Genomic DNA, 72089 nt, shown 5'->3' on the forward strand with positions numbered 1-72089 from the left:
AGAACTAGAAATTGGGGGGATGTCCATCAATTGGGGAATGGCTGAACAAATTGTGGTATGTGATTATGATGGAATACTATTGTACCATAAGAAATGATGAGCAGGAGGACTTCAGAAAAACCCACAAAGATTTGGATTGGCTGATGCAAAGTGAAATGTACTGAAATTGTACTGAAATGTACAAAGCAACAGCAATGTTGTAAGATGATCAGCTGGGACTGACTTAGCTATTCTCAGCAATACAACGATCCAAGACAACTCTGAAGGCCTGAAAAATGCTATCCATCCCCAGAGAAAGAACGGATGGTGTCTGAATACAGAATGAAGCATATCTAAAAAATAAATTAAAAATGAATGTTTGGAATTGTCATTACGTGTAAATGGGAAAGAATAAAATATTATTTAAAAATAAGAAAAAAAACAAAAAGAATGAGGAAACCAGAGCTCTGAGTATTGAAAGAAACTTGCCCAGGGTCACACAGATGGTAAGTGACTAAGGCAGGAGTGAATCCAGGACTTCCTGGCTCCAAGTCCAGCACTCCATGGGACTTTAGATCACAAATAGAGGACTTGAGAATTTATTAAGCATTTACTAATGTGCTGGGCACTGTGAATACAAATACAAGCAGAAAGAAAGATAGTCCCTACCTTCAGAGTGCTTCATTCTAATAGGAATAGATAATGCATGAAAGGGAGCTAAAGAGTGAGGGCTAGTGGGGACAGGGTTGAGAAAGTCCAAGAGTCCTCATCCTCCTCAAAATGAAGGTTCTCGGGAGGAACCAGCCAATAAAAGGAGCAGGGGATACTTCCAACATGGGAAGTAATCCAGGGAAGGAAAGAACTTCCATGATGAAGGGCTTTCTTGGCAAGGCACAGAAATTCTTGTGAAGGCATTGGGAGTGCAGTCTAAAGAGGACCTTAATTGTGCCTCAGTCTCTTCACCTATAAATTGGGGGGATTGGATGAAATAACTTTAAGGCCATCTTCTATTGTCTGACTTAAGGTTTTATATAATGGACTTTGAAAAACCTAAAGTCCAATATAAATTTGACCAAATATATAGAGAAATGTTTCTCTTCCTCAGTGCCTACAGCAGTGCTGTGCACATAGTGGGCTCTTACTACACATCTATGAATGAATGGATGGATGGATGGATGGATGGATGGATGGATGGATGAATGAATTTCTTCCCTTTGAAGTCACAGGCTGTGTCTCACATGGCCAATTGGTCAGTGGTAACACTGTATTAGATGTACAGGCATGCACCTGAACCGACAGAGAATCCCAGAGCCCCAAACTGCAAGAAATTCCATTCCCCACCTGCACAATCCCTGCCAATGACAGGAGAACATCAACAATACGGAAATTGTCCGGAGCTCTTTACTATCTCCTGGGAACTCCTGGGGCACTGCCCTCCAGGGGCTGAATGGGCTTGGCATGTCTCTGCCACACTCTGGTGAGCATCCTGCCTCCTCCCGCGTGTGGCTGGCTGAGGGAGACACTGGCCGTTCGTGGCCTTTGACACCGTCCTCTGTTGCAGTCTGTGGCAATTTTGCCCACTGTCAGGGCTGCTGAAAACATGGGCTCCGAACGGAGCTCGCCAAACACTGCGGGCATTTAGTGCGCTGGGCGTTCACAGTGGGGCATTTCATCAAACTGTCTGAAGTCACACTCGATGTTTGTCCAGTCTAGACAAAGGGATTCTGTATGAGTTTGGCTGCTTAATCTAAACACTGCACCTGTCTCTTTGATTTATGTAACTCTTCCCCCCAGGATTTTAAACCAATAACGGGGGCCGGAGAACACTTCAGTTCAAACAGAACTCTCCTAGAAGTTTATCTTTGCAATATTTCCAAATCCACCGGAATTCCAGTGCCAGGGCCCTATTATTTAGCTTATATATCATGCAGGTTATAAAACACTAAACAGTAATCCTGCCGAGAAATGGTCCATTTCAATTCCCCTTCAGCGAGAAGTCCATATAAAAACCCTGCCAAGGAAGGGCTGTCTGAGATCAAATCGCGAAGACTAAGTAGCACTGCTACATTTAACTTCACAATTTTTACTAGGATGGAAACAATTTTATATCTAGCCAGGTAGCTATTGAGCTGGCAGAAAGGGAAGAGAATATCCAAACCTCCAGTCACACGTTTTTTAACTTACTGGAGAGGTTGCTTGTCTGTACGACTGCAATTGGTTCTCTGGTAGATCTGAGAGAAGAAACAGAGATCCTGGAAGCCTTGGAAAGTAGCCACCAGTGCCTGGCCCTGCTATGGAATGCAGAGTAAGGCAGCCTGACAAAGGGAAAGCCCAGCTGACCCATTGGCTCCCAAGCAACACTCTCCTAAGCTGGGAGCTCAGGCTACTCAGCATTGAGACAAATTGTGTAAGTCTGAATACCACAGAACGAGAGGCCATTCTTGTAAAGGGCCACTATGCCACGGCAAAAGAATCAATTAGGTAAGTGACAAGCCACAGCCATAGAAGAGACCATAGACTGTATCACTCAAAGCTCTAAACCTGAAAGGTTAGGACCTGCAGAGGCCATCCAGACCAACCTCATCATTTTACCAATGAGGAAACTGAGGCCCAGAGAAGAGAAGTGATTGATTTGCCCAAGATTACTCAAATATTAAGTATCAGATGTGGGATTTGAACTCAAGCTTTCTGGCTCAGGCACCAATGCTCCTTTCTGTTCAATTAATTTGAACAGAATTCATAAACATTTCTGTAGTTAGGGGCAGCTATCTGACATTGTTGGTCGAGTGCCACTCCTCATCTTCCTGAGTTCAAATTGGCCTCAGACATTTCCTAGCTGTGTGACCCTGGGCAAGTCACTTAACTCTATTTGCCTCAGTTTCCTCACCTGTAAAATAAGTAGGAGAAGGAAATGGCAAACCACTCCAGTATGTTTGCCAAGAAATCCCCAGATAAAGTCATGGAGAGTCAGACGTGACTGAGATGACTGAACAACAAAAACAACAACCAAGCAGTCAAGCTGGGAACACCCTGCCTCCTCTGTGCTCTTGCCTAGCCTGTCTCCTCTGCTTAGAGTGTCCTCCCTCCTCATCTCTGTCCCAAAGAATTCCAAGCTTCCTCTTTAAATCCCAGTTCTGTTTCCCCATTCCAGTTGTCCCTGGCCTCATTCTCCTGAAACTGCTTTTCATTGCTTTGCCATAGGATCAAAACAGAATGACCTAGGGGATGTTATTTAATCCCCTCAGTTTCTAATGATAACAGCTAGCATTTATTTACAAAATGCTTTTAAATTTGCAGAACCCTTTACAAATCTTATCTCATTTGACCCTCACAGCCATCCAGCCAAGAAGGCACATAGGGGCCTCATTTTACAAAAAGAGGAAACTCAAACATTCGGAGGAGAAGCGATGTGCACAAGGTCACACAGCCATTCAGTGTCTGAGGAAGGATTCGAAGTAGGGTATTCTTGACTCCATGTCCAGAGCTCTAACAACTGAAATGCTTCCCTGATTCTAGTAAAATATGGCAAGACTACTGTGTGTGCGTGTGTGTGCGCACACGCACATATATACATACATACATACACATATATACATTCATACATACACATATATACATATGCATAGGTATATGTATGTATGTGCATGCATATACATCAATAGAAAATGCACAGACATGTGCATATATGTACACATGTATGTAAGTGTGTACATGTATTATATATGCAGATATTCTATACATCTAAATATAGGTCAATGTAGAGGTAGATATAGATTTACAGATAGAATATACTCATACTGTCTCTTCCGTTAGAATGTAAGGTCACTAAGATCAGGGACTTCCATTTCTCTCTTTATATCCTCAGAAGCTAGTGTAGTTCCTGGTATACAGTGAGTACTATATAAATGTTTGCTGGTTTGTTTTTTTTTTTGTTAAAATACTGCCTCAGAAACTTACTAGCTGTACGACCCTGGGTGAGTCACTTAATCTTTGTTTGCCTCAGTTTCCTCAATTGTAATATGGAGGTAATGATAGCACTTCCCTTCCAGGGTTGTCTGCAAGGATCACACGAGACCATTTAAAGTGCTTATTATAGGTGTCTCCTCATAGTAAGCACTACATAAAATGGTAGTTATTATAATTATTATTCAAATTCTGTCTCAGAAATGTATTTTCTTTATGACCCTGGACAAGTCACTTAAATTCTGCCTGCCTCGAAAATGGGGATAATAACAGCACCTACCTTCCAGAGCTGTTGTGAGGATAAATGAGACCAAATTTGTAAAGCATTCTGCAAAACTAAAGCACTATATAAATTCTAGCCATTGTTACTTTCCTCATTCATTAATTCATTCAAATTCTTGAAAATAGCTATCATGCTCCTTCCTCCAGTCTTCTCCATTCGGGCTGTTCTTTACTTGATAGGATATCAAGGCCCTTCAACGTCTTCATTGCTCTTTTATAGGTAACTGGAGTTACTCAATGTCTTTTTATTTTTAATGGGACATCCAGAAGTGAAGGTGACATTTCAGATACGACCTGACCAGGGCAGACTATAGTGGTTGATACTGGACTTTAGGTTCTGTAAAAGATACCCCAAGATCTAACTTGTCTTCTTGGCAGCCTTATCACGCGACTGTGTCATACTGAGCTTGCAATTCACTGAAACTCCCAGATCATCATCATCATCATCGCCCTCATCCTCATCATCTTCTTCTTCTTCTTCTTTTCTTCCTTCTTCTCCTTCCCCTTCCCCTTCTCCTTCTCCTTCTCCCTCTCCCTTCACCTTCTCCTTCTCCCTCTCCCTTCACCTTCTCCTTCTCCCTCTCCCTTCGCCATCTTCATCTGCCTTCCTCTCCCTCTTCCTGCCCTTCTCCCTCTCCCTCCCCCTCTTCCTCTCCTTCTCCTTCTCCTTCAGACTTTCATTTAGAAATACCCTTCATAGCCATTTGGGAAATATTTGTTGAATTTTAAAAGTGAATTAATGCAAAAAGACATTGTGGTTTTTAAATTGCTCTACTTGTGATGATGAGTCCAGCCCTGCCCAAACAGTTTCCAGCCTATATGATACGTCTAGAGATTCTGCATACATGTTACCAAATTTTCCTTGCATCCTTTCCTGTCTTACATTTAGCTATTGGTTTTTCCTAACTTTAGTCAATAAATATTTCAGGAATTTCCGATCTGTTTCTTCCAGATCCAGCCATTCTGTCTCATGGGCCTTTTCCCTTCAACCCCATCACTATCTCTGCTGACCAAATTGAAAAGAGTCTCCTCCTCCCACCAAGACTTAGAGCCTGCTATGAGTCAAGCTCTTGTTTTGGCTGCTAGAGTTTTCTCCTTCCATCCTGAAATGTCTACTGTGTCCTCTGCTGAGTTGAGCAAAGTGGGAGGCGGAGAGAGGCTGCCAAGGCTTCTGGGGAGAGCAGCGAAATGCCCCTGGCCAATGACAGTTGATTCTCTCCCCTACTGAACACTCCCATAAATAAAAGCAATTAATCTTGGCAGCATGGTCTGAAGGTTGGCCACACAGGAAGAAGTCTCCCCATTAGTGCAGACAATAGCTGTGTGAGGGACTTGGGTACTGGGGATTCCTCCCTGAGATTGGCTCCAAGAATATCCCCTGGTGACCTGAAACTTTCTCACATGTTGGGGGGGGGTTGTCAATCAATAATCAATCAATAAACACTTATTAAGTGTCTACCATAGGCAGCTAGGTTTCACAGTGGTTAGTGTCAGGCCTGAAGTCAGGAAGACTTCAACTTTGGCCTCAGACGTTTACTAGCTGTGTGACCTTGGGCAAATCACTTGACCCTGTTTGCCTGCAAAGTGAGCTGGAGAAGAAAATATGAAACCACTCCAGTATCTTTGCCAAGGAAACCCCAAATTGTGTCACAAAGAGTCAGATGTGACTGAACAACAACACCTATGTACCAGATCAAAAAATAATATGACCAGCACTGATTAAGCCATTACTGTGCCAGGCCCTGGGGGAGACAGAAAATTTATAAATAGTACTACCCATGTCTGCCTAAGTCAACCAGTTGCCTGCCTAAGAAACTGCAGTGGCTCCCTTTTACATCTAAGATAAACCACAAACACCCTTGTTTGCCACTCAAAACCCTTCTTAGACTGTTCCTTTAAGTTCCAATGAAAATTCCACCTTCCACAGGAAGCCTTCCACAAACCCTCTTAATTCTAGAGCCTGCCCTCCATTAATTATCTCCCATTTATCCTGTATATAGCTTCCTTTGTATATTTTTGTTTATTATTAGATAGTAAACTCTCAGAGGGCAGGGACTTGTCTTTTGTCTCTTTTTGTATCCCTAGCACTTAGCACAGTGCCTGGGAACTGAAAGTGCTTGGTCAGTGTTTATCGATTAATTGTTCCATTCTTTCTTTCCAGAATACCTTCATCTTTCTATGATGGGCTCTGTGTTCCAGCCAAATCACCATACTTGCTCTTCCCTATACATAGCTTTCCATCTCCTATCTCTGTGCTTTTGTATAGGCAGTAGACCCAAACCTGCTCTGCTCTCCTTTCTCATCTCTTCTTCCAGGCATCCCTAGCTCCCTTCAAGGCTCAGTTAAAGCATCAACTCCCTGATCTCCCCAGGAATTAACATCTCCAAATTGCTCAGTATGAATTTTAAAATGTATCTTATTTTTCATTAGTTGTGCACATACTACATACTGTATCCCCAAGTAGCATACCAGCTTCTTGAAAGCAGGGACTGTTTGTTTATATTCTTATCCCCAGTGTCTAACACAATGCATGGCACATAATGGGCATTAAATTCATTCCTACTGAATTGAATTGAATAAGAGATATAGTTCCAGCCTGGATAGAATTTACAGTCTGTTGGGTGTTGGGAGAAGGTATCAACAGAGAAAGACAAAATACACAGTAATATGAAAAACAAATTAGTGGGGTATAAAGCACACTGCTAGGGGAGGTTAGAGAATCACAAATGTATTGCTAAGAAGGATTTTGGAGATGATCTTGCCCAACTCTCTTCCAACAGTTGAGGAAACTTGATGCCTGGGGAAGTGATAGAACCTGCCCAAAGGCAGACACATAACAAACAGCAAAGGCAGGATTTGAACTCAGGTCCTCTGACTCCAATATTCTTTCCACAGCATCATGCTACCTTCATACAGAAGGATATTGGAGAGCCAACCTCGTCAGGTTAGGATGACTCAAGCTTTTTATGTGACTGAAATAAAATAATATACATAATGCATATAGCAGCCTTCTATGTATAACAGAAATAGTGGTTGTTAATGATGCTATTATTATTCATTAATATTTTATATTACTGTGCTTAGAGATGTGCATTTTATAGATGAGGGAAATAAAGCTCTAGGAGGCTAAATGATCTTGCCCCAATCGCATAGCTAGAAGGTGTCAGGAACTGGGCTTGAACCCACGTTTCCTACTTGGAAACTGCCACTGACCCTTTCCACTACATAATACACTGTCTCTCTCTATCCCCCCACCTTTCTCTCTCTGTCTCTCTCTCTGTCTCTCTCTGCTCTCTGTCTGTCTCTCTCTCTCTCTCTCTCTCTCTCTCTCTCTCTCTCTCTCTCTCTCTCTCTTTCAGAATGGAGTAGGATTGGGTGAGGTTATGGAGAAAGGAAGACATGGGAAGGGAATCCAGGGTCCAACTGGGGGCTGATTCTAATTCCAAGAAATTCCTTGAAAGCAGAGATTGTCCTTTCTTCTTTCTTTCTATTGGGGTGGTGAAGGGGTATAGAAATTTATTTATCTTTATTAATTTTTGTTATTAATTGTTATTATTTATTAATTATTAATGGTTAGTGTGCACCTGACACATAGTAAAAACTTAACAAATTATTTCTGATGGTGGTACTATGCATATTAGGTTCTCCTGCAATTTATTAGGGGGTGGGAGAGCTCTTCTTTCTAACTCCTCTCTCTACCCAGTACTTAAAGGCTACCAATGGGAGCCATGGAAACTTAGGTGACTACAATGGAAGAATATGTGATTTATCCAGTTTGGGGAGGTCCCAATGTGTAAGCACATTCCACTAAAGCAGATTTCAATCCATCTGTGATTTGGTAGACAAATCAAATAGAGTCTCCTGAAACACACAGATTAAGAAGCTTGCAACAGGTCGTACAGCTAATAAGTATGAGAGGAAGGATGAAAATACAGATTTGTTTTTATTGTTGTTTTGTTTTGAACTCCAATCCCAGCATTTTACTTGGAGAAGCTAACTGTAAAGAAACTTTACGGGAGATAGGCAGACAGACAGGCAGGTGTGTAGATTGATGAATGGCTGAATGGATGGATGCCTGGCTGATACATATAGAAACAGATGACGGACAGATAGATGTAGATAAAATTGGACTGATTTACATTGAATTCATAAGAATCAGCACATTTGGTAAGAAAAGGTACTTTATTGCCTTGTCAATTCCCTTTATTGTAAACATAAGTTAATGAGTTTAGAAAGGGTAAAACCTTGTCCATTATTACATAGGTAACAAGGTTACATAAGTAGTAGTGTTAGGATTTGAATTTGGGATCATTGAATAAAATCCATTTTTTAAGAAGTGAATTGAATTCCTGACTTATCTCAAGCCATTGATAAAATATGGGTGGGATTTTCTAATTTTTGTCATTATTTTTTGATTCTACAGCCAGAGGTATTGTGTCTACTTTCCCCGCCAACCCACTCCCCACCCCCAACTTAGAAAGCTAAGTACTGTGACATCCCTCTTTTTATCAAAAGGTTGAGAAACCAAAGTTGCCAATTTCTGCTCGTTGGCATCCTTGGCGCCGACGCTGATGGATGCAGACCGTTTGAAGGATATGTTTTCCCTGAAGAGACAAATGAAAAATGAGCTGGTTTCCTGACAAATTCCCAGCCTCAATCATGCTTTCTTGGCTATTTCCATGTCCTCATCATTTCTTCAATTATTTCCTGGGCTACATCTTTGTGGACTGCTCTTTTTTTCTCCCTTTTTCTTTTTAATTCATATATGAGGCTTATTGAATGTGAGCCTCAACTGTTCCTTAAATGGCGTATATTTTAACATTTTAAAAAAGGGATTAGCCACCAGAGGATATAGCTTCAGTCACAATAAGTCCTTGCGATTATCTACTAAGGAGTAGAAGGTTCGTGTCTGCATCTGTGAAAGAAGCTCCCATGTCAATTGAATAATAACTACCATTTACATAGGCTCTAAGATCTGTAACCTGCCTTATCTCATTTAATCCTCACAATGTCCCCATATCATCCCCCTTTTACAGATGAGTAAGCTGAGGCTGAAACATTAAGTGACTTTTCCTGAACCACACATCTAGTTAGTTCTGAAGGCAGAATTGGAACTCTGATCTTTCTGTCTCATGCCCACCTTTATTTCTACTATGTCACCCAACTGCCTCTAAATACATAGACTCTTAAAGTACAATTCAATCCCACAAGCAGTCAGTGAGCACCAATTACGCACTAGACCTTAAGGTAGTTACAAGGGACACAAGACAAAATGAAAATCATACTCTTTCTTCAAAGACTTTATGTTATAATTTGGAATAAAGTAGATGAGCAGATAAGTGTAGGTATATATGTTTACATATAAATTGTATATAATATACATGTTATATATCCTGCACAGATACATATAATATATAATTTATCTACAAACATATACACATATACTTATCTACTTTATTCCCAAACACAAATATATAAATTGTGTATAAATTGTGTGTGTGTATATGTATGTGCATGTATACATTTATATAGAAATCAATATAACAGTATCAATTAGTCATTATATGATTATAGATATATAATTAATATAATATATAATTTAGTAAATATATTATATATAACTATATATTATAATGGTCATATGGTATTATATAGTAAACACACATATTCATGCATAAATATGTATGTTGTACATATGTAATTAACACACATGTATATTATATAATACTACATGACTATTATAATATATAATTCTATATCTATATATATTTGCTAGATTATACATAATTATGTATCTATATATTTGTTATATATGTGTAGTTAGTACTCTCTAGTATATAGTATACAGTATTCTCTAGTATATAGTAGTTAGTTCTCTCTATATACACACACAAGTGTACATACATTTGCACATGTATGCATATATACGTATATGTATAGGTGTGTATTCTATCTACAGGCAGGAGAAAATACTAACTATTGGCTATGGATGGAAGGCCAGGAAAGACTTCCCCTAGAGACAGTCCATGAGCTGCCCTTTGAAAGCACCTACGGTATTTCAAAGGTGGAGATGAGGAGTGAATTCCAGGTATGAGAGACAATCTAGCTGGCACATATGGTATGCCAAGAAGTGATATGCAATAAGGCAGGAAAGGTTGGCTAAAACCAAATGGCGAAGGGTTTTCAATGCCTTGCAGAGTACCTGGTGTTTGACCCAGCAGGTAACAGTGAGCCACTGATGTTCTCTGAGCCAGGGCTATGTTGTGATCAGAACTCTGCTTTGTCTATATTTGCTATATTCTTATCTCTCCTAAAAGAATGTAAAATTTTTGTGGCAGAGCCTGTTTGAGCTTTCTCTTTACATTTCCAGTGCTCAACACAGTGCCTGGCACAGAGCAGACACTTAAATTCTTGATTGACTGATAAGAAAATTCCTCTGGCAGCTGTATGACTGGAGAAGAGGAGACTGAAAACTGGGAATCCAATTAGGAAGCTGTTGCTATAGTCCAGGTGAGAGGTGTTGGGGGCCTGAACTAGGGCAGCGAAGTGAAGGGAATTGGAGAGGGATATTATGGAGATGGAATGGACAAGATATGTCAACTTATTAGACACGGGGGATTAGGGAGAGGGAAGAGTCAAGGATAGCTCCATGGTTATGAAGGTGGATGACTGCAAAGGATAATAGTGCCCTTGTCAGAAATGAGGACTTTGGAGAAAAGATGAATTTAGAAGAGAAGATAATGGATGAGCAGAGGTTAGCAGAAATATGGAGCTTTGAAGTTAGATTTGAATATACTGATGATCAGAGGAGAATCTCATCATTGGGCAGGAACATAGTGTACAATAATAATAGGGTAGGGACCAAAGGTGGAAACCCTGACCTATGATCAGCCATGAATCTGACTTATTCTTTGGCATTTCAGGGGACTATGATTCATGAATGCAGGCAGACGCTCTGCAGACACAGATCACAAACTCCTATGACTTAGTAGTCATCTTGGTGAGTTATTGTGGCCAAAATGGTCCTCACCCTATAATCCTACCTGCTGCTGAGATTCTCTGTACTTAGCTAGACTGGGCTTCAGAAATAGATATAGGGCCCATCACAGAGGGAAGCAACATGATAGAAGGAAAGACCACCAGACCTAGAGTCAAAAGATGAGGGTTCAAATCCTAATTCTACTATCCTGTGTGACTTTGAAAAATCACTTCCCCTTTATGGGTGTTGGAATCCTCTTTCATTTAAAAACAATAAAATAAAAGTGGGAGGCTTGATCAGATGACCTCTTTTCTCTTCCACTTCTAAATTCTAATGGGTAAAGGAGTTCTAATGGGGAAAATTCAGGCACCCTGTTGCCTAAGCATGAAAGAGAATTTCAGTGAAGGAAGGAGGATGATAGGGGGAGTGGGTGTTACCTTCCTAATGGTCCTCCAATCACACCACAGTCACCTACTCTGCCTCTGCCCTAGGCACATGGCAATTCCTTGGCACAAGCTGACCTCAAAGCCTTTGTACCTTGATGGGACCTTCCAAAGGTTAGGCTCTCCTGGTGGAACCTTATAGAGCCATACAAGAAAAAGAAGAAGACTTCACAGCATGAGCTCAGGAATCATTAGGTCAATATATGGTGTTTCTACTGATTTTGCATCAACCAGGCTCAGCTGATTCCCACTTTACATAAAGTAAGAGGTGTGTGGTTTTTGCCTTTTTTAACTAGCTAAAAAGAAATCAATGAATATGAAAGGAAACAAAGAAATCACAGGAGCTTGACTAATCTACTAGAAAAAGGGGGAAGGAGAAAGATGGGGAGGTGCCAAAATGAGAATCAAATACCTAGGATGACTCTAGGTGATCAAAGAAAGTCACTGTCCTTAAAAGCATGAAATGGTTCCTGAAAAAGCCCAAGACGGAGAGAAAGTGTTTGAGAAATATTTGGTAGTCGTATAGGACTCAGGAAGACCTGGGTTCAAATCCCCCCTAAGACCCTTGCTAGCTTTGTGACCTTGGCCAATTCATCCCATTGCCTGTGCCTCAGTTTCCTCCCATGTAAAATGAGAGCAGTTATGTTCCACAGCCTCTAAAATCCCTTCCAACACTTCTTTAGCCTTCTCAATCATGCTACAACCCCACCCCCAAACCCGATAGCTTCCCCCGACCTCCCTTTTCAATTTTTGTATATTGTCTTTCCCCATTAGATTGTAAGCACCATGAGGGCAGGGACTGTTTATTTGTTCTTATTTATATACTCTGTGCTTAGCACAGTGCCTGACATGTGGCAGGTGCTAGATAAATGTTTATTGAGTGACTAACTCTGTGTTCCTCTCCTCCATCTAGCCCACACGATCTAAGGCTTGTTGTCACAGAGCACCTTAGATTTACAGTTGGAAGGCATGGCATAGGTGATCTTCATTTTACATAAAAGCAAAGCAAGGCTCAGATTAAGTGAAATAACTTCCCAAGGTCACAAAGGTAACGGGATTAAAAATCTGGGAATGAACTTCTAATCAAACATCCTCATTTGATAGAGGAGAATCCTGATGCCCGAAGAGAGAAAGTGACACCTAGGGCCATAGAGAGAGAGACAGATCTGGGATTTAAATCTGGGGCCCCAGGCTTCAGATTCAATGTTCTTTCTGCTGCCCTACACTGCCTTTAGCCTAGCTGTGAACCTGCAGTTAGATGGCTATCCTCCAGTGCAAGATACCACCAGCTTTCATACAAATGCTCACTTCTCTGACCCCGAGCTTCTTCTCAGAAGCTCCCCAATTTGCCTACAGAATACTCAGTTGATCTATGGAAATATCATTAGCCTCATGACCTGTACTTTCTTCTGAGAGAATGTTCAATGTTTTGTCCTAGCCTGATCGGATAGAAACAATCTGCTTTCTCCAAAGGCCTTCTTTGAAAGTTTCACTTTGGAATCAATCAGCCAACAAGCGTTTGGTAAGTTCTTACTATGTGTAATGCATGATGCTAAGTGCTATGGAAACAAAGAAGAAAAAAAAAGAGCCCACGTTCTCAAGAAACCCACAATCGAATGGGGGTGACAACACACAAACAATTATGTATAAACAAGATATATCTCTGTCTCCACATTAATCTATCTCTATATACTTATATCTATATATTTCTAGCTATCTGTTGTGTCTGTCTATCTGTCTGTCCATCCATCCATCCATCCATCCGTCTGTCTGTCTGTCTGTCTGTCCATCCTTCCATCCGTCCATCTGTCTATCTGTCAATCCATCCATCCATCTCTCTGTCTGTCTGAATGTCCATCTGTCTGTCTATCTATCTATCTATCTATCTATCTATCTATCTATCTATCTGTCTGTCTGTCTTTCTGTCTATGTGTCTATCTATCCATCCATCCATCTACCTATCCATCCATCTCTCTATTCATCCATCCATCTATCTATCTGCCTGTCTGTCTATCTATCTATCTGTCTGTCTGTCTGTCCCTCTGACCGTCCGTCATCCATCCTATCTATCTGTCTATCTATCTATCTATCTATCTATCTATCTATCTATCTATCTATCTATCTATCTATGGTGAAATGGAGGTATGGAGGTGACTCTGAGTACTTGAAGTCTAGGTCAATAGCTCAGACTCTGGTACCTGATTCTATCAAGCTCTAAACTTTAGAAAATTGGTTCAGGGATAGACTGCCTGCTGTCTGATTTCTTTGGCTATAGCAAATCTTAAAAAAAATCACAGCAGGGTTGTGAGCTGAGTGGTTGAAAGGGTGCCTACATTGATGAAATTATTGATCACTGAGTACTGCCAGTATTCTCATATTCAGATAGCTACTTATAAGTTTACCTGGAAAACTGTCTTGAGCCATTGGGTCATAGAAGATAGTTAAAAGTGGGATAGTGGGAAAACACCTGATTCTGGAGTCCAAGAAAGTGAGTTCATATCTCACCTTTACCACTTACCAATTGAATGACTATAGGTAAGTCACTTGCTCTCTGAGCCTCAGCTTTCCTCATCTGCAAAATGGAATTAACAATATAATCGGTCCCTCTCTCATGAGGTGGTGGTGATGCTCAAGTGAGTTCATATATGTAAAGCAAGCCTTAAAAAGTTAGATAAATATCTTGTTATCATCATCACTAAATGGACTAAAATCATGTCTATTATGGACAGCGAGGTGGCACAGTAGATAGAGTGCCAGGCCTGGAGTTGGGAAGACCTGCGTTCAAATCTGGCCTCAGACACTTACTAGCCTTGTGACCCTGGGCAAGTCATTTATCCCTGTTTGCCTCAGTTTCCTCATCTATAAAATGAGATAGAGAAGGAAATGACAAACCACTCCACTATCTTTGCAGAGAAAATCCCAAATGTATTCACAAAGTGACAGACATGACTGAAACAACTGAACAACAACCTATACTTTGTGTGCACTCTGCAAAAGGCTCCTTTTGTTACAGTCTTGGGAAAAATGTACAAGGCAGAGACAAAGAGACTGCAGTCAATGAATGGGAAATGTGAGCAAGAGATAGAGTGTTGGTCTTGAAGATCCAGGACCGGAGTTCAAAACCCCACTCTGCCAGTATCTGAGTGGTCTTGCTTATATCACAGCTTCCCTAAGCCTTAGTTTCTAACACTATAAAAGGGAGGGGAGTAAGAGAACGACTTTTGAGATTTCTTCAAGCTCTAAATCTATATCCCTTTCCAGCTCTAATTCAGAGAGCCTATGAACTATGTGACCTTTATACAAGTCACTTCCTTCACCAGGTCTCAGTTTCCTTATTTGTAAAATGAGGTGATTCAGCTAGATCATCTCAAAAGTGTCTTTTAGCTCTGACTCTCTGAACCTGTGACCTGCATAACCTTAGACAGCTCACCTCTCTTTCCTGGCCCTCCCTTCCTCATTTGTAAAATGAGGTCAGTGGATTAGATCTCTAAAGAGCCTTTCAGCTCTGATCTTTGGATTCATGACCCTCATCACCTTGGACAGCTCACTCCTCCTCCTTGGGTCTCAGTTTCCTCATTTGTAAAAGGAAGTGAGTGGATTAGATCTCTAAAGTCTTTCAGCTCTGATCTTTGGACTCAGGACCCTCATCACCTTGGACAGCTCACCCCTCCTGCTTGGGCCTCAGTTTCCTCATCATTATAAGGAGAAGGTTGTCCTAGATGACCATTGAGTTTCCTTCTAGCACAAGATCTATGAGCCTTTGAATCAACAGCCCAGTGAAGTCAGAGACCCCTCCTTCCAGACAGCCTTCCCTAAGCCAAGACATTCCTAGGATGGGGCAGAGCATGCCCAACTCTAGAAGAGATTGTGTTCTCAGTGTGAGTGCCACCCAAGAGAACTTCTCCCAGGGCATGAATCACACTGCAGTGGCTGCGTCTGTGTTTGAAAACGCTGAATGTCAAAAAGGAAGAAAAGAAGGAGGCAGTGGAACAGAAATAGGCACATCCAGATGAAATGATGCTGGTGGTTTGCATAGCAACTTTCTTCTCAAGCCCACAAAACCCTGTGGAGGAGGGGGATATGCTCAGTCACCTGCCTTGCCAGTTACTATACTGCCCACAGGTTCCAGGCTGGGAAACAGAATTCTGGAAACCTCTCTTACAGAACCATGGAATCACAAGAATAACTCCCATTCATTTTTGGAAGGCAGCTGGCCTCCGTGGATAGTCAAAAAGACCTAAGGTTCAAAAACAACCTTAGACACTGGCTAGCTATGGGGTGATGGACAAATCTCTTGACTTCTCTAAACTCAGTTTCTCCATCTGTAAAATAGATATAGCACTATAGTGCTATAGACGTAGAGCTGGAAGGGACCCCAGAGGCCAGCTAGGGCAACGTCTTCATTTTATAAGGCAGCTAGGAGATTCAATGGATAGAATGTTGGTTCTGGAGTCAGGAAGACTCATCACCCTGAGTTCAAATCTGTCCTCACTCACTTCCTAGCTATGGGCAAGTCACTTTACTCTATTTGCCTCAGTTTCCTCATCTGTAAAATGAACTAGAGAAGGAACCAGTTTCTCTGCCAAGAAAACCTCAAATGGGGTCATGAAGAGTCAGACATGACTAAACAACAGCTTCATTTTAAAGATGAGGAAATGGGACCTTGAAGAGTCAGACATGACTAAACAACAGCTTCATTTTAAAGATGAGGAAATGGGTCTCAGGGAGAATAGATCCCTTGTCCAAGGTCGCATAAGCCTCAATGGTGGGCTATGAACTTAGTGCCACAGGTTCACAGATTTAACATCAGACAGAACTTTGAATATTGCAAGGAAACTCGGGAACCATCTAGGCTAACCTCCTTATTCTGCAGCCTGGGAAACTGAGGCCAAGAGAAGATTATGTAAGTTGCCCAAGGTCACACAGACATAATAAGCCTCAAAGGTGGGATTTTAACTCAGTGCTCTAGGACCATAGATTTAACATTGGACAAGACCTCAGAGACCATGTAGGTCAATCTCTTCCTTCTACATATGTGAAAACCGAGGCCAAGATTAGGTAACTTGTTCAAGGTCACACAGATATAGTAAATATAAAAGGTGGAATTTGAGCCCAGTGCCCTAGGGCAATAAATTTAACATCAAACAAGACTTCAGAGACCTGGGCCAACCTCCTCATTCTACAGATGAGGAAACTGAGGCTTAGAGAGGAAAAGTAATGTGCCCAAGGTCACACAGGTCATCTGAGAATTTAAACTCGAGTCTTAGCATAAGCCTGTGTTTTTTTCCACCAAATCCCAATGCCCATAGTACATGTAGCATCTGCTTCACAAAAAGGTGAGGTTCAAATGAGATCATGTGTATATTTAAGATTTATGAACCTTAAAGTATTATATAAAGGTATGTGCTTTATTTTTCTTTTATTTTTATTGACAGCTTCATGGCTTTTTTGGGAGTCTAGATCTATGCTTTCATTGGAATTGGGGACTACCTAGTGAAAAAACTCCTGCCCCCAAAGTAAACCAGTACCTGCTTTCTAATATATTTCTGGGGATGCTAAACATTAAGTGTCTTGCCCAGGCTTCCAAAGCCAAGATACTTAAAAGGCAGGGCTTACACCCAGCTTCCTTTCACGTGTCGCCTTCTTTGAGTAGATTGTAAGCTCCTTGCGGCCAGGGACTAATTTTCTATTTTCCCATTTTTATCCCCAGTACTTAGCACGGTGCCTGGCACTGAATAAATGTTTATTGAGGGCAGCTTTGTCCATTATGCCATGCTGCTTATCATCACCAACAACACCATTGGCACCATACCCCAATTTACATTTGGCGGACTTTGTCGACATCATCTCATCTGATCCTTATGAACCTGTGAGGTCAATATGGCTAGTGTGATTATGATCCATTTACAGATGAGGAGACTCAAACTCTGAGAGGCTGAATCATTTCTACCCCAAAATACTGAGTCAGTCAATGGCAGACTGAAGTCTTGAACCTAGATCTTCTGCCTCCAACCCCACTGATCTTTCTACCATGCTGCCCTGCTTGCAAAGGCAAAATAGAAGCCTGCAGCTAGTTAACCCCTGCCCTTGCCTCCTGCCAAGGTACCCTCATGATGTGAGCCATTTTACTCTTTGAAAGCATGGTAGAGGAAGGACATGTTGTGGTTTATTCCATCCTTGGAATTCCATCACTGGGTCTTAAAGTCTTCAATGTCAGGAAATTTTCCCAAAACCCAACTTAACCTCTTGTTGGTACCTTTAGATATTTCCCATTGCCCTGGGTCATGGAGGTATTAATGCCAGTGACAAAGAAGAACGGTCACTATGTCTGCACGAACACTCCATAGTTTAAGTCTGCTAAGCCTCCATGGATCTCTGATTTAACTGATATGGGCAATCTTTCTGCTGGCACATATTGCAACACTCCACTTTCTTATCCTGCATAACTCTTCTCCATAATCCTCCAGTAAATAAATTCTTCACAAGATATCCCCCTCAACAAGCTGAGACATTCCTTTTGTCATCCTGCTTTATGTGGGAGACAATGTAGCATGTGAGCCATCCATCCATCTGTTATCCCAGCACTAGCACAGGACCAGGCACATAGTAAGCATTTAATACATTAGTGTTGGTTTACTGATCCCTTGCTGTCCATCTATAAATAACCTGCCTCCCCTCTCTCTGATCACACGTTTCACTGATAATGATATATAGATATAGATAATGCTGTTTTTGTTTTTTGCAGGAAATCCATGGTAATCATTGTGGTAACCTGCTTACACCCACCATGTTTCTCCCTATAGTTTTCTGTGTGAGTCTACATTTTGATTCTGTGGAGACTATGGTATTTTATGCCTTGCAGTCCCATCACAGCACCAGAAGGAAACAATTTTTTTTTTAGGGGGGGACTTGGGATCATTAAAAAGTTTCATGAAATTTCCTATTGTAATCTAGCTGATTCTCTTCCTCCCAGTCAATTCTGGCCTCTCCATATGCTCTATAAACTCTACAGACTTGAGGACTATTGACTCTTCTCTCTGACCTACCCCCTGCCCTTAGTCTCTTTCCTCCCTGCCTGGTTCCTACCCCTGAATCATCCTTTTCCCTGTCTCCCAGAGAGTGAACACATACTCCATGTCTGGGCTCAGTGGGAGCCCTCCAACAGAACAGACTCTTGTGATGCTTGGCTGATGCTTCCCGGAGTAGGAAAATGATCATCTTGGTTAGACAATTAATTCCCTAATCCTCCAGTTGGGAACAGCTTTCTCTTCTCTAGGTCTCACAAAGCCCTGATAATTTCCACTTCTCTAAAGCACAGAACTTCATCTGTAGAAGGGACCCTAGAAATCCCATAACCCAACCTAGACCTGAACAATCCTTCCACAACTCTACAACACCCCTCCCAACAAGTGGTTCACCCCGTATTTCCTTGAAAGCCTTTAGTGAGGGAGAGCCCTCCATCCTACCAAAGCAGTTCACTCCACTGGACAATGATACGTTAGAAGCTTTTTTGCACTATAGAACTAATATCTTCCTGTCTCCTCCTCCCATCTGTTGGTCTTCTTTCTGCCCTTCAGGGCCAGCTGGAACAAGCCCAGTCCCCCTTTTACATGATGATCTTTCAAATACTTAAAGGAAGTTCTACTTCCACCACCACCCAGCTCCTCTGCCCTGAAGCCTCCTTTTTCCCAGGCTCAACATTTCCATCCTTATCTGGCCTGATGTCAGCATCATCATTCTTCCACATCCTTGCTACCCTCTTCTGCCAACTCTCCAGATTATCTAGGTCTTTCCTAAAGAACATGACGAAAGTATACCAACCTGTCTAGGGGATGTTGCCAGCATCACGAATCCATCAAGGAACTGAAGGAATGCACTCATTATATAATAATATCACTCAATTATATTATATGTAATTAGAGATAATATATGTTTTAGAATTATTTGTCTTTGTGTCTTTCCTCCTCTAATTTGTAAATCCATGCTGGCAGGGACCATGTTTTATCTAAATCTCTTACTACCTCCCCCCATGCCCATCAATTCACACACAGTATATGCCTAATGGAGATTTGCTGATTGAAAGAATGAATAAATGGAATCCTCATAGAATAATGTTGCTTTTTTCTGAGCATTAGGTGAAAGTAATGCAAGATAATGGGCATAAGGAGCAGTAGGAACCCAATTCATTCTCCAATTTCCCTTTATCCATATTACCTAACAGGTTTGTTGTGAGGATTATTTGAAATAAAATTAGTAAATTACTCAACACAGTTCCCTGGCACATTAATTGTTGTTCAGTCATTTCAGTAGTGTCCAACTCTTAGTGACCCCATTTGGAGTTTTCTTGGCAAAGATACAGGAATGGTTTGCCATCCTTTTCCAGATCATTTTACAGATGAGGAAACTGAGGCAAACAGGGTTAAGTGACTTGCCCAGGGCCACACAACGAGGACATCTCTAAGGCCAGATTTGAACTCAGAGCCTCCTAACTCCAGCCCTGGCACTCTAACTACAGTACCACCTAGGCTTCCTCTTCTCTAGAACATAGCAGATGCTTGACAGTAGCCTGTTTCCTTCCTTTCTTCTTCCCTTCCAATTAGAGTCACAAAGCAGAGAATAGGGAGAGGACCTAAGATTTCATGAATGTCATGCTCCAATGAACTGATGGATTCATGATCTCATCAGATGAAGAAAATCCCTCTGCTAATACAAATTGACACCACCTCTGCAATTTACACTTCTGGAGAGCTTCTTAGAGTGAAATTAAGTGTCTTTGCCAAGGTCCTACAGCGACTACATATCAGAGACAGGGCTGAAACTCAGCTTTTCTTTTTTCCAAGGCCAACACTCTAGTCTCTGTTCCATGTTGCTTCTCAGTCACAAGATCACAGAACTAATTCAAGATTTATTGAAGAGAATAGTATTGTCAATACTCAGGAGAGAAACAACGTGATGCAAGGAGAGGTAGAACAGGGTGGTAGAAACCACAGGAGTCCGGGAAACAAACTCTGCAGCCAAATCTGAGCTCTTCAAATAACTATGTCTGTGACTAGCCATCCCCCAAAGGAAAAAGATGGCAACTATGATGGTGTCAAAAAAACAAATGAACAAAGGAACCCAGAGGACATCTATACAAGTTTCTTAAAAAAAAGAGTCTGTGACTTCAGATATATCACTGCCTCCCTCTCTGTGCCTCATTTTCCCTACTTGTAAAAAGAAAAGAGTTGGAGTAAAAATGATTGAGGGAAGAAGAAACAAATTATTCAAGCACTCAGAGGGAAAGAGATCACACCCAATCGAAGCTTATATCTCAAAGCCCTATCAGTCATCTGTACTCTGTCTTATATTTCAAAGCTCTATATGTATTTCCACCTAGAAAGGGCACTGAGTGATAGCATAAAGCTAGGCCTGGAAAGGACCTTAGAAGCAATCATTTCATCCATTCCCTACATTTTACTTTTGAGGGTATGGACACAAAGAGATAATGTGACTGTCTTCCAAGGTCACAAAAGCATTAAAGGATACAGCCATGGTTTAATAATTTCTTGTTCAGTCATTTTTTAGGACATGTCCAACTCTCTGTGACCCCATTTGGAGTTTTCTTGGCAAAGATACTAGAGTGGCTTGTCATTTCTTTCTCCAACTCATTTGACAGATGAGGAAACTGAGGCAAACAGGGTTAAGTGATTTGTCGAGGCTTGGACAGCTAGAAAGTGTCTGAAGCCACATTTGAACTCAGATCCTCCTGGCTCCAGGCCTGGGGCTCTATCTCCTGTACCACCTAGCTGCCCTGGTTTAATAATAATGTCTGCTTCTGTACATTCCTTCACAAATATTAATTCATTTCATCCTTACAACAGCCCTGGAAGGTTGGATGTTATCATTATCCCCATTTTGTAGAAGAGGACACAGATGAAGCAGACAGAGATGATGTGACTTGTCCAGGGTCACGTGGCCAGTGGATGCTACTGATGCTACATTTGAACTTCCTCCCTGCAGGTCCTGCACTCATCTCCTGTACCATCTAGCCACCTCCTACATTTGACTCTAAATCTCCAGCTCTTTCCACAGAACAGCACCTGCCAAGGAGGTGGAGGACCTGGGCCAGAACCTTGGCCCTGTGACTCACAACCAGTCTGTGTGAGCTTAGGCAAATCACGTCTTCTCTGTGGGCTGCCTTGTCCTCACTCACCCAAGAAGGAAGTTCTCCTAGGTTATCCACAATAGTCCTTGGAAAGGCCATCAGTCCAAAAGAGAAGCCTTCAGTCCAAGGCAGATGGAGACAAAGGATTACTGTGATAATTACATTATCATGTGTGAGCAGCAAACCCAGGTGATTCTCCAGGCTTGGCAGAGAGGCCTGTCTGATTTCATACTCAAGATGGCTTCAAAAGATATGCCTTACTTTCCCTCTTATTAATTATTACTATTATATTATGAAGATGATGGTTTCCATTATTATTGTTTTGGTTGTTCTAGCTAGCATTTATACAGTGCCAATTTATGAAGTGCCTACACCAAGTCTAGAGCTGCCAACTCCAAGCAAGATCATACCTTTACAACTTGTTCATTTCTAGGCCCCCTGACTGAGGGCAAGTGTGGAGTTCTGGGTACCATCTAAAAGGAAGCACTGGAGAAGAGCAAGGTAAAGTTCTGCTGTGAGAGGGCCCTTTTAATCCTTTATAAACCTAGGATGGAGAGCCAGAAGGGAACTTAGAGATTATCTAACCCAGGCCCAGTCACCCACACCCAACTATACATTTTAGAGATAAGGATAACAAAGACCAAAATTGGAAATGACTAGACCAAGGTCACACAGGAAATACGGAGCAAAAGCAGAGATGAAATACAAGCCTTCTAAGGACAAAGTTATTGTGCTTTTCATTATACTGCATTGCCGCCTCCCACTAATAGAGCAAAATCTTGTTTAACCTTAATGTTTGAAGGAATCGGTAAATCTAGTTAATAATGTCATAGAATTGACTTCTGAGACCACCTAATACTATGAACACCTGAACAATTATCATCTGAGCTACATACCTGACCAGAAGTCAATTAGCCTTGACTTACAAACCTTAATCTTTTCTAGCTCTATCCATGTCTTCTTTCCCTCTCTCTTTCTCTCTCCTCTTCCTCCTCCTCCTCCTTCTTTCTTTTCCCTTCCATGCTGCCCTCTAAAGACCATTGGACCTTTCCATCTGCCCTTCAGCTATGGCTTCCTATGTGGATTGACTCCCCCCAGTGAAAATATCATGAGCCCCTTTGACAGCTAGTAGGATCTCACTTTTCTCTGTGTATCTTGTTTGGGCCGCAGTAAACATAATGAATGTGATTCCATCCCATTCCATATTTCTATCTCTATAACTACATTCTACTCCTGGAAGATGGGAGAACAATCTTATTAGACCTAGAACACTGTGAATGTAATTAAAAGGCGATCACACAATAATGTTTATTGACTGGCTAATCCAAGTTTCAAGAAATTTGTGTGTGTGTGTGCGTGTGTGTGTGTGTGTGTGTGTGTGTGTGTGTGTGTGTGGTTTGGAACATTTCCTATAATGTCAGATGTTCTTTGAAATACTGATCACTTTTGCTGATTTATTTTCTCTCCCTTTTTTAAAAAAATCTGATTTTTTTGTTTTGTTTTGTTTTGATAAAGGATGGCTTTCTGGGAGGGATATGCCGAGAGATCAAGAGGGATGAACACGCTAACGTAAAAACCAAAGATATCGATATTTTTAAAGAAATGTCACCGAATCAAGTCTGTTATCTAAATTCTACCTAATATTTCTCTGAAAAGAGTCTATCAGAGCTAACAGAAAGAGACTGTATGGTCCCCATTCTACCCCAGAATCAGAAGGAATTTTAAGATGCTCTCCAGTTTTGTTCCCTGCTACCAAGCAGGATGAACCTAAATCTCCCATGACAAATGACTGCCGATCGTCCTCTTAGAAACTCTCTAGGAATGGAAAATCCCATTCCCCTGGATGATTGATTTCCACATTTACTTATTCATTCATACAGCAAAGGAAGGTTTCTGATTTTTTTATCTGAATTTTTCTTGCTATAGCTTTCTGATGCCTGAATGGGTCATAGAAAATGGCCAGAGGATTGAGACGGCTCTTCTCACAAAGAACCATTTCTATTTGACCATTTCAATCTGAAAAGCTATGTGACCTTTGACTAAAGTTCTTAACCTCATTATAAAATTTCCTTTCATTTAATTCTGCCTTCTGAGAAGTATAGTAAGTCATGCACATATGAAGGGGAAACAAGGGAGATGAACGCCGTTCTTAGAATAGTGTCTTCCATGGTAAACTGAGGGTTCAATATTGTTCAGTTTACTGGACTTCCTAAGACCACCCCTTCCCTAAAATGGTAGTAATTCCCTTTAGAATTATTTTCATCTATGAGAGTTCAAATCTATGATAGATTCTGTCACCATTATGTACCCCCATTTTTATGGTCACAGATGGAGGCATACGAAACCATTCAAAAGCCATCATTTGGAAGAAAGGTTGGATTTGTTCTGTTTGGCCTCAAGGGCAGCAGCCATTGGTGGGCCTTGAAAAAAGGCAGCTTTGAACTTGAGATAGAGAAAACCTGTCTGATCATTAGAGCCGTTCAAAAGTGGAATACACTGCCCATCACTAGTGGCCTTTTAGCTTTCGTTGTTGTTCACCCTTCATTTTTGAAGAGGACTAATGAAATCACAATGTTGGAGTAAAATATTAATGATAGATGATGTCTTAACTTGCAAATGAATTGTATTTAAGTGAGGCAGAGACGTACAAAGATGTCAGCCTCACTCTCTCTTCATGAGTCACTGAAGTCCACTGGCAGAACAAAAATCAAGAGGTCTTCAAGGACACATGTCAGTTGGTTACCTAGAGGGTTGTATGGGTTTGATGGCATGACCTCTGAGATCCTTTCCAATCTGGAGATCATGGAAAAAAGCATTGTTACAATAGGACTTCAAGGAGTGGATACTTGGCCACTTGTCAGTGGATTACATAGAGGGTTGTATGGGTCTGATGGCACGACCTCTGAGATCCTTTCCAATCTGGAGATCATGGAAAAAGCATTGTCAAAAGAGGTCTTCAAGGAGTGGCTACTTGACCACATATCAGTGAATATCCTAGATGGGATCTTTTCCATGTACAGATTGGATGGCATGACGTTCAAGATTCCTTCTAGTCTGATGAGGATTGAAAGAACATTGTCCCTCGATCCTAAAGTCCAGGAAGTTTCAATCCCATACTCACCACCAGGGTGAGCTTGAGCATATCACAGAAGGCCTGGACCTCAATTTCTTCAACTATACAATGGGAGTATTGGACTGGATGCCCTTAGGTGCCTATTCTAGTTTTAGATTTATGAGCTTATTGGACTCGATAAAATTTAAGCTTCTTGAGGGCAAGGAATGCTTCACTTTTGTCTTGGCACCTAGCTCGGTTACTAGCACATTTGTTGTTGTTGTTCAGTTGGTTCATTCACATATAACACTTCATGACCCCTTTTGGGGTTTTCATGGCAAAGATACTGGAGTGGTTTGCCATTTCCTTCTCCAGCTCATTTTAGATATGATAAAACTGAGGCAAAAAGGGTTAAGTGACCTGCTCAGGGTCACACAGCTAGGAAATGTCTGAAGCCAGATCTGAATTCAAGAAGATGAGTCTTTCTGATTCCAGGCTTGGCATTCTATCCACTGTGCCACTTAGCTGCCCTACTAGCACACAGTAGTCTCTTTAAATTATATCTAAGTGTGTGTGTGTGTGTAATTGGTTTGAAAAAGTGCTGGCTTTTGAATCATAATATCTGAGTTCAAATCCAGGTTCTACCACTTACCACCTTTGACAAGGGTTCTTAACCTGAGGTCTATTAACTTAAAAAAAAACCAACAGTTATATTTCCATATTGTAATCCTATGTATTTTATTTTATGCCTTTGAAAACACAACGCTGAAAAGGTGTCCAAAGGCTTCACCAAATCTCCAAAGATTAAAAATCCCTGATCAGTGACAATATGGACAAGTCAGAACATTTCTGGGCCCTAGATTCTTTACCTGAAAAATGAGGGGGGTTGAGTAGACACCAAGGTCCTACTTAGTTCTGAATTTCTCACCTTATGAAGGCTGATAGGATTATAGATTTTTAACTAGAAGGAGCCTTAGATGTCATCAGGTACGACCTATTCATTTCTCCAATGAAACAACTGAGACTCAGGGAGGTGAGATAATTTCACTAAAGGTAACAAAGCTAGTAAGTATCTGAGGAAGAATTTGAATCCACATCTAACATTTATAATTCTTGTGTACTGATTGCAACGTCAGCACACCAAGATGTGGGCTGAGCCTAGGACCCAACTGTAAAATGTAAGATATGTATGTAGGTATGTGTGTAAAAACATACATTTGTATGCATATGTGTGCTTATACATATATGCATGACTGCCTCATTTTCTCACCTGGGAAATGGGGATAATAGAAACACCCAACTCGGAGGATTGTTCTGAAAATCAATGAGATAACACATGTAAGGCATTTTAGGGACCTTAAAGTGCTATATACAGGACATTAGTAGAGATTTACTCGTTAGCTATGACATTTAAAAAAATAGGAGTTGGAAAAGATGCACTGGAAGGTTAGATTTTGTTACTATAATAAGCTAGTGCAAGCTACTAATTATAATCATTTTTAATATGGCATGATATTATTGCTATAATGATGAAGAAACTGAGGCAGAGGTTAAGAGATTTGCCGAGGGACATACAGAGAGCATACACACAAATGTTTCAGCCTGAATTTGAACTCAGGTCTTCCTAGCTATTGAGCACAATTATCACTTGAAAATATGGCCTAGGTTTGAAAAATTCATACGTGTGTCATCCTTATAAAGACAAGTATTATTCTCATTGTGTAAGCACCCAAGCATCATTTAGGCAAAAGTGTAGGATCATAGTTTCAGAGATTTGAAACCAAAGGAGAATTCACATGCCATCTATTTTAATTTGTTGCTTTTACAGATGATGAAACTGAGGCCCAGAGAGGAAAAAAAAAATTGCTTAAGCTTTTCAGGCAGCAAATCTGGGATCACTCTAGGGACATCATGATACAAATGGATACATGAACAAGCTCTGATTTTGTCATCTTGGGGAACTCCCAATGTGGTAACTCCTTCCCCAGACACTGAGAGAAAACCCATGTATAACTGTAGCAAGTTGGTCCCAGGAAGATGATTAAAGCACACAGTGGTTCAGTGACTTGCACAGAACCACTAATAATATTTAGTGTCAAGGCAATGATTTGAACTCAGGTCCTCCCACCTCTCAGCCTAGATCTCTTAGCCCCCACTGATACACTGCCCCTAGAAAATCATTACATACCAAAAAAATAACACAGTAAGACCTAGTACCCCATTAGGAATGATCTTTTTTTTTTTTCCATTAACAGAAGCTAAATGTAGGGATTGCAATCAGTCCGAGAAAAAATCATCTTGTATTCTGGGCATACGTCTTTGCTGAGTTTCAGTGTGACTTTAGAAAAATCACTTAACCTCCTCATGCCTCAGTTTACCCATCTGTGAAATGAGGTTAATAATATTTCCTGACCTCACAGGACTGTTGAGAGTCTCTGTTAATTAAGATTTCCGAATCACTGGGAAGTGATGGATGAAAAGGGCAAAGATTCGTTAATTGATAAATTTCAAGTCCAGTGATGCCTCACCAAAATATGTTATAACAATTCTCCCTCTAGGTTATTTGGAGGACACAGGTTTCAAGTTATTCTACTTTTATTGAGAAGTGGTTCAGGGACAACCCAAAGGTGAATCAGATGGCCACCCTCAAGACATGACTAATCCCCCTGTCCCATACTCCCTGATCAAATGTAAATATGTTCTCATGAACCCACCCTTCATTGTATCTGAAATTGTCACTGTTGGAACCAATCCCATTAGCCACTGGTGTTCCTGTGAGGCAATATGGAGCCTGAAGATGCCTGGTAGAATGCAAGTATTCTTCCCTGAATCATTACCCCACATTCATATTTGAATCATAGATGATGGCTGATCAATAATGTAACATTTCTATAGCCTAAAAATTAAGGTCACACACACACACACACACACACACACACACACACACACACCATTACATACCTTGTGAACTAGGTAGGTAGTCCAAGTAGCATTATTCTTATCTTAAAAATGAGGGAACTGTGACTTACCCAAAGTTACATAAATAGTAAATTTCAGAGGACAAATGCCATCCTGCTTGTCTCCTGATGCCAAGCCCAACAATTTTTCCACTACAGTTCATGGTTTCAGGATCAAGTTCTTGAAAGAATGGAACACAGAACATATAAGTTTTGATGAGGAGATACCCAGAGCATGGGTATCGTCTTGTTTAGTAGGGGAGGCAGCATCAAGACTGTGTAGAGAATCTCTGGGAAGCCAGAGAATGGCAGAAGGGCACTGGGAATTTTCTGGGGGCGGCAGCAGAGTGAGGAGGGAAGAGAGAGTACAGGAAGCAGGATGGAAAGAGGGAGCAGAAGGGGTGGGAAAGACAGACTCTCTATTTCACCATTGCATGTGGATGAAAAGTGGGGGAGAGGGGACACGTGACTCAGTTGCTGAGAACAATACATAGGCCATAGTGAGTCAGGATTAAAGAGGAACTGAAACTTTTCCACGTACCATTATATTCAGCAAGAATGCATGTGCCAGGCTGTGTGAGGCCCTTGAGAGAAGAAGAGAGAGTTTCTTCCTTTAAAAAAAAGTGTGAAGGCATTGGGGAAGTATAGCAGCTTCAGAAGATGAGCAATTAAGACAGCAGAATATTGGGCCCTGGAAATTGTGACTTCCCTCAATGTGTATGGGAGTCTGACCTGGATTATCTGGCAAATCACCTTCATCTTCTCCTTCTTCCTTTCTATTCAGACACAGATCAAAAGGAGACACCTCTTCTCTTCACTTCACCTTCATCAAACCCAACAGGGAAGTCATACTGTTGTCAAAGGACTTTTCCCTGTCTGTCCAAACTTAGCAATCATGGTGTTCTTCAGGTCCCCAACAGATACTCCAGATTTTCTGGCACTAACAAAAACAGCCCAAGGTCTAGATGCTACACAAAGCCCTCAACACTGTAACTGAAAAGGGAAAGGAGCAATCTTATAGTGAGTATTCACAATGTGCCAGGCACCGTGCTAGATGATTTACAAATACCATCTCATCTGATCCTCACAACAACCCTGGGCAATGGGTACTATCATAATCTCCATTTTACAGTTGAAGAAACTGAGGTAGAAAGAAGTTAAATGGTTTGCCCATGGTAAGACAGACAGTAAGTGTAAGAGACTGACTCCCTGACTCCAGGTTCAGCATTCTAAAGGTGCTGAATGTCAGTACACACCACCTAGCTGCCATGAGCCTCCTTCGTCCAAAGAATCAGCATCTCAGATGTGAGATCCATTCATGAACTCTATTTTAATCAAACTGGCCTCCTAGAGGTTTCTTGGCCATGATATTGAATCTCCCACCTCCAAACTCTTGCACAAATTATCCTCCCCACTTCATGGCTTCTTCACCTCTGCCTCGTGAAATCCCTAGCTTCCTTTAAAACCCAGGTCAGATGACATAGCCTGTATTGAGTCCTTTCTAGCCCCACCTCAATCTTCCCTTCCTATAATTATTTTGTGCACAATCTGTATTTGCTTACCCGTGTAGACATTGCCTAGAATGCAAATTCTTTGAAGGATAGGGTTATTTCATTATGTTTTCGTATTCTAAGTGACATGAACATAGTAAGTGTTTAACACATGTAGGTTGAATTGAATGAAATTGAACTGATTAAGAACCATTTAGGTGGCACCATGGGTAGAGTGCCTGACTTGGAGTCAGGAAGATCTCTGGCCTCTAATGCTTCCTAGCTGAGTGACCCTGGACAAGTCATTAACTTTTCAATCTCTTTCATATTCATCATTTCTAAAATGATAGTAATGGCACACAACCTCAAAGAGTGATTATGAGGACCAAATGAAATAACATGTAAAACATTTAGCAAACCTTACAATGCTATCTAAATGTTAGTCATTATTTTTATTAATGAGTTGAATGAAATTGGAATCAATTAAAGCAATTTCTGGCTCAACTTTTCTATAGAGCATCAGGCTTCTTGTGGACAGGATTAAATTAGATTTGAAAATGCTGAGGGAAGGAGGAACTTGGAAAGCCTGGAGAGTTAAGAGAAGCCTCCCGGGTGGTAATGGATAGTAAATTAGGCCTTTGTTGGGGCCCTAATAAAGCATCCAGCAGAATGGCCACTGGAATCTGGCCCAGCGTATGTGGAAGAACATTACTGTGAGATACCAGGGGGGGCTAGGTTTTCTAATGTAGATATTCCATCAACATTTTCAGGGATTCTGGAATGCAGTGTCATAAAAATAAACACATTTTCTCATCTCCAATAATTCGGTCCCTAAAGAATCCCAGAGTTCCCTAAGCCACCCAATCCCTTAGCAGGAGACACAGCTTTCTCAGTGGCTGGTTGTTTCAACTTGTTTCCTTCCAGAAGAGAAGGGGTGGGGGGCGGGGCGGAAAGTGATAGGAAAGTAGATTGTGAGGTGTGACTTTTTAGTACTATTACTTCAGTTGCCTCAATGGGGCTTCCTCCTAAGTGGTAAGAGATTGTTTTCATAGTTGACCAGAAAGCAACAGTTTTATTTCAGAGTCCTAGACTCCTTGCATTTTAAGTAATTTTGTCTGAACTACATGCAGGCACCAAGCTCCAAATTTGGGAGAGGGGAAGGCAGAGAGGTTGGGATTCAGGTTTGGGGGAATTCACAAAAGCCTCCATGCTTTCAAAATGGTGGAAATGGAAGAGAAATACTGCTACCCTACATCATCGAAATCAGTAAATATCAGAGCTAGGAGATAACCCATGTGAGTGGTAATTTAGCCCCTGCCTGAAGAATTCCAGTGAGTAGCAACTCCCTACAGAGCCAAGCCTTTCTACATTTGGTCAACGCTAATGTTAGGAAGTTTATTTGTTTGTTTGTTTGCTGTGAAATGGAGTCTAAGTCTGCCTCTGTTCAACCTTCCCCCATTACTCCTGGTTGTGCCCTCTGGGGCCAATCAGAACAAGGCATAATAACCCCTTCCAACACTTAAAGACAGCTATCATATGCCCCTTGAGCCTCTTCTTTGCCAGGTTCGATTTCCTAAATAGTTGCAAAAAAGCCATCTCAGGGGAAGGGAATGAGAATGAGATTTTAGTCTTTAGATATTTCTGGGTATAGTAGCAACGATTGTTGTCCTTATGCATAGAGTAGAAAGAGACAAAAGCTAGCACCAGAGGATGTGGACACAGCTATTTATGGAATATATGAGCTCAAGTAATAAAACTCATGAAACTTTTATTAAACACCAATAAGGTGCAATGTCTTAACATAGATAGCCATGATATAAAAACAAAAATTCAATTTAATCCCTTCTCTCTAGGAAATTTGCCTTTTATTGAGGAACACAACCCATATCCAGGGAAGTAAATGCAAGATCTTTGGTGAGAGTGACAACATTAACTATTGAGGAGAGGAGATGGGGGTATCAGTTAGCCAAGGTCCAGCCCCAATCCAAGCCTCCATTCCCTCATCCATAAAGTGAGTACTGTTGGACATTAGATGATAGTGATGGTGCCTTCCCACTCTGTATCCTGTGATCTGGTGAACATTTCTTTGTTGTTCTGATTAAAGTCCAGCCAGGCAGTTCCCCCTGGTGTCAAAGGTAAGTTAAGTTATTAAGATTCTCAGAGTCAAAGGGGCTTAGAGGGAAATGGAGCCTCAGGACCAAGGCTTCTGTGACACCAGCCTTAGGAGAGGTGAATCGATGATCTAGTTGACCTATTCTTTCTCTAATAGCTTTGGTTATTTCCAGGTGCCACTGTTGACCTCGCCATTGATCTACTACAGAGAGATTGCTGCCTTTATTCCCCAATTCTAAGTGCCTCCTCACCCAGGCTACAGAATATTATGAATGTGGTCTCTGTTTCATAAGGTTTCATTTTTAGAATTTTTTTTAACTTAAAGAATACTTGGGACCTAGAGGATGGAGACAGAAAAGTATGTCAGGTTGGCTCTCTTCAAGTTTTCAAAGGTTGTCACAGGAAGACAGAGGAGACTTATTCTGACAGGCAGACTTTGATTGCATATGAAGAATAACTTCCTGATAGTCAGGTCTGTCTCAAAGTTGGACAGGCTGGTGGGAGATTCAGTAGATTCCCACTCACTAAAGGGCATCAAACAGGGTCTGAATGACCACTCAGAGAAAGAATTCTGTTTAAGGAATGGATTGCATTTGACTGCCCCTGGGGTCTCTTCTCTTGCCAAGAGGCTGTGAATGGCAGAAAGAATTATCACCCCCCCCAAAAAAAACCTGGCCACAATATGAAACAATTGATGAATTCAGCACTCTTAGAACCCCCCCCCATCTCTCTCTTTCTCTCTCTCTCTCTCTCTCTCTCTCTCTCTCTCTCTCTCACACACACACACACACACACACACACCCCTTTTACTATCAGTGTTGGTGTTGTCTGCTCCCTAGGAAGATGGCATTTAGCTATTGCTGTTCTCTTATTCTGTGTCTCTTTTCTGTCTATCTCTGTGTCTTTCTGTCTTTGTGTCTGTCTTTGAATCTCTGTCTTTCTGTCTGTCTATCTCTGTCTCTATGTGTCTTCTCTGTCTCTCTCTCTCTTTTTCTGTGTGTGTATATATATATACATATACATATATGTACACAATCATACATATGAATATAGATATATGTATGTGTATATGTGTATGTACATATACACACACACACACACACACACACACATATATATATATATATATACATATACATATGCACACATATATACACACACACATATTACCTGGTACCCAAACTGATAGGTTTTTCCTGATGCCTTGCATTGTCAAATGGAGCTGTGCTATGTACCATCACATTTTACCGGTAGATATCAACTGGCCTCCTCTAGCCTGAAAATGTCTTTATTGTAAGGTACTAGAGGATACAAAATGAATCAGTGCTTTTTGAAATCAATGCTACAAATTCAAAAGTTTTATAGATGGAGTTATTTAAAATGTGTGCCACCTGAGAACTCAAAGATTTTGCTTCTTCACTTAAACAGACCTTCCAACAGACTCATACCAGAAACACAAGATTCTAATCTCTATCCAGTAGAAGTGGCATCCTTCATTTGTTCCTCTTTCCAGATGACATTTTGTTGCTTACATCAAGCCTCAAAATAATGCAAATTCTCTGGGAGGAGATTGATAAGCATTCCAAAGAGTTTGCACTAACCATCCACATAGAAAAAAATCAAGTGGATGAGCAATGACTAGTTTCTAGATTATGGACAACCTGCAGAAATCATCCACCAGGATAGATTGATTGATTGATAAATGAATGGATAAATACATGGATAGATAGATGATAAAATGAGATAATATACATAATACGCAAATTTTAGAATGTTATATATACATTATATATATAATAGTTGCTATTATTATTAATGATAACATGAATAGAGAGAGATCAAGAAAGAGATGAGATAGAGATGATATAGATACAGATATAGACATGGATAGACATAGAGAGATAGATGAAATAGAGATACATCTTAGGTATTACAAGTAAACAATTAGTTGGGTTCAGAATTAGATAGGAAATTAGGCTTTGTTGCCTTCATAAAATTACAAAGCTCCTTTGATGGCCCCAAACTTCTCCTAGAAACAAATGTCCAACTTTTAAATCTCAACATATAACTGGTATAACATAGCTATGAATCATAGAATATAATAGTCTGAAAAGATTTAAATATTAGTATCACTCAGAGGGCAAGAAGCTCCAGGAATGGATGATCAGGCTATAACACAGAGAAAACCAAGATCTTCAAAGACAAATGCAAACGAATGATGTCACCAGGGACATCTAAACTGTATACTTCATAATATCAAGACAAAATGAGGAAGGCTACAAGACCAATGAGGCTTATGGGAAGACATGGATAAGAATATCACAGGGCATAGGGATTTTACAATATGTGTAGTTGCAAGTTAAGTGAGATCACAGATTCATAAGAGTATTTGAAGAGAGGCTACCATATATGATCAGCTAGGACACATTGAGAATTAGGCACTATAATTACCAGTGGTGGATGAATTACTCATATGAAAGGATTTTCTTCTATCTCAATCTCTGTTATGAGAATGATCAAGATTGTCTTACCAGCTCAACAGCATTTAGAGATAGTCTCCATAAGAGAAGAGGCCTTCTCCCTACAGATCTTCAAAAAATAGCACATATTAATAAGCTTGAAACAGAATGATTGCCTCTTTTAAAGCTAGTTATGAGTTTCAGTTCTTTGACTGTAGGGCTATTCACATATTTATTTCATGTAGGCAAATACTTACCTCAATGGATGGCACTTTTCTTTTTTTTCTTTTTACTTGGGGGTTTTCATTTAAAAGTTTCATTTATATACTTATGGCTGAAGCAGAAACACTCAGGTATTCTTGAGGCAGTAAGATTCAATGAAAAGGACTGGGGGTTTGAAAAGAGTGCTGGGCTCAAATCCTACCATGAACACATGATAGCTGTGTGACCCAGACCAAATCATTTAACTTTCCTGAGCTTCAGTTTACACATCTGAAATCTCAGGGTTCTCTCTTTTGGTCAGACTCCAACTATCTTTTGTTCAGCACTGGATAGCACAGTGTAGCAAGAACATTGACAAACTGGAATATGACCAGAAAAAGGAAGTATGATGAGAGAAATAGATACTGTATTTTACCATGAATGGCTGGGTTGTTTAGTCTGGAGAGGTCATGGCTTATCTATCATTAGGTACTCTAGGGTACTGATGTGTGAAGAGTAACTAGACTTGATCTGCTTTAATTCAAAGGCAAGAATTAGGACCATTAGGCAAATGGGAAGCATAGTATGTGTTGAATAGAATGCCAAACTTGAAATTAAAAAGACTTAGGTTTAATTTCTACCTCACATGCTCAGCAGGGTCATCTTGAGAGTCAACTAATATATGTAAAGAGCTTTGAAAACCTTAAACTACGTAGTTGACATAGCTTAAGACTAAGCTATATAAATATGAACCATCATTAAATTGGGAGAGGTAGATTTGAGCTAGATATGAGGGCTTTCCTAAAAGAAAGCTTTTCAAGTAAAGTGAAATGAGTTGCCTCATGAGAGTGAGTTCCCCATCCCTGAAATTCTTCATACAAACATTAGATGATCATTTCTTAGTGATGATTGAGATAGGGTCCTTGTTTAGGAATGAGTTAGACATTTCTGAGGTTTTCTTTGACTATGAGATTCTTTGACATCCAATGGGAATAAATGTAAAGTGTTGCATTTGGGTTCAAACAATCAATCTCAAAAGTATAAGATGGGGAATGTTTGGTTAGATGGGAGTTGACTTGAAAATGACCCAGGGGGTTTAGTGGGCTTTGAGCTCAGGAGGCATCAAATATATGATGTGGCTACTAAGAAAGTTAATAAATCTTAGGCTGGGTTAAGAGAGGCCTAGTGTGTAGGGCTAGGGAGATAATAGATAGTCCCATTGTTCTCTGCCTTAGGCAGACTAAATCTGGAATATTCTGTTCAATTATGAATAATGTATTTTAAGATGGACATTGATAAACTAGAGAGTATCCAGAGAAGTAGAGCCAGATTGGAGAAGGAACTTGAGTCTGTGCTATATGTGTACTAATTAAAGAAATTAGAGATGTTTATTGGGGGTAGGGGTGCAGTTCAAGCATACACGAAAGTTATTTTGAAGTATATAAAGGACTTTCATATGGGAGAGAAATTAAACTTTGCCTGGTTGGCCCCAAAAGACAATGGGTGGGAGCTACAAAAAAGCAAATTTAGCCTTGATAAAAATAACTTCCTAACAATTACAACTCTCTAAAAGTAGAATGGACTGCATCAGGAAGTAATAGGCTCCATCCCTTGAGGTCTTCAAGCAGAGCCTAGGTGTGTTGTAGAACGGATCCTTGTTCTTTTGGGGATTGGGATCAATGGCTTCTGAGTTCCCTTCTGGATCTGAGAAGACAGGATTCTAGGATCAACAATTACTCTCTAAAATAATACTTGCTTGCTTCTTAACATTCATATGACATATGCCATTCTGTGCTACAAAGTAGTTCACGGTAACATAAAGGTTGGAAAGAACCTCAGAAATCATTTGGTCTAACCTTCTGGTTTGTTTTTTTTGTTTGTTTTGTTTTTTTTTTTTTTCTATAAAGGAGGCCTCAAGACATACACAGGCTCATTGGCATTCACATTGTTCATAAGCAGAAGGAAGTTGAAAACCTAGGACCTCTCATACTAAATCTAATGCTTTTTCCATTACATCATTCTACTTCCATCTCCTCTCTCCCACCATACAATGGACTCCTTGAAAACAAGGCTCACATTGCATTCATAAGTGCATCCATGGTTCCTAGTATAGGGTGTTCACACCTGGTAGGTTTGCAATCAATTTTTGTACAAAAGATAAAAAATGGAGGGGTGTAGAGAGAAGAAGGAAGGAAGGAAACAGGGAGGGAGGGGGGAAAAGAGGAAGAGACAGGAAAGAAGGGTGGAAGGAAGGAGGGAGAGAGGAAAGAAGGAAGGGAGGGAAGAAGGAAAGGAGGAAAAGGGGGAGGAAAGAAGAAGGAAGGGAGGGAGGAAGGGGAAAGGAAGAAGAAAGGGAGGAAAGAAGAAAGAAGGAAGGAAGAAAAAGTGGATGGGTGAATTTGGAGGTGACTTGGCCATGGAAACTCTGAAAGACTAAAAGTTACAGAAGGTTTCTGACCTGTAATGGTCAAGAAATATCCTGTACCACTAGAGAGAAAACATAAAAACAATACATAAAAAAACATATAAAACATATCTCTGAAGTACTTGAGTAGAATAATCACCAGAAAGGGGCATGGTGGATTTAAGTAGACAGACAGACAGCTAGACAGACAGACAGATAGATAGATAGATAGATAGATAGATAGATAGATAGATAGACAGATAGAGATAGCTATATATACATATATATATGGGGGGAGGGGTGGGCAGCAGGGCAAACAATGATCTTTAAATAAGAAGTGGCATAAAAGACACTATAGATGAGAAAAGAGAAGGCTAATCATATGGTATAGTGGGAGAAGTGTCTGATTTGGAGTCAGAGGATCTGGGTTCAAAGTTCAGCTCTATCACTTATTTCTTGTGTGACTTCCTACAAGTCGTTGGACCTAGAATCAGATCCAGAGCTGGTAAGGACTGCAGAGGCTATCTGGTTTGATCTCTTCATTTTACAGATAAGGAAACTGAGACCTCAGGAAGTGGCGTAGCGTGCCCTAAGGCTACATAGGTAAGAAGTGTTCCATGCAGGGCTTGAGAATCATTATGATTTCAGAGCCAGTGCTCTTTCCATTATATCATTAAAAGGGTAAAGAGGAAAGGAGAGGGGGGAAGATCATACCTCTACATCATCTCATTTGCTAGGAAACCCTGGTAAACTTAAAATCAGTGTTGTCTAGGATAAAGGTGTATAAACCACTAGCAGAGGAAAGGCTGTGTTTAAAACCTCTCCTGGACCCAGATTAAATCAGCATTTTTGAAGGAGCTCAGTGGAGTGGAGCCTTAATAGAAAGGAGGCTGCAGGAGCCAGCTCCCCCAACTCCCCAGGACTCCAAGCAATAAAAGTTAGCAGAAGGGCAAAGTACAGGATTTCTTAAATATGCCAGCCACCTCTGGGCAGGTTTTCCTGTTGCTAATGAAGCAACCCCACCTCAAAGACAATGTGTAAGATTTCCTTACTCAGGACTGATTTGGGAGAATTTCAATGTGTTAACCATTAAAACCCATAGATAAAGCCTGGCCCTCTGGCTATTCAAAGTCCCCAGGGACTCTTCAGAAGAGGAATAGGGAGCCTCAGTGAAACTCCAGACTGAGAGACTTCACTGTGCCTCCTTCCCCTTTCCTCCTTGTTCTAATTAAGCCTGAGCCTGCTCCCTTCCTGCCCTGCTGCTGAGTCCGATCGCTACAAGACAGTTAGGCAGCTGCTTCATTCCTCCCTGGCACTGGGTGAAGCGAATGTTCTCAGTGGTTCATCTGTAAAGGGCTTTGGGGACTCAGCTCCAGAGAAACAGCAGGGCGTTTGTATTGTGTTGCAGCTAGAGAATATACTGGAGAGATGGGGAAGTGACTAAGGTAGCCTGTTCTTCCCAGTACCTACTAGACCTGTTGTGGAGGACACATCACCATATGTGGTCACTGGTGCCCTGCTGGGGCCTTGAGAGTTGATTCTTTTAGGGGCCAGGAAAATTTGATTCACCAGTTTCCTCTCTCCTCGAAAGGATACTTGAATTTGGTGTTTTTCACACATATCCAGCAAGGTTTTAAAAGAGGCACCATAGGGTAGTGGATTAGATGCTGGAATTGGAATTCAAATGCTGCCTTCTGACTCTTCCTGTGTGACCTCAGACAGGTCACTTAACCTCTCTGATCCTCAAGCAATTCTTTAAAAGATGACCTATTAAGTTATTGATGGGGGCTTCAATGACCAACCAAATAAGAAACATTTATTAAGAGAATGATATGTGCCAGGTAGTATGCTACACATTGGGATGCAATAACTAAAAGACAAGAAGAGGGGAGAAGAAAGAGAAGGAGAGGTCCCAGATATAAAGAAATTTACATTGCATAACAAGAGTGCACATGTAGGTACACAGTCAGGCCAACACCCTTTCCCTGCTTTAATAATAACTAGAATTTACATGGTATTCGAAAAGTGTACATAGTTTCTCAACAACCCTGGTAAGTAGATGCTATCATTATCCCCATTTTACAGTTGAAGAAACTCTCAGACAGAGGTTAAGTGACTTTCCTAGGGTCATCAAGCTAGTACATGTGTGAGGGAAGGTTTGAACTCAGATCTTCCTGACTATGTCCAGGCTCTTACTCCCCTGAGGTCCAGAGTTTTTAACTGACTTGTCCATAGTAAAGTTGGAATTAGAACCCAGTCCTTTGGCCCCCCAATCTAGTGCTCTTTTCCCCCAGGTTTAATTGGATTGCTTCATTTGGCCAGCAGCAATTCTTTTGCCTCCATGCCATTTTTGTCTAATTGGCATTAGGGAAGATGAAACCCTCTCGAGCCAGACTTCAAACACAAAAAATCTAGATCAAAGATATATTTGGCTTTCAGTGCTAATCTTTACATCAGTTTGGTCTCTGCTGACTTGTTACCCTTTGAAGAAAATTTAGCAACTACTTATTTTAAACAGATGACTGTTCTCTAACCCCAAACATGGTACAGAAGCTTAGCAGATGACCGGCCACTGGATACAGTCAATTTTGTATTTGCCCACAGGATGATACAGGATATAATTTTTATTGACGTGGTTGAGATACAATGCCCCCTTTATTTTCCCCAAAAGATAGTTCAAGGAGATCTTGGAATCTCTAGTCCACAACCCATGGCAAATGATATTACTGAACCCCAAGTCAGTGTTGTCGTATAAGACACGAAGCCTGCTTCATCACCATCCCAATTATCAACAATCAGAAATGAGAGAGAGAGACAGAGAGAGAGAGAGAGAGAGAGAGAGAGAGAGAGACAGAGAGACAGAGAGAGAGACAGAGAGACAGAGAGAGAGAGAGAGAGAGAGAGAGAGAGAGAGAGAGAGAGAATCTCAAAGACCTTAGGAGCTTTGAATGGAGCTTTGTCCCCTTATTGAATCCACCTAATAAAAGACAGATAAGAAAAGCTCCAGGAAGAATTTCACTCTTTTTCATCTCCTGAGAAAATGATACATCCCCCTTGCCTAGCAACAATTTCCCAGGTGGGGCCCAGGGAGTAGGCTTGAGGCTGCAAGGAAGGGAAGGGGATGGGTTACCATCAGGTTTAGTGGCTGCATAAAAGTGGGCTTTACTCAAGAAGGATTGTCCACTCATAAGTGTCATTATCAATGGCACTAGATGAACTCTGTGATCAATTTCACCTTCAGCAGCATCAGAAACAGCCTGGATTTACTGGGATGAGGATGTTTATGGAAGGAACACTCGATTCAAAGACTAAAAGTCAAGCTTTACAATGCCAGCTGCTGTCTGGATTTACAGAGAATGGTGGTGATGCCCAGAACTCAATCATTTCTAATTTTGTCATTACAGGAACCTCCAGACCAGTGTTCCCGCCCACAGGTTATCCAAAGGGGGTTCTCCGCAGGAATTCCTCTGGGGAAAGAAGACTTATTCTGGGATGGAAATTCAGCATACATCATAAAAGTATCGGGACCTCCAGACCACACATATTGGGGGAATATAGCCAGTTCCCATTCTGAAATAAAGGTGTTAGCCTGTAAGATTAGGTTTAGGATAAGAGCTATGGGATTCACCTGTTCCAGGATATTTGTTAAATTGTCTGGCATCTAAAGCTAAAGATTCCTTTCACAAATAGGAGCAAAGGCCCAGAGAGCTCTTAAGTCCCCTGATAATCTCCATATCCCAAATTGAATAAACAAAGAGCATTCATAATCAAATTAAAACTCACTAAGCAATCCAGGAGAGTTGCTTGATTAGAATTGGTGGGAAGTTTCTTTCTAGACCTATTTTTTATTTTGTTTTGTTTTGTTTTGAATGGCACTAAAACAACTTAGCTCTGGAAAGACTCAATCCTCAGGCTGCCTCCCCCTCCTCCTCTTTTTCTCCCTCCTCCCTTCCCCCTTGTTTCCTTCCTCCTCCTTCTCTCCCTCCTCCATTCCTCCCTCTCCTTTTCTTCCCCTCCTCCTTCTCTCCCTCCTCCATTCCTCCTCTCCCTACCCCTCCTCCCCCTCCTCTACCTCCACCTCCTTCTCCTTCAGGATCTTTCTTATGCTTATGCTTCAGCTCACAGGTCACAAACCAACTAATCCCATCAAGTCCTCAAACTGCTCAATCCTAGAAACTGGAGCCAAACAGTCCAGGGAGAGCTGAGCCATCCATCAAAGACATCAGTTCATTGCCTTTCTCCATGCTTTGCTGACTCTATCTTAACCACCACTTGGGCTGGGGGTGGGTGGGTTTACAATGTTATCCTCATGAGCAGAGGCATTGCTCCCAAAAAGGGGGGGGGGTAAAAAAAAAACTTAGCTAGCTGACCACAAACCCATTTCAACTGTAAAAATGCCTCTTGTGACCTTGACACACAATAGAGTCCTAGTTAGTATTTAAATAGGCACATATGCCTATTGCAAACCTTGGTTCACTGAAAGATGATGGGGAAATGGCATTTATATTATCTCAGGATGTCAGCATTTAGGCAAGCTGAAATCTATCCTTGGATTCAACAACAATCCCTTAGAAGAAACTGGGAAGAAAACGTGTCCTTTCAAAATGCCTTAGAGATGTTTTTAAAGATGATGCCAAAGTCCCATTTTCTAAAGGAAAACCCCCAATTTTATATCACTTAGTATGTACATTAGAAGTGTTGTTTTGAAACAAATAGACTCACCCATCTTTAGAATGAATTACATGCCCCCGTACACACACACACACACACACACACACACACACACCACCACCATCATCATCATCATCACCACCACCACCACCACCACACCACACCAGCTTTCTTCCCTCCTTATAAAAGTGCAGAGGTACATCGATCTAGCAGTTTAACAATCCTAAATAGAACTTCACTCCAAATGACTTCCTAAACTAACCAAAAATGCATGGATTATTGGCTAGGAGAATGTCTGTCAGAAAAGACAAAATGCGAATGAGATGAAGGTTGAATAATCAGCTTCTTTCCCAAGACCCAAAACCTCTGGGCTCGGAGAGGGACCTCAGCCATTAGGAGCCAGAAAGTGTAACATCCAACAAAATAAACCAATAATTAGGATACTGTTGTAAAATGAGGACAGAGCAGAGACGAATACAAGCAACTCCAGTGTGTCTGCTGCTGGACCGGCCCTCCCCAATGTCTGACTGCTTATCTAGCAGCTCTCATCAGTATCGATTCCTCTTCCAGCCAATACTCAATCCAATCGGCTTCATTATTTAACCCTTTGAAACCCAAGTGAGCGAATGAGATTCCTGCTTCAACCCAGACCCCTGGAAAGGGCACTAGGTAGAAGGATGAGAAAAAAGGACGCTTCAGGATAAAGGCAAATAGTGACATTTGCGGGATTTTTAAAAATTATTATTATAAAGGCAATAGCATTTAAATAATTTGGGGGGAGCCTGGATTTTCGAAAATAAAAAAGAACAGCTTTAGTATCTTGGGAAGTGCCCCAAACCCTTTCCTTCCATTTTCTCAAAATCTCTACCCCAAATTAGAGCCTACCCAGGGTCCAGTTCCCCTCCCCCCCCCCACCCCGTTGCCGGTGGGGTTTGGGCGGGGGTGGGGGGAAGGGAAGGACGGGCCAGTGTTCCTGTCTCAGCCTCCTTCCTTCTCATGGGTTTCTCCCCAAAGCGGGAGTGCAGTGCATCCCAGTGGACAAACTGCGGAAGGACAAGTTGGCTTGCATGCCTCCGCCTCCGCCCCCGCCCCCGCCCCCGCCCTCCTCAGCCAGGGTTCGCACTCTCTCAGCCTGGCTCAGAGGCGCGCGCCAGGCTCCGCACCGACGGGTTCTGAGGGCTGCCGGCCGCGTCTGCGTCCCTAGGCCCTACCCTTGGTGCTAGCTGAGACTTGGCCTTTCCAGACCCGAGCCATCCCCCACTGCGAGGGTCTAACACAGGAGAGCAGGGCACTGGCGGCTAGGCTAGCCATTGGGGGGGATATAGGACAAAGTTTGTCTCGGAAGCAGAAGCCAGCCGTGACTCTACTGGTAGGCAGCTGGGTCCTCCGCGCCCTGGCTAACTCCAGAGATCTCGGCGGAGGTCCCCGCTATCACCTACGCGACTGTGCACGAAGGTGGACGAGTGGCTGGGGAATCACATGCCACTGTGAATGCCTGGCCCCTGCTTCCCCCTACCCCATTCAAGTCCGGGGAATCGCATGCACGTTTTACCGTGCTCTCCCCTCTGCCTGAGGGGTTCCCGGGGCCCACAGCTATGCGCACCCATGTGACCTAGGGCGGCTCCATGCCTCTGCCCCAAATAAGGCTGGGCTACGCAAGGGACCCCTGCTTAGGGTCTGGGGGCCGCCTAGGCAAGTGCTTGGTGTTGAATTTACTAACTCCTTCCGGAGTGCGCTCCGCAGAGCTGGGAGCCCTGGCCTCTCAGCCCAGCTCGTTCTATTCCCCAGCTCCCAGGGGCCGCTGGTAAGTGACCCTCCGGTAGGTGACATCGGACTGGCAGAAGAGCCTGGCTGGGGCGGCTGGCCAGGACACTGCGCTGCCGCCTGAGGGAGAATTGGGAACCGCTACCTCAAGGGCTCTAGTTCGTCCTCGCCTCTGGCGGAGCCGGAGAGAGCAGAGAGTCCCCTAAGAACAGGGCTGAGCTCTTCAGTGATCTGCTTTCCCCTCCTCCCCGTTTGGTTTGGCATTAGCCGAGAAGCCCCCGGCGGACACCAGGAAGAAAGAAGGAAGACAGCAGAGGGATCTTCTGCTTAGTCTTTATGGATCATTAATTAAAGTACTGCCCAAGCTCTCCCAAACGGACACACACACACACACACACACACACACACACACACACGCCGGACTTCTCACCTGATTCCTAAGAGCTGTTTAATCCACATGGTCACGTTTCATAGAACCGAGCCTCAGACCTTCATCTCCCCGTCCATCGGCGCCTCCCCGCCCCCCCACCCCCAGCACCCCGACCCGACTCGCTGCGAGTGTCCGCGCCCGCCGCGCTCCGTCTGACGGCTCCGCTCCCTCGGCTAGCTCCCTGGGCAGCCGGGAGGTAGGATCAGAGAGTCGCCGCGCAGTGCTCCATCCCAGTCCTGGGCGCGTCTCAGCTGTTGGGAAGCCTAGACCAGGCAGAAGCGCCTATAAATGAAGACATAGCTGCATAGATTAGTTGGGAGCTAGAAAGGGGGTTTCTGTTCTCAAAACCACCACATTCCCTTCCCCGAGACGGTCTTGGGTTTGCCTGGGGGTTGTTTTTGGTTCTTTCAATAGCTGGCTGGAGATTGGGGAGGAGGTTCGGAGAGGCGAGGGAGACCCCACGTCCCTGAATCTATTTTAGCTCCGAAGTGGTCTCTAGGAGAGTCTGTAGTTTCTGAGGCGCCCACGGATCTTTCCTCCAAAGGAAAAGGAAAAAAAAAAAAAAAAGGAAGGAGGGAGGGAGGGAAAAGGAGAAAAGGCAGCGGTCGGGAGAGATCTGCGTTTTGTTGTTCTGGGTTTCAGCCTGAGCCCCACGTAGAGAGGAGAGAGATGCGTGGCGGAGGGCGGAGGGAAGAAGGACAAGAAGAGCAGGCTCCGGGAGTTCGCAGATTTTTCTAGCGGTAGGATCCTTCTCCCCTGGACCTAGGGAGTCTGCTGAGGCTGGGGAGCCTGATGTGCCTGCAAAAGTGGACGAGGAGAAGGACTTTCCTCGCCGACTAGTGAACAGTCGAGTTCGAGTCCGAGTGGAAGAGAGGAAAGAGGGGTTCGGAGACTGCAGCGCCAGCCCGTCGGGGAGAGGAGACAGGTTTCCCAGCGCCGCTCCAAGGGGCTCAAGTTTCCCGGTCTGTCCGAGGGCGAGCTCTCCACAGTCTAAGGCTGGGGAGGCTGGGAAGGAGGCGGGGAGAGGGAGGTGCGCTCCGAGCTGAAGTTGCGTTGCGAGAGGAAGGAGGAGAGAGAGCCGGGAGTGGGGAGGGGGGGCCTTTTCTCCAAAGAGAGGAGCGGAGATTCCCGGGGCTCTGAGCCGCTCGGGCAGCTTCAGCCCCAGTGAGCCGCCCTAGACTCTCTTCCTCCTTTTCTCCGCCTTTTGCTCTTGCTGGATCCAGCCCCCTCCTACCTCCCCCAAGCAGGTCCCAACTCCGCCTGCTCCAACCCAGTCTCGCGTCACTCGACCTTCCTCCGCCCCCTTGACAGGAGGCTGAGACCCCTGCCCCGCTCTAGGTCCCCACCCTCTCTTCTGTTCTCCTGTACCCTGGGGAGCAGGGTTATTTGCATCGTCCAAGCTCCCCTGCCAGACGGGTCCCCCTCCCGCCCCCTTCCTCATTCCTGTCCTCGTCCCCCCACGTCCCCACCTTGGACACTGCTTCGGAGATATGGAAGATTCCGATTGGGCCGTCTGGCTCCGCCGGATGGTGTTGCCACGGTAACCGGATGGAACGTGGAGGAGATCGAGGTTCCGACCCGGTTCCCGGGTGGGCAGTAGACTAAATGGGAGACGCAGGGATGATGGTGTGTCGGGGCGGGGGGGGGGGGCGAGGGTTGAGGTCAAGGGGGGAGGTAACGAAGGGGAGGTGAGGCATGGGCTGCAGGATAAAAAGAGGAGACAGGGCCAGGGAAAAGTTTCCTTTAGCCAGAACAGGGCATCCCCTAGAAGGATACCAGAGCCTGCTCAGGAAGGAAGAAACCAGGATGAAGGTGTTATCTCTTGCCTAGCTTTTTTTGTCTTTGGAGTCTCTTACCAGGCCCTATACCTATCCTCAACCAAATTCTCCAGAGGATGGAGCCCGACCCCCACCACAAGCCCCATAATCCCCAAACACCACCCTGGAGTGGCTCTGAGCTGGCATTCAGCTAACGACCCTCAAAGTCTAGAATTTCAACAGTACTAGATAGATAGATAGATAGATAGATAAATAGACTGACTCCAGCAGTTCGTAGTCTCCAACTCGCTATAGTCTACCAGTCCTTCTTTGTCTTTGCCTTGCCCTGAAATATTCACTAGCCTTTGCTCACAAATCAGTTAAAAAAAGAGGAGAGAGGTGTGACTGAGAACGATAGTCCTTTTGTTGCGAAAGAAATGACATACACAGCAAAACCCCCAGTGGCAGGTTTGCTGAGCCCTGGTTCCACCCTCTGATGCTTTGTACAACCTTGGATAAGTTCCTTGTCTCAATTTCTTTCACCCCCAATCTTTGTCTGCTCTATGAACACAAATCCAAGCCTCCCAGCTGTTTGCAAAGAGGTCTTTGAGAACATTATAATGCCAGGTAATAGGTGATCACCTCATGATTCCCTCTTACCAGAAAGGATGTGCATTGTTGTATGTTGCCATTTACTCAGCGACTATGGGAGTGAGAATGGTTCAAATAGTTTGCCCCCCCCCCTTAGAACTACTGAACAAATACGTGGGGTGAAAGATCTCAAACCCAAATCTAAGGCAAGCCCCTAGCTTTACTCAAATGCCGGGCCAATGGATGCTTTTTGGAAATAACAAGTATGTGTTATAAACAACAAGTAACTGGAAAATATAGGAATACAATGAAGTCCCTTTCCCATCCTTGAATCCCAGTGTGATATAGTGGGAACTGTCAGGCTGATCATAAACTGTGCTGTGTATGAGCCATGGCAAATCAATTTAACTCCTGAGACTCAGTTTCTCCATCTGTAAAATAGGCATAATAATAACTGTAGTACTTGTTTCACGTGGTTATTGTGAGACTAAAATGGATATGGTGTAGCACAGCCCTTTGTAAACCTCAAAAGATTACATGACCATCAGCTATTCTTATGAAACAGAGCTGCAAAAAATAAAAAATGGGGTGGGGGTATCTGGATCTGAAAGCAAAAAGAGACTCTGCAAACAGCTACTGCCACAAAACAAAGGACTCTCCTTGCGTGAAAAGGGCTTATGGTCATACTGCTATGCACTGTGCTTCGCAAACCTTAAAGTGCTATATAAATACTAGCTGTTTTAATCCACCTCCAGACTCAATCCCCAGTTCCTCCCACCTCAACCAAGCTATCTTCTTCAAAACAGAAAAAAATAGCCAATAGGGATGAGTCCCTACCACCAAATCTGGCTCCCTTTTCGCCCAATATCCCCTGGTTAGCTCTGCAGGAAGGGCCCTCTTTCCTTCATCTCAACAGGAAGTGGCAGTGGTGGATAGGTCATTGGATTTAGATCCAGGAAGATCTGAGTTCAAATCACATTTCAGGTGTTTGCAAGCTGGCTGATCCAGGGAAATGATTTAACCTCTTTGCCTGATCTACCTCAGATCTATAAAATGCAGAGGTTGAGGGTGAGGTGTCTAGGATCCCATCCAGCTCTAAATCTATGATATTTCTATTTTTCTTTGGCTATTTCATGTTCTTTTTAGAGATGGCTATTTTAAAAGCTGATCCAAAGCCCAAATGATCCACCATATTGTTGTAATTTTCTTCCCAAGAAAATAAATCTGTCCTTAAGAACACAACTTATTGACAAGATTGAGTTTGCATTTTGCAGACAACAGTGGGTGTTCATTAGAGTTGTTACTGTTTTCTGGAATGAACATACAGACCCAAGGAATTGGCTGGTAGGGTGTGGCATAATTCAATTACTTTTCCCTACTGCAATAAATGAGTGAGAGTGGTGGTAATATTACCCTGTTTTGGCATGTGGGTCTTCACTGAGCTGTTCCACAGGTGACCTTGATCCACAGCTGCAAACCCCAGCTGAGTGCATCAAGAGATTCTAGTTTAAATGGCATTTTGAGAAACAGGCAAAACTACCGGCTCACTTTGCAGGCAACCCGAGTGACTCATGCGACATCCATCACTACAGTTGTAATACACGAAGGAAACACTGGATGCGTCCACTACCCATCAGAGAACTTACTCGTTAACAACAAGAAGGTATTGGTCTCTTCTGCTCTTTGGGTACAAGGGACTGCCTTTTTGCTGGCCTCGGATAAGCTCATAGAGAAGGCGACCTTCTCTAAGAATGAGCAAGACAGTAGTTTGTGCATCTGTGGCCCCAGGGCACGCCTTGGACCAGATAGGGCTTAAACTTGAAAGTACATCCCTGGAGACTGGTAGGAGGCAGGGTATCTTGCCTTAGAATTTCTGTGCTATTTATTGTTCCGCCAGTGTGACAAACTTGGGTTCCTGAGTGCAAAGAGCTCTGTTTCTGACAGCTGAGCAACTCATCACATGACTACAGGCTACAAGAAAGTGCCCAGGGCATCGAAGACAATAGTAAACTTCTCAAGTCTGCTCTAGCCAGTGGTTTTGGCCAAGCACACAATGCTTTACCAGGGCCTAGCAATCTTCTTTGAAAATAGCAATTCCCATTTCTACAATTCTTTATGGCATATGAAATGCCTTCTTCGTAAGAAGCTCCCAAATAGATACCATAAATATTCTTGGCCTCATTTTGTAGATTAGGGACCTGAGATTGAACAAAGGTGAAGTGACATCAACAAAAGTTTCAAAATGGGAATGCCATCTTAGGTAGTTATATTAGGAAGGCAGAATTTATGATTTCAAAGAGAATCTCATATGTGCCTAAAAGGTCCAGAACCGCAGGATATAAGGAATTCTCTAGGCAGAAGGCAGGAGAACTAAAGCATGTATTTACACTCCACAATAACAAGCCCACAAACCAGCGTCCCCATTTTGATATTTTCATCAAAAGCTTCCAGGCCCAATAAGTCTGCCTTACAAGGGTAACCAGGAGGCCACAGAGAAGCGAGATAGTATAAGGCAAAATCGTATACATGCTTACCCTCTACGGTAAGAAGATTACCCACTAGCCTTTAGTCAGCTCTGCTATCAGCAGCTCAGCTTCGGCTGTAGGCGTCTCCAACCGGAAAAGGAATGGGGGATCTTCAAGCTGTCCTCTCCCCTCTTATAGAGTTTTTGACATCATCAAGTGCCGCCTGAACGACCAGGGCTGACTGGTTCTTGACTTGGCCCCTCCCCCAGCGTAGACCACGTTAACACACCTCCCCTCAGTCAGCGCCACGACTCATCACACAGGAAGCTCTGGTCCTGCCCCGGAAGAGCAAGCCCCAGAGTCCAGGGAAGCTCAACGAGGCAAACTGAGTCATTCAAAGAAAACAAAGTCCATTATGGCTACATTCCACCCCTCACAATGTTCTAGGATGCACAATCCAATCATAATTCAAATTAAATTATATATCCTAGAACATTGTGATCCAATTATGCAGGAAACTAAAACATATCATTCACAATAAAGCAAAACATATCATTCAGTGACATTCCTAAATATTGGTTTACGATTCAAATGTGATCCACCCCTAGATCCTAGCCAGATAATCTCTTCAATCAATCATCCCAAAATAATTATTAATAATTCAAATGTCCACCCCTAGATCTTTGTATCCATTACATAGGATCAATAATATCATAACAATAAAACAATATAGCAAGGATAACACAAAATAACACAGAACACTATCATCATTCCCCCCCTCAAACAATTGGGGCTCAAAATCTTGGGGTAATAGGTGAAGGTCTCATTTTCCATAGCTTCTTCTTGCTCAAATTGGATGTAGAGGTGTCCCTGCCCCAAAGAGTCCCATTCCAGAGTTCAGTTCTTTAGCGAGCTGGCAGGAATTCCAAGAATGCTACATGCTTAGGCAGTCACCGGAAACTACAGGGTGCTTAAACCTGCAGGAGACAGAACTAGCGACAAGGTTAACTAAAACAGAGAACAAAAAGAGTAGGCAAGTATGGGCTATTATCCTTCTAATAAAATCATCTCCAGTTTAGTTGAAATTTCAGTTATGCAGAGAACCAATATCAGAGCCAAACTCAGATGGGAAAGGTTTCTTTTTAAACAGAACACAATGAGGAAACTGAGCCAAGAAGATCCCACCCTAGATGGAGACTAGGATTGTCCTCCCAGCCTTTCCCCAGATGTACAAGGGAAACCAGGAGGATCCCATCCTAGATAGACTAGGATTGTCCTCCCAGCCTTTCCCCAGATGTACAAGCTTTCATCTGTTAATCACACAAAGTCACCTTCCCTCTGAGTGGCTTGTGTCAATTACCAGCATCAGCCATACCTGTGGGGTCCATGAATCTAATATTATAGCCCTATTCACGGCAAAATATATGGTTCAGGGGCACGATTTGGTAATTATCTTCCCCTGAATAGACAACTGTTACAGTGTTGTTCTTCCCATGGGCTATGACTTCTGCAGCCTTTGGAATATCATCTGGCTTCCGTTTTACCCATACCTTAGCTCCCAACTTTATTCTATCAATGGAGCAAGCCCCTTTTGCCCCTCTAGTAGTTATTTTGGGAGGAGGGTCAGTTTTCACAAAGGGTATTTTTTCACAGGGGATAATAATCACTTGAACTATCCTATCATTCCTACCAAATTGTACAGGTTTTTCACCCAAATTCTGGAGTGTCACAACAATTTCTTTTTGATAATTCAAATCTATCACTCCAGCCAATACGTGTACTCCTTGAGCTGCTAATCCTGGTTTAGGTAATATCTGTCCAAAATGATTCTTGGGGATTCTCATACATACTCCAGTAGGGGTTTTTCTTATCTCTTTCCTATTCAACCTAAAAGTCTCTAAACAATGTAAATCATATCCTGCCGAACCAGGTGTTCCTGGACATGGTAGGGGGACATCTTCCCTCACAGTCCAAAATTCAATATTTTGGATCTCACGTGTTTGCTGTTCTCTAATCTGCAAATTTGGGGTCATCATTCTGGCTAGATGTGTACTCCCCCCTAAGGGCCTATTATTCAAATTACGTAAGGCAATAGATAAATTATCCTTCCAATGTCGATATGAATTATTAGAGCTTAATTTTCTCAGCTGTTCTTTCAACAATCCATTCATTCTTTCAATCAGCCCAGATGCTTGTGGGTAATATGGAATATGATATATCCATTCTATATCATTCAACACACAATATCTTTTCATTTCTTTGCCCTTGAAATGTGACCCATTGTCACTTTGAATCTGCATTGGGGTTCCATAGTATAAACTTACAATATCTAGGGTTTTACAGGTGTTTTTCTGAGTTGCGTCCTTATAAGAACAGGCCACTAGTACACCTGAATAGGTGTCAACACACGTACATACATATTTACATCCTTTATCCTGGGGTAGTGGGCCAATATAATCTATCTGCCAAATTTGGGCTGGAACTTTTCCCCTTGCTATTTCTCCAGTTACTATCCTAGGAAGAGTTCGTTCTTTTTCTAATTGACATATACAACACCCCTCTGTTATTTGTTTTAACAACGCATGAGAGATACTGATACCTCGATCCTGTGCCCATCGGTGGGTGGCCTGGACCCCTAAATGGCCGGTGGTCTGGTGGACCCATCTTGCTAAGGCTGAGTCATCAGTTGGAGTTGGAGTAGGGGCAATACATTCAGTGGCAATCTTTGCTAGTCGATCCGCGTGTGCATTGTACTCACGCTCTGGTGTGGTCAGGGTCGCATGAGCATCAAAATGAAAAACTGACAAATCTGTAACCAAAGACATGTCCCATATATTTTCCCATAACTCTTTACCCCAAACTTGTTTGCCATGAATCTCCCAATTCTGATTCCTCCATATGGGTATCCAAGTAGCTAATCCATTAGCTACCACCCATGAATCAGTGAATATATGACACTGTCCTCCCTTCTCCATTCTGATGGCCTGATCTGCCATCAGTTCAGCATATTGGCTACTTCCCCCTATCCCAGAACTTTCCAGAGTTCGCCTAGTACAGGGGTTATAGGCTACTGCTTTCCAATGTCTCTTCTGTCCTAAATATTTTGCTGTCCTGTCAGTAAACCAAGTGCGTTTCTTCTGTTCTACACTTAGTCCATCATACCCATTATTCCATTTCACTAAGGATGGCACCATCTGTTGCTTAGATTCAAGGGGTTTTTCATTTCTCTCAGTGCCAATGTTCGCCACCGATTCATGTAAAGCAGAAACTCCACTTTTGCCTGCTCTGGACCTATTCTGAATATACCACTTCCATTTGATTATGCTCGCCTCTTGTGCATGTCCAATTCTGTGAGAAGCTGGGGTACTCATTACCCGAGTCGTAATTGGAATTCCAGGCCTTAATATCATTTCATGACCCAGGGTTAGTTGCTCAGTTTCTACTAAAGCCCAATATGCAGCTAACAGCTGCTTCTCAAAAGGTGTATACTGCACTCCAGATGAGGGCAGTTTCCTTGACCAAAAGCCTAAAGGTACACTTCGGCTCTGTTGTTTTTGCCACAGACTCCAATTTGCATAGTCATCTTGTACAGTCACTTGTAACTCCACTGGCCCATTTTGCATAGGGCATAAGTCCAGAGCTAATTGTATAGCAGCCTTTGCTTCCTCAAAAGCTCTACTTTGTTCAAGGCCCCAGTCGAATTCATATTTCTTTCTGGTGACTTTATACAAGGGTTTTAAAATCTGTGCCAAATGTGGGATGTGGTGTCTCCAATAACCAAATAGCACTATGAACTTTGGGGCCTCTTTCTTATTAGTAGGGGTGGGGAAATCCTGAATTTTTTGTCGAGCTTGTGGGAGAATTTCTCACAGTCCTCTATTCCACTGTATCCCCAAGAATTTTATAGTTTGAGCTGGCCCCTGAACCTTTGCGGGGTTGATTTCCCATCCTTGCTTTTCATATGGTCAATTAATAATGCTAAACTCTCCTCCACTTCTTTTATATTCTTTCCCTGTATCATGATGTCATCTATGTAATGTGTAAGCTGTACACCAGGTAGCTTTAATTCATCCAAATGCTCAGCTACAATCCTGTGGCAAATAGTTGGGCTATGAATATATCCTTGTGGCAGGCGTGTAAATGTATACTGTCAGCCTTGCCAAGTAAAAGAAAACTGGTTCCATTGCTTGGGGTCTATTGGGATCATAAAGAAGGTATTGGCCAAATAAATAACTGCATACCAAGTCCCTTCATGTTTTTGTATTCTCTCTATTAAAGTAACCGTGTCTGGAACAGCAGCATACAAGGGAGGAGTCACTTTGTTCAGCTGTCTATAATCTACTGTCATCCTCCATGTCCCATCTGACTTTTGGACTGGCCAGACAGGGTTGTTCCATTGAGTAGTTGTAGGGACTAACACTCCTGCCTCAACACATTCTCTTATAGTGTTGGCAATCTCATCTTGCCCACCTGGCACACGATATTGCCTCAAAGTAATTACTTCAGAAGGTTCGGGCAAAGTGATTGGATACATCTTGATTTTCCCCACTAAGACTGCATTAATGCCTATTTTCCTCACAGCAAACTGGTATTTCCCTTCAGGTAAATTTAAAGTCATACCCTTCAAAATGTCTATTCCAATGATATATTCAGGAATAGGCACAATAATTACACTATATTCTTTCTTGGGCAACTGTCCAATTTTCATCATCAATTTAACTTGTCTGTCTGATATTTCAGTCCCTCCTAGTCCTGTGATGGTAATAGGAGTTCCATGGCTAAATTTGTCTGGATTCCCACAGATAAGGGTGGCCTCGGCCCCAGTGTCTATTAATGCCCTAGTTACTGTACTTGACCCATTTTTTCAATATATGGTCAAGTTAATGTGAGGTCTGCAATCCAGCTTACGTATTTCCTTAATTTGGGCTGGGGCCTGGCCTGTTTCCTAGTATTCCCTAGCATGTGATTCACTTGGGTATGAAGGTTCAACATCTGTAGCATTTGCAGGAGCAGTTCTTATTTCCCTATCTCTCCTGTTATCGAGTCCTTTATCTCGGTACATCCTGTACAATTCATTGGTTGGAATGCCGTCTATCATTTCAAAACCTACCCCCGCTCTCAATAGAGCAGTGAACATTTCTTTTCTTGTCACTCCATTTTGGCGCCATGTTTGCTGGCTATTCACCCTTCTCTCTCGAGATCTATCCCTTCCCCAGTCTCCTAAGTCATGTAACTGTAAAATCTTATTTATCACCTCTGTAAAATGGCTCCCTACTTCCCCAAGTAACAGATTCAAAATTAGTTGTTTATAAGCAGGGGGAGCTGTCCTAATTATTAAATTCCTATGAGGGATTTCTATGGGATCATTGTAATATTTGTCTGCAGTTCCTGTCATAATAGCAGTCTTCATTATCTCCTCCTTTAGTCTCATGATACAATCTTTAAGTGAATACCAGGGTCTGTGCTCAGTGGGCCACATAGAATCATTAGTATATCTCTTATTGCATCCCGCAGCAGCTAATGCCAACAGAGTAGTCCTGCTAGCATCATCTCCTCGCTGATGATGTTTCCTAAAACCTTGTTGAACTAGAGGATCGTGGCTGATACCTATGAATCTCATACAGTCCCTCTTATCTACTAATATTCCACCAGCCCCTTGATCACTGAGCTTTACCATCCAAGATATTAATGGTTCTCCTACTCTTTGGCTGAATCTACTCAAAATATCTGTGACCTCTTGTGGTGAGAAATCTTCCTGAAATTCCCTCGTAACTAAATTGCCACCTCTGGTTTCTGTCCTCCTCCTCTCTAAAGGACGAACGCTTGTCTGAGTATTTAACCATCTCCCATTCTCTGTGCGAGGGATGTCCTGAACCCTAGTAGTGTTTTCTGTCTCAGCCCCTAACATTGTCTCATTTTCCCCCCACTCGCTTCCCCTGCCACCATGGCAAGGACAAAGCAGGCAGTCAGGCTTGGTCTGGGCTGAGTTGGGATGCACTCTTGGCTTATTTGGCCTCCTGTTGCTCCTAGCCACATTAATAGAAAAGTTCTCATCTGAGTCAGTGGGTTCTTGAGCAGCAATTTGTTCTCCTGCTATCTGAGATTCCCCGTCTTGCTGTGGGATAGGAGTGCCCCCGTCTCTTTCACTTAATCTCAATCTTTCATATACTAGCCGGTAGGCTGATAACACTATCCAGCTTTGCCTAGATAGTGATGCCCCTGACTGAATCCCAACCTCTTGTAAACACCTTTCCAAATCCTTAGGATCTCGTCTTTGTAGCCTTGGTTCCCAGTTTTCACAGGGTCCGGCTTTTTTAGCCAATTGCTTTGCTAAGGAGGAATAAATGGATCCTCCCACCCTGGGATATTCATCTCTTCCTCTGAAGTTCTTCTGCTTCTGAATAGAGATCCCATCCCATCCCATCCTCATCGCCAAATATATTAGGAAGGCAGAATTTATGATTTCAAAGAGAATCTCGTATGTGCCTAAAAGGTCCGGAACCGCAGGATATAAGGAATTCTCTAGGCAGAAGGCAGGAGAACTAAAGCATGTATTTACACTCCACAATAACAAGCCCACAAACCAGCGTCCCCATTTTGATATTTTCATCAAAAGCTTCCAGGCCCAATAAGTCTGCCTTACAAGGGTAACCAGGAGGCCACAGAGAAGCGAGATGGTATAAGGCAAAATCGTATACATGCTTCCCCTCTACGGTAAGAAGATTACCCACTACCCTCTAGTCAGCTCTGCTACCAGCAGCTCAGCTTCGGCTGTAGGCGTCTCTGGCTTCAACCGTAAAAGGAAAGGAGGATCTTCAAGCTGTCCTCTCCCCTCTTATAGAGTTTTTGATATCATCAAGTGCCACCTGAATGACCAGGGACGATTGGTTCTTGACTTGGCCCCTCCCCCTAGCGTAGACCACGTTAACACACCTCCCCTCAGCCAGCCCCACGACTCATCACACAGGAAGCTCTCCGATCCCTGGCATGGTCGCTGGGCCTCCTGTTCCGGAAGAGCAAGCCCCAGCGTCCAGGGAAGCTCAACGAGGCAAGCTGAGTCATTCAAAGAAAACAAAGTCCATTCTGGGTACAGTAGTCACTCAGCCCTCTTTCCCATATATCCCTAATGCTAAGAAGGAAGAACATATTTAACATCAAGAGTCTGCACTTAGTAGGTTCTCTATACGGTCCCTTCCCTTATGGGGGTTCATGAGACAACTTTTTTTGAAGTCAGAAGGTTTGGGTTTTAGCTCCTTCAGAAATATGCTCTTTACCTAGTAGCTACTTAGTAAATGCCTTTGATCAGAAGCAATGTAATTTTAATTGAGTATTTGGTATTCAAAAATTTGGGCAGAGTGGGTACTCTATTAAAAATTGCAAGGTCATTCATTCCTTCATTCAGTTCAATAGATATTTATTAACTGTTTACTACACATGAAACCTATACTAGACTCTGTTGTGGAACACAAAGACAAATAAGGTATGGATCTCTGCCTTCAATGAACTATCAGTTTGAAAATGGAGAAATGATGACTCCAAGTAACTAAAATACAGTCTATTATGGCCCTCTGAAGCCTCATCATGATATAGAACACGGTATAGCTGGAGCAGCTAGGTGTCACAGTGAGACACCTGAGTTCAGATATTTCCTGGCTGTATGACCATGGGCAAGTCACTTAACCCTGTTTGCCTCAGTTTCCACACCTGCCAAATGAATTGGAAAAAGAAATGGCAAACCACTTCAGTATCTTTGCCAAGAAAACCCCAAATGGAGTCATAAAGAATCAGATGGGACTGAGAAACAACTGAACAACAACAGGCCCATTGACAATTCTGTTTTCTTTTTTTTTTTTAATTTGACAGTTCTGCTTTCTAAGGAAAATACCCTAAGTCTGGAAAAGCTCAACTTCAGATGTCATATATGGATGATGATGTCATCGTGGTAATTCTTAGAAGAGAGGCAGTACTGCCTAGTGGTTAGGGTGTGAGCCTCAAAACCAGGGAGACTTAGGTTTTAAGTCTCATGCATACAGTCTATGTGACCATGGTCAAGTCACCTAATCTTTCAGTGTTCAAATAGAGAGGGATCTGCTTGTGGCCTATTGACATAGAAAACCACAAAGTAAAATTTTATTTATTTTGTTAAATATTGCCCAATTACATTTTAATTTTATGCCTCTATTCTAGGCAACTCTCTAAAGACTCAGAAGAAAAGGTCTCAAACAAATGGTCCTCATTCACTAAATTAAAATGTAATTGGGAAATATTTAACAAAATAAGTAAAAATATAATACAGCATGGATAATATTACACTTTAGAACTAAATCAATATGTTGCCTGCAGGGATCCTTATGTATAGATTAGTGGCCCCTGTTTCTATATGAATTTGACAACCCTATTCTATGGTGCCTGTGTTCACCTGGGAGAGAGAAACACTTCACAAAAAATTCTGCCAGAGGTGGGGAACCTGCAGCCTTGAAGCCACATGTGGCCTTCTACATCCTCAAGTGCAGCCCTTTGACTGAATTCAAACCTTACAGAAAAAATCCCCATAAGAAAAAGGAATTGTTCTGTAAAACATGGACTCAGCCAAAAGGCAACACCCAAGGACCTAGAAGGCCACATGTGGCCTTAAGGCTGCAAGTTCCCACACCCCTGATACAGATGAAATTGTAGGTCCAGTGCCTACCCCTACATATTAAGAGAGGATTTATTGAAAGTTTCAAAAGTTTGAGGTATGTGTTGGTAGAGGGAACATCCAAACCAATGAAATTATGGATTCCCTCAGTCCTAGAATATAATAACTAAGGGTAGAAGAAAGAAATGGGTTGGGTTTAAGTAGGCTACAACATATATTGCCAACAATCACTTGCTCATAAGAAGAGGTAAGAAAGATACCATAGAAGATGGTTGTGAGTGGAAAAACAGGCAGAGAGGTCCTATGGTTGTTGTTTATTAGTATGAGTCATCTCCGACTCTTGATGACCTTCTTTGAGGTTTTCTTGACAAAGATACTGGAGTGGGTTGTCATTTTCTGTTCTAGGTCATTTTACAGATAAGGAAACTGAGACAAGCAGGGTTAAGTGACTTGCCCAGGGTCACACAGCTGGTAAGTATCTGAGGTCGTATTTGAACTCAGGAAGATGAGTTTACGTAACTTCACAGCAACACTCTAGCCAGTGAGTCACCTAGCTTCCCCCTACAGTATAGCAGGAAAAATGTGAATTTAGACCCTGTTTCAAATCTCAGCTTTTCCACGCACTTCCTATGTGACATTGGGTAAGTCACTCTACCTAGAATCATAGATCTGGAGACAAAAAGTGTTAGTGATGGGGTGCTTGTGCTTGAACCCTAATTCTAACAGCCTCTGCTTGGGTGCCTGTGCCAGAATCCCAATTCCAAAACATATCTATTTCTCAAAACATATTCTCTCTCAGGCTGTCTCTCTCTAGCTAAAGGGCAGCATGCCCCAGCTTATCTCTGCTTCTTTCTTAGTATACTGAGTCATAACCATATTTACTATTTACTGACCTTTCTAACATGTATCTTAGACATAGTATTTTGTCCAACAAGACACTAGTGTTTCAACAATCCAGCTAGCAGCTGTTGTGGGGGTGCAAGATCTACCCACAACCAGCACCCAGAAAGCTGCCAATAGCACAGGTTCTTTTGATCTGCTTAACTAAGGAAAGCAAGGTTAAGGGGTTGGCAAGCTTACTTTAATTCAGCACACAAATATCATTCACTTAGTTCAGGGGAAAAATCCAGCATCCTGAACTTCAGAACAAAATACAAACAAATTACAAATATCAACAGACGGACCAAATACAGATTCATAGTTACCAACATCTAGGTTCAGCCCGGGAGCTCAGAACAAGGGCTGGCTCAGAGTCATGCATGCCACCACTGCTGTGAGTAAGAAAGCTCCAAAGAAGAGACAGCCAGCCCTTGGTTTTTATATCTTTTTCAGCATCAGGGGTGAGTCACACATGCGACTCACCCATGTGACCTAGAATCCTCACAAAGAGGTGAACTTAAACCCACATGATCTAAAAGCCTCTGCTCTCCCAGACATATAAACTAGGCCCTCCCTAGAGTTAGCCCCACCTTGGGCACCACCTTAGTTGCCAATCCACACCCACTAAGGTTTTACACCTAATAGGGGTTTGAGCCTGGGGCTTAGCACCTAGTAAGACTCAATCAAAGACACTGAATTAATCAAAGGAAACAAAGGCCATTTTGCTTACCAACATAACTAGATGAGAAACTATTTGCCTTTAGCCCCCACTGATAGTGAACTCAATGACATTTCACAGTAAAAACAACACTCCTATTAACCCCTCTATGGGCTATTTCCTAGAGTACTCTGGGTAGTAGATACTAAATGTGCATGTTCCTTTAAGAACCAACCACGCCTTAACCACTCCCTAATACCACCCCCAAACACCTAACTGACATGTCCCCTCCTTTAGTCCCCTATCAGCTTCTATAAAATTCCCCCTGCACCTCTTTATGGTTTATGGTTTGGGATTCCTACATCCCTGGGTTTCATTTCTCCCTCAACATTAGGTCCTCATGAGGTAGTCTAGTTTGTCTTCTTCGTTTTGCAGACCAGTAGCTAAGGCCACAAGTTATAAACTGAAGTAAAATTGAATCTAGCTCCTCAGATTCCAGAGTCAATGTTATTTCTACTGTGTGTAATGGGTTTCAGTTCAGACCTTTTAGGGCTGACTCTATGATCCTATATAGGGAGAAGAATCATAGGCATTCATATTCACAAAATAGTAAAAGAAACAGAGTGATGGTGTGGTGTAAAGGATGCAGGAGTTGAATCAGAAATTCAAATTTCAGGTGCCTCTGTGATCTCGAGCTAACCCCTTAACTTCTGGGATCCTCAGTTCCCTCACGTGTAAAATGGGGAAATTGGCCTCAACTGATTCCAGAATTCTCTGGGGCAATAAAATTTGGGAGCCTGTGAGTCTCTAGATCAAGAGTTGGAGATTCTGTATGTGCCTTCTGTGAGGACATGTCTAAAGAGCCATTGAGGAAGTGAAGGAGGGGATGTTTTAATATCCACTAATGGTGTACACAAACATTGATAAGGCTGATGAGCCACCAAAGCAGCAAAGATAATTCATCATGGTGTAATAAAGGGTGTACAGGCCTTGAAGTCACGAACACTTGGGTTTGAATCCTTTCTTGGACACTTACCATCTGGGTGTGTGTACCTGAGCCTCAGTTCCCACATCTGTAAAATGGATTAGACTAGATGACCTCTTAGGCACAATCCTGATCTTGTAAGTATAACAAGATAATTGCTGTAATAAAGGTAAGAACAAGTGCCACAAAAATTCGAAAGTAAAAGCAGTAAAAGTGTAATGCAAACTGGGCATTGAAGGAAGAGTAGGATTTGGACAACTAATGATGAGGAAGGAGGAGAAGAATTGAATCCACAAAACCATGGAATTTAAGTGTTGGAAGGTACTGATCTCCTAGGCTCCTCCATACTTGGCCACGAACCCACTCTCTAATATACTTGACATATCATCTTTGTATCATTTGCTTGATGACCTCACCACCCTCCTGTGGAAGAAGTGAAGAGTCATAAAGTTCTATGCTATTAATAGGGTCACGCTGATCCCCTTGCTTTCCTGGTTTTGTTAATCCCCCAAAGTAATGCCTATTGCCTTCCTTCATATCCCAGGACTTAGCAAATTTCCTGGCACAGAGTATGTTATTAGTATGTGTTTATTGACTCACTGACTAATTATCCTTTTGAGACTTACTACGACCCTATGAGTAAGGTAATACAACAATATTGCACCCATTTTACAGATGAGGAAATAGAATTGATATAATTTTTCTGCCAACTAAGCTCCTTTTGGTTCTCTGGAAGGAGGGATGTTGTTCTTTTCTGCTGGGTGGTTTCAGTCCTACACTTTCTCACTTAGCACACACTGGTTCTGCTATCATTTGAGCTGGGGCTAAGGTGTTTGTGTATGATGATTGGACCTGTGCCAAATCTGAAACCCCCAAAGGAAGTCCGATAGAAACAAATGCCACGTGAGTACACATAGTACTTGCAAAACTACCTAGACACAAGACAAGCACGTGTGCCTAAAAAGGAGGCAAGCTCATTTGGAACTCTGCTCTATAAGAGTCTCCCCATGTGGTCCTTCCCTACTCCCACTGCCCCCTCCCCCATGCAAGCCCGTATTACCACCCACTTGGGTGATTACATTAGTCTCCTTACATAATGATAACAATGAACCCTTCTCTCCAAGCCATCTTTCACAGCCCACCAGTATCATCTTTCTTCTATATAGTTTTGATAGAGCCCTTCCTCTGCTCAAAAATCTTCAGTGGCTCCCTATTACCTATCAAAGTTCAAGTTCATTTACCTCCCATTCCTGACCCTTCATAACATGCTACCATTCTGTCTTTCTACCTTTATAACATACGATATGCCCCCCAATGTGTTCCAAATGAACCAGACAACTCTGTATCTTCTGAATACTTTGCCAACCCTCCTGCCTCTTTATAATACCTTCGCACATTCCTAGAAAGTTTTGCCTCATCTTCCATAGCCTGGCATAGTGGGTAGAGTACTGGACTTTGAGGCAGGAGGACTTGGCAATGCATCATGCCTCTCACATTCACCAATAGCGTCACTTTGGGCAAGTCATATCAAGTCTATTTCCTCATCTGTAAAATGGATGTAATATTGTTCTACTACCTTACTCACAGGGTTGTAGTAAGGCTCAAAAGGATAATTAGTAAGTGGGTCAATAAATATGTATTAAGCTCTGTGCCAGGAAATGTGCTAAGTCCTGGGGATATGAAGGAAGGCAGTAGGCAGTCCCTCCCCTCACGGATGTCACAGTCTAATGAGAAAGATGTTATGCAAACAACTATGCGCAAGAAGCTATATGAAGAATAAGATGAAAATAATCAGCAGGGGAATGGTGCGCAAACTAAGGCAAACTAGGAAAGGACTCCCCTAAAAGGTGGAATTTTAGTTGCAACTTGAAGGAAGCCAGTGCCTACCGTGTGTAAAACATTATGAACAGTGTTAAGATTATAAAAGCATCAGCTTGTATTATTATTAAATCCCTGCCCAGCTTTCAACATATGATGCAAAGGGTCACTCGATGCTTTCCCTCCCATATCTTGCCAGGAACAACCTGCCCCCTTAGACCTGCATTTTGTTCTATGTTCCCCTGTGCATTTACTATGTAATATTGTGTATTGTAATTATCTATGGCATTGTTTATCCTCTAAGAGACTGCAAACTCCATGAGGTCAGGTACTGGATCTTAGCCATCAATCAAACAGCATTTATTACAGCCCATATGTGCCAAGCACTATAATAGGTGCTGGGGGACACAGAGACAAAAACAAAGATCTTACCTTCAATCAGGAAAAAAACACATGTTAAGCATATCCATAATGTTGTTTAGTCATTGTCCAGTCCTGTTCAGCTCTTTGTGACCCCTTTTTGGAGTTTACTTGGCAAAGATACTGGAGTGGTTTGCCATTTCCTTCTCCAGCCCATTTTACATGTGAGGAAACTGAGGCAAACAGGGTTAAGTGACTTGCCTAGGGTCACACAGCTAGGAAGTATCTGACACTGGATCTGTGCTACCTAGCTGCCCTATATACATTTATAGATGGCCTTCAAGTGTGCAAAATGCTTTACAAAGACTATCATATCTAATCCTTACAACAATCCAGGGAGATAAGAGTTTTTATTATCCCTACTTTACAATTGAGGGAACTAAGGCAGAGAGAGTTTAAATGATTTGCCTAGTCATACAGCTAATAAGTGTCTAAAGCCAAATTTGAATTCACGTCTTCTTGACTCTAGATCACATACTGTATACACTGATACAGAATATATACAAATTGTGGGTGGGCGGGTGAGTGGGAGTCCTAGATAGAGGTGGAGGGAGGATCAGGGAAAGCCTCATGCATGTAGTATTTAAGGTAAGAATTAAAAAGAGCTAAGGATTCTAGGAGGTTCAGTCGAGGAATGAGGGGACAGTCTTTGCCAAGGCCTGAAGACAGAAGCTAGAATGCCGTGTGTAAATAATCTGCCTGCCACTGGGACTAGAATGTGCAGTACCTGAAGGCAAGTCATCTGAAATAAACAGAAGTTTAGTCTGGAGCCAGATTATGAAAAGATTAAATGCCAAACAATGGAAATTATATTTTATCTTTGAGGAAATAGGGACCTACTGGAGCCTTTTCAGTAGGAAAGTAACACACACAGCCAGAATTGTGCTTTAGAAATATCCCTTTGGTAGTCATGGAGAAGATGCATTAAGGTGGGGGAGGTGGAGGCAGGAGAGAGAACAAGCATTTGTATAGCACCTACTATGTGCCAAGCACTACGCAAATGCTTTATTAATATCTCATTTGGGCCTTACAACAACCCAAGGAGATAGGTGCTATTATTATCCCCATTTTAGAGTTGAGAGAACTGAGGCAGACAGACGATAAGTGACTTGTCCAGGGTCACACAACTAGTAAGTGGATTTGAATCCAACTGTTAAGCTTGATTTGAACTCAGTTCTTTCTGACTCCAGGCCCAACCCTATTACCTGCAGCACTTAGCTGAACTACAGGAGAAGTCTGAGTCCAGATTAGAAAGTTATTTCAATATTTCAGATGAAATATGATGAGTTCCTGGACCAAGGGAGCCACTGCATGTGATGAAAAAGGGATATATTGGAGAGATGACCATGGAATTGTCATCAGTAAGATGACCAATGCCTGGATGTGGGGGGTAAGTGAGAGTGAAGGACTGAGGCTGTCCTTGAAGTTACAAAGAAAGGTGCCTCAAAAGATGATGAACCAAGAGAACATTGTATACAGTAAGAGCAATATTGTTTTAAGAATGACTTTGAGTGACGAAGTCATTTCGACTATTACAAATACCCAAATTACTAATAAAGGACGTATAAAGAAAGAAGCTATCTGCATCCAGAGAAAGAACTGATAAATAGAAGTATGAGTTGAATAATTTTACAAATATAAGTGTATATGGGTGTATGTACACACACACACACACACACACACACACACACATATGTGTCCAATGGTAGCCATCTCTAGGGTGGGGGAGGGAAGAAAAAAAGAAATTTACATGATAACTTTATTATATATTTAAAAGGAATAGCAAGTTGTACATAATAGATTTTCATTTTCATGTGCAATCATCATCTTTTAATTATACCGCATTATGGAAATGCTTATTTTATTCCATAAATTAAAAATACAATAAATTTTTAAAATGATGATGTGCTCTTAGAACAAAAAAGGAAAGATAAAGATCGAGGGGACTCAATAATCTCTGTTTTGAATATGTGTTTGATATGCCTAAGGGACATATAGTGGGACAAGCCTAATTAGCAGCTGTAGATATGTGGCTGGAGGTCAGGAAAAAGACTAGGCTGGGACATATAGATCTTGAATCATTTCTGTAGAGATGATAATTGAACTAATGGAAACTAGTATAATTACCTTGAGACAATGAATGGACAGACAAGGAAAGAGGGCCTAGGCCAGTGGGGGAAGGGAGATCTAAAGTTAGGGAGTGGGATGTGGATGATGAACCAGCAAAGAGACTGAGAAACAGCGAATAGGCATTTAAGAAGAAAACCAAGAGAATGGTATGCTCAAAAACCTGGAGAGGAGGGAAGATCCAGAAGAGGAAGACGGCCAATCATTGTCATGTACTGCAAAGAGGTCAAGAAGGTTAAAGACTGAGAAAAGCTCATTGGGATTTGTCAATTGAATAGATCGCTGATAACTTTGGAGAGAACAGTTTCTTCCAAGTCACGAGAATTGGAGCCAGACTGCAAGGCAGAGAGGAGAGGAAATGCAGACAAGGAATGCATAGAAAGCTTTTTTTTCTAGGGGTTGGACCATGAAAGAAAAGATAGATAGAAGATGAAAGCTTTAAGGTATGGTAAAGTTAAATGGTTTCCTGATTGTTTGCTTTTCAAGGATGAGGAAAACTCAGACATTTTTGCTGCCCTACAGATAGGATCCAGTAAATAAGGAAAGCCTGTGTCTCTCTAGCCTCTTAGTTATATGCTCCACGGTAGGTATTTAAGAAATTAATAATAAATAAATGATTTTTAAGCAAATGAATGCAGGTGAATTGGGACTTAGTAATAACATTTATTATTATTATTATTATTATTATTATTACAGACTTGTGATTTCATTGGTGTTACTCCCTGTGTGGGAAACTCTTCTTCCAATGCATAACTGAAACTTACTGTCTTAGAGAGTTGCCTGTGGGAATTGAGAAGTTGTGAGTTAACAAAGATTTCATAGCCAGTATGTGTCAAATGGAGGACCAGCAACTATGTCTTCCTGTGGTTTGTTTTCCATTCACTGTGCTATGATGCCTCTCTGTAATGACATGAATCATGAATTGAGTTTTCCCAACTAGCATATAAGAACTGTAGGATCTTTTTCCTCCTGGTACTCAGCCTTCTTCAGATGGCACTCAGTGCCTATCATTGTGAAATCCCTCCCTGCTTTAGTAGATGTTTCCGATTAGACTTGCAAGCATATTAGCAAGGTTGGAGACCCATTCTCACATTGTGGTCTGAGAGAAGTCTTGAAATTGAGAGATTATCTGATAATGCAACAAGTGTTCCCTCGATGAGTTCCAGAGAGTGCTTGAGTCAGAAACTGTTAAGGGATAACAAAACATGCTCTCAGACAAGCACACAGAATTCTCTCCCTTCTCCAAATTCATCACAGACTCGAAGAGCCACAGACTTCAAAGGGACCTACAAAAGTTCAGTAGATCATGGAATCTTAGACTTAGAGCTAAGAATGAACTCAAAGGCCACCTTCCCCAACCCCCCTCTGTGTTTGTTGTGCGGTCCTTTCAGTAGTGTCTGATGCTCTGTGGCTCTATCTGGGGTTTCCTTGGCAAAAATACTGGAGTGGTTTGCCATTTCCTTCTCTACTCATTTAATAGTTAAGGAAACTGAGGCAAATGGATTAAGTGACTTGTCTATGGTCACACAGCCAATAAGTTCCTGAGGCCAGATTTAAATTCATGTCTTCCTGACTCCAGGCCTGGTACTCTATCCACTGTGCCACCTAGCTGTCCCAACCCTTCAATTCGCCAAGGAGGAAAGTGAATCTCAAATAGGTGAAAGACTTGTTGCTTCACTCCCCATACATCTGGACCCGTGAATGTCTTAAACCACCCAGTACAGATGGTTACTTAACCACAATATTTATCAATTGGGGTGATGGTTAAATCTCCCAAGTGCCTGACTGGTTTGATATCCCATGAAGTTATTAGTTTCTACCCAATATTTTATGCTGGAAAGAATGCTAGACTTGCAGTTGGAATTGCATTTCTACTACTGTTGGGAAGCAGCCTATTGAAATGGAAACAACACTTCCTCTGATGTCATGAGACTTGGGTTCAAATCCTAGCTCCCTTATTACTCCTGGGAACCTCACTGGATCTTAGTCTCAACATCATCAAAACAATGAGATTGGAATAGATGACTTCCAGGATCTCTAAATTGATGATCCTATGATCTGGGTGACCTTGAAAAAGTCACTTACCTTCTTTAGACCTAATTTTCCCCTCCACCAATAAGGAGAGCATTAACTGAATTAACATGGTAGTTGTGAGAAAAATGCTTCTTAAATATTAAAGCAAAATATAGTTGTGAATTACTACTAACACTACCACTACTACAACCACCACCACCACCATCGCTACCACTGCCACCACTGCCACTACTACTACTACCAATGCCACCACTACTACTACTACTACGACTAGCCACAGGGTAGAGCTATTTTAAGATGAAGTAAGAGAAATCTCCAGAGAAAGTGGGAAGAATCCCAGTATAATGGTATATAAATGTTGCTAATGTTGCTGACAACTTGATTTATTTTTGTTCCCTGTTATTAATTGTCTGGTATTGTCTTTGCAAGGTAACTCATTTTGCATCAAGGTTGGCCACTGTCAACAGGGAAAGTGATTGAACAGAAAAAATACTCCTATGGAGGGTGGGGTTGGGGGATGCCATTTGATCTGCAGCTACCTAGAAGAAGAGTGGCAGAAAATCCAAGGTTCAAATCTATCTCCCATACTATGTGACTATGGCCTTCCCACTGTTCTTATCTCTAACATAGGGAATGATAACTTTAGTAAATACCTCATGGGATTGTGGTCAAGCATTATGTGAACTTCTATTTAGATTTGATGGACATCTTCAAGGTCATCTAAGTTGAACCCCCTTATTTCACAGCTCAAGAAACTGGGAGCCAGAGAGGTTAAGTGCCTTAGGTAACACAGGTAAGTGGAAAAGTCAGAATCGAAAACCAGAATCTCTTTCCTCCAATCCTGCACCCTTTCTTGGAACTCAGCTGTCTTTTAAGATTCTCAAATGCTCAAACTACTCCAGGGACTTCGGGGTCTCATCCATGAGAATCTTTCCTCCAATGATGTAGATTTCAGACTTTCCATGTCTGATCATCTTATATGTCTTTCCATAGTCTCCCATTAATTTGCTGCCCAAAATGCTGAAGACCTGCCTCCCCCTCTTCTGATATCTGGAAGATACCAGTGGTGCACTTTGGATTTTCACCTGTCATCAATCACCCTGAACACATGAACAACCCCTATTCTCTTCCTGTCAGAATTTATCAAGGACATACATCTTGAGATGATGTATGCAAAGTGCTTTGTGAAACTCTGGGCATTTAAAATCTTGGCTATTATTATTAATAACATTAAGGTTGCAGAGAGCTCCCTGACCCACCAGTCAACACTTCAGAGAGAACACAGGGCACCCAGATTTGGTTAGAAAAGAAAAACCCATACTGTGCATGACTGAGGGAGCAAGGAGAATAGATTCTTGCAAGCAATAACCAGATTCTACTAGTCATTTAGATGAGTTTAATAGTCTCTTCAGAAAGGGATAGTGGTGGTGATGATGAGAACCTCATCCATAATTAATGAAAGTTTACTCCACCGTTCATCTCCAAATTTAGAGATCAAGTTGAACTATTAAAGGAGTGCCTCCCAGCTTGTGAAGCACTGTTTCAGTGCAGGGCTGGGGGTAAAGGTGGGGGAAGCTGAGGAGTTGCTGTATGCCAACCATTGCTACTTCCATCTTTATTTAACGCTCACAAAATGAACCAGTGAATAATCCTGCTAAAGCAAAATAAACAGTGTGTGCAGTTGCTATGATGGAGGAAATACAAATCAATTTACAGGCATTAGTGAATTCATGGGAGCTTTCGTGCCATCATGTATTTTCTCAATCAACGGATATAAAAGTCAAACTACAACCATGTGGACATCTGTGAAATATTTGTGATTTTTAAAAAAGGGACACTCATTTGAGAAGTCTGGGTACTACTGAGCAGGACACAAAATTCTACACACAAAGTTAAACAAGCCATGCATATTGGTACCCAATATCTGTTACAGACTCATTTATGTCATGAGGCAGAATAATTTTCTCCCTGCCTCCTCTTTCCATTCCCTCCCTTGCCTTCCCTTCCCTTGCCTTCCTTTCCCTTCCCTTCCCTTCCCTTTCATTCACTTCCTTTTCTTTCCTTCCCTTTCCTCTCTCCATTCCTTCCTCTCAAATATTTATTATATCACAGTTCTTACCTTTACTCCTTTCTCCATCCATCCATCCATCCATCCACCCAACCATCCATCCATCTATCCATCTATCCATTTACACCTTCATACAACCATTGGTTGACTCATTCAGAAATTGCTTCTGGCTATCACAGAAATAGCTCAATTAACCTAAACATGTCACCCACACCCTCACTCCCAGATCATCCCATTTCCTACTTAACCAAAGTTTTACTTGATTTCCCTAGCATCCTAGTGATTAGCCATTCCATTTCCAACTGACTTCTTTGGTATCCATAAGGTCATGAATGCAGCTTCTCCAACAGCCCAAGAGACTACTTTCAGAAGGATAGACAGTTTACTTATTTTTTCCATACCCTTTAGTCAGTTCTCAGAAGTATTTTTTTTCTTTTTTCTCTTTCTGGGTTTGTATTTCTCTGATATGGTGGATAATAAGGGATCAAGAATCCCCTTTACATCACACCTGAGAAGTGTCCCTGAAACATTTTGTTGAAGACCTGACTGATATGGAATCCATAATCTCTTGAGACAACCCATTCCATTTTGGGATACATCTAATTTTAGGACTTTTTTTTACATAAATTAGCCTCTCTGCTCCTTCTATTAGTCCTGATTCTGTGCTCCACGGCCCTACTGAACAACTGAAACACTTTTCCATATGGTAGCCCTTTAAATACTTGTAGACAGTGGTGAAATCTGCCCCAAGTCTTCTCTTTTCACCAGGAAGCAGAGTTCTATAGGGAACTTGGCATGACCCTGAATGGATATGGCACACTCAACAAAGCTTTCTTCTGAAGTCCAGAAAACAAAACCAAACATGACCCTTACTGTGTATTTTAAAACCATTCCCCAGGGTGGATATATATAAATGAGTTTGATGGTAGGAAATTGTCTTCGGGTTCCAAACACCTAATCTCTTTCATTTTCTCTGATATTACCCTTACTTCTCCACAGCTCAACAAGAACAGTCTGTTCATTTAGGCATTTTGTGATTTATCTGATGAGCCTGGTCCAATTGTTGGTTTCTTCATTTCCTCAAATGTTGGGAAAGACTTCTGTAAGCAGGAAAACATTCTCCAAAACAAGGAAATAAGAGCATCTTAATGTAATTGGCCCAATTATTCAAGCAAGAATTATTATTCCTTTTTTTCCTTAAACTTTCTGTGTGTTCCTTGATGTTTAAAGATGAGTTGAGGATTTGCCAGATAAAGCAGGTGTCTCTGACTCAACAGATCATTTTCTACAAACACCAAGAAGTGGATGATTTAATTTCTACAATAGCCAGGGCAACTTTCTAGGATATTTATTGACCTGGTATGGGGTGAAAGATTTCCTTAGAATGGCAATCGAGTTGCTACTTTCCCTTTCCTATTCAGGTATATTTTATCTGACTGATAAGTCTGATTAAAAGGATCAGGGATCTCTGATTCTCTCCAACTTAGTGGGTCCACTCCACATTTGGACACATCATTCCTGAGTTAGACACTCATTCATCTAAGATGAGGAAAAGAAACAAAAAGCAGGAGATAGCCCAGGACCTAGGTTCCATGATCACCTAATTGAATCTTTTACTTTATCTGCTACATGGGAGTATTTGCCACAGATCCTCTCAAGACTGAGCCACCAAAGAACCTGTGAACCTACAAAATGATTAAGATCCAAGACCCCAGCCAAAAGGCCATTTTGTGAATTATAATCACATGAACTCATACAAAGAATGAAGTCTTCTGAACAAATGGTGGAGTGGTGGACTTTTTCAGGAAACAAATGGAGAGGGGGGAAATGGAATAGCTTGCAACAGTGATACAAGTCCAAATTGTTGCCCTTTGAAATTACATAAAATTTATCTTTAGAGGATCTGGACTTACTTATTGAAGCAGAGTCTGCAAAGAAAAAATGAAACTGCCCAAAATATGACTGCAGATTAAAGAAACAAACTAGCAACTAAATTCTAAGCCAGTTTAGAGAGACACTATCAAGTGGCCAGACTTATATACAAGAAACTTACCAAAGTAATTATAACTTCACAAATAGATAAAAAACAAATTCCTGTACTGTAATTTTTTTTATTATTATTCAGTATTGTTCGACTCTTTATGACTCTGTTTAGGGTTTTCTTGGCAAAGATACTAGAGATTTGCCATTTTCTTCTCCAGCTCATTTTATAGATCAGGAAACAGGCAAATGGTGAAGTGACTTGCCCAGGTCACACAACTAGTAAATGTCTAAGGCTGGATTTGAACTCACAAAAAGGAGTCTTCCTGATTCTAGGCCCGGCACTCTATCCACTGTGCCATCCAGCTGCTCAAGGTGAATACTATGGATACAAATCACAAATTATCTTTGAGAATTCTACAAATAAATTCCAATGGAACTACTGCATTGTCTCAGATAAAACTTTTACCACAAACACCTAGTTATAAAAGTTTAATAACATTTGTAATAAATAGACTTCACTATAACAAATAATCATGATTTCTAAACTACATGGGACTAAAATTTTTCAAAATATAGGAATCTCATAAAGGAAGCCAAATCCATGTGGAAACAGGAGGAGGTCCATATAGTCATGATTCCTGGAGTGGTTCCAATATTGCCTAACAGAAGATGAGCTAATATCTTTGCACTAATCCACAGGGCATTAAATATATACCTCATAGGCTCCAAGCTTTAGAGAATAGCTCCACATGCTCTGCCTGTGACTAGCTCACATGTAAGAGTCTGGGGACTTCTCTTCCAGAGAGGTGTAATAATATATAATGAAGGTTCCTGCTCTCCAATTCAAAGCATCTGAAGATATCCTGACTATTCCTGGCCCCCTTTACCACATGAAGAAGAGGTGTTTTCTGGTTGGCTGTTAAGCTGAACAGTGAATTCCTTCAAAAGGCACTAGCTGGCCAAAGTGTTTCCTCATTCTTGCCTACCTGTATTTGAGCTAGGAGGACATGACTGTTGGAAGTCTTTGCTGGGGGGAAAGACCTCACTTCAACCTTTCTCTTCCAACACAGGCCACCCACCAAGTGTTCTGTGAACACATGGCACCACTTTTGCTTTGGCCTCTGATCTGTCTGTGCTTGCCTGCTTAAGGTGAAGGAGTATTGGAGATGGTTATGACCTTGTGAGCTTCAAAAGATTAGGACAACAAGTGCCAGAAATCAAGGAACTGACATTCCTGCTGAGATTTGGGGGAAGCTGAATACAGGCAGATCAGTAGCAGAGGCTCTGAGGAGGAAGCGACCTTCTTGACCAAATCCTCTGGTGGGAAGCAACCACCACTTTTCCAACAGCCGTTTCCCATTCACACAGGAACTTGGTAGGGCAATTGTTTTAAGTGTGAGCCCACCCTCCTAATGGACCGAAATAGTCTAAAAGAGAATGTGTCCCCGGGGGGTGGAGGATATTCTCAATAAATATGCCTTTGTAAAAACTAGTTGAAATCAATTGGTCAATGTTATTGTAGTGCTAATCAATGATATTGAGAGATATTAACTATAAATAACAAATGATACTAGAGAAAAACATATTGGAATGGAAACTTGAGCTAGTAGCATTAGAAAAATAACCTCCTTCCCCTCCCCTATTCCCAAAAACCCAGCCCTCAAGGATATCTAAGATGTATCTTTTCTCTGGGGCACCAGATTCATTAGTGTGAGTGTGAGTTGAGATGAGAATCCTCAGAGATTAGAAGGGCCACATATGTGGAAGAAGAATAACAGGATGATCTCAGAACTGTTTTTATTAGAATTCTATTAAAATGAGAATGAAATAAATAGAAATAGGAGAAGTAGGAGAAGTAGTAGTAGTAGAAGTAGTAGTAGTAGTAATAGTAGTAGTAGTAGTAATAATAGTAGTAGTAGTAGTAGTAATAGTTGTAGTAATAGTAGTAGTAGTAATAGTAGTAATAATAGTAATACTAGTAGTAGTAGTAGTAGTACTAATAGTAGTAGTAGTAATAGTAGTAATAATAGTAATAGTAGTAATAGTAGTAGTAGTAGTAATAGTAGTAGTAATAGTAGTAGTAATAATAGTAGTAGTAATAGTAGTAGTAATAATAGTAGTAGTAATAGTAGTAGTAGTAGTAGTAATAGTAGTAGTAGTAATAGTAGTAGTAGTAGCAGTAGTAGCAGTAGTAGTAGTAGTAGTAGTAGCAGTAGCAGTAGTAGTAGTAGTAGTAGTAGTAGTAGTAGTAGTAGTAGTAGCTGAAAATGTAGAGAAATACTTTGGAGCAGTCATAACTTCACAAAACAACAGTAGAAGTTAACCATAGGTGCACA

General features: G+C 41.9%; 1 protein-coding gene across 1 annotated transcript; it reads left to right on the forward strand.

The window, feature by feature from the left end:
- Nucleotides 1-10393: 10393 nt before the first annotated feature.
- LOC118836308 (WAS/WASL-interacting protein family member 3-like) lies at nt 10394-44930 on the forward strand. Its single transcript, XM_036743639.1, has 7 exons — nt 10394-10445; nt 42151-42251; nt 42380-42591; nt 42730-42940; nt 43375-43526; nt 44097-44360; nt 44642-44930. The coding sequence occupies exons 1-7, from the start codon at nt 10394-10396 to the stop codon at nt 44928-44930; spliced, it is 1281 nt and encodes a 426-aa protein (XP_036599534.1).
- The last annotated feature ends 27159 nt before the right edge of the window (nt 44931-72089 follow it).

Source organism: Trichosurus vulpecula, chromosome 2 (assembly GCF_011100635.1).
Source record: "Trichosurus vulpecula isolate mTriVul1 chromosome 2, mTriVul1.pri, whole genome shotgun sequence".
Classification (NCBI taxonomy): domain Eukaryota; kingdom Metazoa; phylum Chordata; class Mammalia; order Diprotodontia; family Phalangeridae; genus Trichosurus; species Trichosurus vulpecula.

Coding starts and splice junctions, on each gene's coding strand:
- LOC118836308 (XM_036743639.1), top strand. CDS start 10,394: ATGGCGAAGGGTTTTCAATGCCTTGCAGAGTACCTGGTGTTTGACCCA. Junction 42,252..42,379: donor CCCCGCCCTCCTCAGCCAGG/GTTCGCACTCTC, acceptor TGGCCTTTCCAG/ACCCGAGCCATCCCCCACTG. Junction 43,527..44,096: donor GCTCCCTGGGCAGCCGGGAG/GTAGGATCAGAG, acceptor CCCTGGACCTAG/GGAGTCTGCTGAGGCTGGGG.